The 60948-nt window shown below is 43.3% G+C and overlaps 1 protein-coding gene across 3 annotated transcripts; it reads left to right on the plus strand.

The window, feature by feature from the left end:
* Positions 1–32401: 32401 nt before the first annotated feature.
* MMD (monocyte to macrophage differentiation associated) lies at positions 32402–59741 on the plus strand. 3 transcript variants are annotated; one of them, XM_083598989.1, is made up of 7 exons: positions 32402–32873; positions 47382–47463; positions 50666–50826; positions 51803–51877; positions 52955–53056; positions 54288–54357; positions 56916–59741. In XM_083598989.1, the coding sequence occupies exons 2-7, from the start codon at positions 47386–47388 to the stop codon at positions 57114–57116; spliced, it is 687 nt and encodes a 228-aa protein (XP_083455115.1). In that variant the 5' UTR covers positions 32402–32873; positions 47382–47385; the 3' UTR covers positions 57117–59741. The 3 variants fall into 3 exon arrangements, with proteins under 3 accessions (XP_083455115.1, XP_083455113.1, XP_083455114.1); XM_083598987.1 differs by having other exon boundaries at positions 32405–32699; XM_083598988.1 differs by lacking the exon at positions 32402–32873 and adding an exon at positions 39267–39674.
* The last annotated feature ends 1207 nt before the right edge of the window (positions 59742–60948 follow it).

Genomic DNA, 60948 nt, shown 5'->3' on the forward strand with positions numbered 1-60948 from the left:
CGCGTGGCTGGCGCGGGGGAAGCCCGAGCTTCCCCCAATCCCAGCCCCGAGAACAGCCTGCTATCCGCAAGCTTAGGGAGGCCAGCGGTAAGTCGCGCCGGTCTCCCCAGGCTTCGGAATGCAGGCAGCTCTGCGCAGCCATCGGGAGGCGGGCGCGACTTCGCCCCACGCTCAGGATGGCTGCGCAGAGCTGCGCTGGCCCCGGGACAGCAGGCAGCTCTGCGCAGCCATCGGGAGGCGGGCGCGACTTCGCCCCACGCTCAGGATGGCTGCGCAGAGCTGCGCTGGCCCCGGGGCTGCAGGCAGCTCTGCGCAGCCATCGGGAGGCGGGCGCGACTTCGCGCCCCGCTCCGGATGGCTGCGCAGAGCTGCGCTGGCCCCGGGGCTGCAGGCAGCTCTGCGCAGCCATCGGGAGGCGGGCGCAACTTCGCGCCCCGCTCCGGATGGCTGTGCAGAGCTGCGCTCGCCCCGGGACCGCAGGCAGCTCTGCGCAGCCATCGGGAGGTGGGCGGGAAGTGGCGCCAGTCTCCCGAGGGTTGCGCAGAGCTTCCTGAAGCCTGGAGAGCGAGAGGGGTCGGTGCGCACCGACCCCTCTTGCTCTCCAGGCTTCAGCGAAAGCTGCATTCGCCGCATAGGACACACACACATTTCCCCTTCATTTTTGGAGGGGAAAAAGTGCGTCCTATAGGGCGAAAAATACGGTATTTAAAGAAATACAAATTAAAGGGAAAGATAATACAAGCATTCGCAGGAGGCTAAGGCTTGTTTGAATCAGTTCTAGAAGGTGGAACAGAATTTGTGGGATGATAACCCCCCTACACACTCATTCCTAATCAAAAAAATAGATTTCTCCCTGTGGTTCAGTCAGTTCCTACCTGCCCAGCTACTGCTTACCTGTCCTTCGCTTATAAGAACATATTAAGAGATCCCAGGGTGATCAGACCACTTATCTGAACTAGGATCCTGTTTCTCAAAGCTTGCTTCTCCACACACTGACCTCACATCTAACCTGAATTTATTTATTTATTTTTATCCTTACATTTTAACCCACCTTTCTCCTCCAAGGGGCTTAAGGTGGTGTTCACGGCCTCATCCCCCCACCGGTTGCCATCTTATTCTCACAACAGCCGTGTGAGGTAGATTAGGTTGAGAGACTGCGACTGCCTGCCCCATTCAAGGTCACCCACAGAGCTTAATAGCTGATTTGGGATTTGAACCCTGATCTGCTAGGTCCAACCCTTTAACCGCTATGTCATACAGTGGTACCTCGGGTTAAGTACTTAATTCGTTCCGGAGGTCCGTACTTAACCTGAAACTGTTCTTAACCTGAAGCACCACTTTAGCTAATGGGGCCTCCTGCTGCCGCCACGCTGGCAGAGCATGATTTCTGTTCTCATCCTGAAGCAAAGTTCTTAACCTGAAGCACTATTTCTGGGTTAGCGGAGTCTGTAACCTGAAGTGTATGTAACCTGAAGCATACGTAACCCGAGGTACCACTGTACTGTTTCTATGCCACAATTGACTGCCTTGATGGCTTGACTTTGAAACACCATGGATAACATAACGAGCCTCATTCAGCTGCCAGGTTTGGTCCTACGATGCTGAGGTAGAGCACATTTTTTGGAGAGGTTTGGAGTCTTATCGAACTACATCACTGTTTGTGTTTGAAGAGTCTCTCTCTATCATTGAGGGCAAATATTTGTCTGAGAGCTTTCCTGAAAATAATGAAAGAGTAGAACTTTGTCCATTAGATAGTTGTGCACATAGGTGATAACTTTTTTTAGAAAATGGGGGGCACACCCCGCCCCACACTTCTGCAGAGTACACCTTCCTCCATTTCTGGGAGGCAAGATGGGGGGGGGGGAGGAAAGGGCAGCTCCCAGTTGTGGGGAGATGGCTGCCCAAGGAAGGGAGGGAGGGAGGCGCCAACTTGTGGAAAATATGTGAGGGGCTGCCCCCTAAATATTTTATTGGGGGTGAAGGGACCAGGGCCTATGGTTATGCAACATTAAGACCAGGCAGTTTGTCTTACTGCAATCTGCACTCAAAGATCTCCTTGCTGTGTGCCAATATTACAAGTTAGATATTACAGTGGTACCTCAGGTTACATACGCTTCAGGTTACATACGCTTCAGGTTACACACTCCGCTAACCCAGAAATAGTGCTTCAGGTTAAGAACTTTGCTTCAGGATAAGAACAGAAATTGGGCTCTGGCGGCGCGGCGGCAGCAGGAGGCCCCATTAGCTAAAGTGGTGCTTCAGGTTAAGAACAGTTTCAGGTTAAGAACGGACCTCCTTAACAAATTAAGTACGTAACCTGAGGTACCACTGTTTATTATAACTTAAGCTGCTGCATATGAATTTAGGATTGGTGCTGAGACAATATAAACCCTCACCTGCTAAGGCAGGAAGCGCCAATCTCATTTGGCTACTGCTGTTTTAAATTTTTTGGAGAATAATGCCATTTCTCTCCGCTACAATTCCTCAGGTCCGAATGCTTAGCAGTGCTTTGCTTTTTCAGGGCAAATCTTGAGTCATGCTGCCATGGGGTTGCATCTTATAGGCTCCCTCATACTGACTCTAGCTTTCAGCCACAATACTTTATTTCGTTATAACTAGATTCAACATCCCAGTGTTGCAAAAGCAATTCAAGGATCTCCACATTTTGGCTGGGCTTATCGACTAGCCTCTATTTACTGCCACTGTTGACCCTCATCCTCTGGCAAACACAGAGACCTTGGAGAAGTATGACTGATCCCTCACTTTGGAGAAGCATAGAATCATAGAATCATAGAATCATAGAGTTGGAAGAGACCACAAGGGCCATCGAGTCCAACCCCCTGCCAAGCAGGAAACACCATCAGAGCACTCCTGACATATGGTTGTCAAGCCTCTGCTTAAAGACCTCCAAAGAAGGAGACTCCACCACACTCCTTGGCAGCAAATTCCACTGTCGAACAGCTCTTACTGTCAGGAAGTTCTTCCTAATGTTTAGGTGGAATCTTCTTTCTTGTAGTTTGGATCCATTGCTCCATGTCCGCTTCTCTGGAGCAGCAGAAAACAACCTTTCTCCCTCCTTTATTTGACATCCTTTTATATATTTGAACATGGCTATCATATCACCCCTTAACCTCCTCTTCTCCAGGCTAAACATGCCCAGCTCCCTTAGCCGTTCCTCATAAGGCATCGTTTCCAGGCCTTTGACCATTTTGGTTGCCCTCCTCTGGACACGTTCCAGTTTGTCAGTGTCCTTCTTGAACTGTGGTGCCCAGAACTGGACACAGTACTCCAGGTGAGGTCTGACCAGAGCAGAATACAGTGGCACTATTACTTCCCTTGATCTAGATGCTATACTCCTATTGATGCAGCCCAGAATTGCATTGGCTTTTTTAGCTGCCGCGTCACACTGTTGGCTCATGTCAAGTTTGTGGTCCACCAAGACTCCTAGATCCTTTTCACATGTACTGCTCTCAAGCCAGGTGTCACCCATCTTGTATTTGTGCCTCTCATTTTTTTTGCCCAAGTGCAATACTTTACATTTCTCCCTGTTAAAATTCATCTTGCAGAGTAGGCCTCTCTTCCTGATCTTAATACCCAGTGTCTGGTATAAAGAAAAATATAGCATCCTTGCCCTCACCTCACAGAAGTGAGTCTGGCATGAAGTGAGAGATGCATGTAAATTTTCCCCTCTCTTTCCACGAAGCAGGAATATTCTGGATCTCTATGTTGGGCACAGGGTGGAAAGTGATGGTTGTCAGAATAAGGTCATCACTAGTAAGTGCATATGTGGACTCCAATACAGTGGTACCTCGGGTTACATACGCTTCAGGTTACATACGCTTCAGGTTACAGACTCCGCTAACCCAGAAATAGTACCTCAGGTTAAGAATTTTGCTTCAGGATGAGAACAGAAATCGTGCTCCGGCAGCACAGCAGCAGCAGCAGGCCCCATTAGCTAAAGTGGTGCTTCAGGTTAAGAACAGTTTCAGGTTAAGAACGGACCTCCGGAACGAATTAAGTACTTAACCCGAGGTACCACTGTAGGTACCACTGTACATCATAATGCATCACTTATTGCATGCAACTTTGTGTGCCCAGGCAATGTGACCTGCCTGCCTCTTATTCCATGCAACAATTGAAGAAGGTCTCAGAGAAGCATCGGGTTCAAATTAGGCCACAGCTTTATCGATTACAGTTGTGAGTTTGGCACAGCATTGAGTGTATCCAACATGATCTAGCCCTCTGGCTGGATAATTATGGTGGGGTCAACCCTGATACAGGATATCCTATGACATACATCAAATAGGTACAATCCGACAGGTTTGCCAAGCTGGGGAGTGCCATGACCCAGTGGGGTCTTTAGCATATGCACCACTGGGGTGCAAAGATCTGCCCAGCGCCCCGTTGTGAATGACAAGCGCCGCCGCTGGCGCGGTACGTCTTTGGTAAATGAGTGCACAAAGTCAAAAGTCCTTTAGTGGAACAGTAGGTATACATTTCGGTAATACCTAGGTATACAGTGGTACCTCGGGTTACAGACGCTTCAGGTTACAGACTCTGCTAACCCAGAAATCGTGCTTCAGGTTAAGAACTTTGCTTCAGGATGAGAACAGAAATCGTGCGGTGGCGGCGCAGCGGCAGCGGGAGGCCCCATTAGCTAAAGTGGTACCTCAGGTTAAGAACAGACCTCCAGAACGAATTAAGTCCTTAACCCGAAGTACCATTGTATATGTATTTTGTTTTTCTAGCTTGATCAAAATTATTTATTATTTCATAACAGGTAGATAGTTAAGAGCTTCAGCGGCGGGCATCTGGTGCCCCCCAGAATTCGGCACTTGGGTGCCCTGCACCCCTTTCACCCCTGGGTAAAGACGGCCCTGCTACAATTCTCAGCCCCCACCTGGGCATATGGTCACAAGCTCCTCTCCTGGGATCTCTTCAACAGGATACCCTGCTGCCACGTAGGGGTTTTGGATGAGGCCTATGTCTCACCATGCAACCAAGACTATACACCTAATGCCATAACTGGCAAAGTTGTGACAATTTCCATGAGGAAGACAAAAATAAAACCCAACAGGCCCAATTAGCCTGAGGGTGAAATTCCTCACTGGCCCCAAATCTGGCGACCAAAGCGATCTATAGCAAGGTCAATCAAATACCAAAAGGATGAGAGAGGGAGATCTGAAAGATAACTGCACTGCCTGGTGAGACTTCCGTCTGGAGTCCCTGTCAGCTCCGCCCCTCCAAAGTACCACCCATGGGGCTGACTGCGATTGGCCAATTTGTAGGCGGGCCAGTTTGAATTCCCCCAGCCAATGGGAGAGGCAGCTACATCTCCCATCAGCACATGAAAGATGGAAGATGGCGGCAACGTCCCACCAAGCCACAACTTCTGGCCAGCTCACAGGCAAGTAAGTGGAAATTTCCTTGTGAAACAGTCCGTTGTTTTGCCCCTGAACTTTATTCTAAATCCTTCTGGATAAAGTTAATGCAGGACTTAACTTGGGAAACAGTCGTGTTTTTTTTAACTTGGATGAAACTTCTTATCTGTCTGGTTGATTCAATGGGAGGATGCTTCCGGTGCCTGTTTCTCTCAGAGCCAGTGTAGTGTAGTGGTTAAGAGCGGTAGTCTCGTAATCTGGTGAACCGGGTTCGCTTCCCTGCTCCTCCACATGCAGCTGCTGGGTGACCTTGGGCCAGTCACACTTCTCTGAAGTCTCTCAGCCCCACTCACCTCACAGAGTGTTTGTTGTGGGGGGGGGGGAGAAGGGAAAAGAGAATATTAGCCACTTTGAGACTCCTTCGGGTAGTGATAAAGAGGGATATCAAATCCAAACTCTTCTTCTTCTTTCTTCTTCTTCTTCTTCTTCTTCTTCTTCTTCTTCTTCTTCACTGCGACAATGAGAGCTAGATACTTAAGCGTTTTAAATACCAAGATCCTCACCCACCTACCCCGCCCAAAAAGGTACTTTTATGTATGAATGGAGTGTGGGTGTTCATTTTGGCAGATGGAAGCACACCATCAACACAACTGGTCATGTCACTAAGACTGATAGCTTGAGACATGGATCATTAAGCTCTCAGCTTTTTGACAGTTATCCTGTGTGGGCAACACTGAAGTAGAGCTTAGTTTTCCATCTGTTACAGTGAGATGAACAATTCAACACTTCTGTTCCAGTATGCCAATATATATGAAGCAATCTTAGCTTGGGTGCATCCTCCCCAACTATAAGTAGCGTTCATTGCTTACTGATGCAACTACTGGCACACATGGACCCAGGACCCCTGGTTATCAGTACCACCACTGCCCCAAACATATTTATTCACTGTTGTGGCAAACAGCTTTCTTCTGCTGTTGCATAAATCAAACACAAAGAACAGCAGAATGACATGTTTGAAAATGTGCACCTTCAGCACCAGGGAGCGAACAAGTGATATTCTCACAGGCTGCAGCCTTAGAGAAAACATCTGGCTAGCACTTAAATCCAAAGGTCAGATTGGCTACAGGTGGGCTTGATTTTACAAGTGAATAGCGATTACGCCTGCCACTTAGAATCCTTCAAGACAAAAGTGGAGTCCCACTAGGTCACGGGCGAGCCAGTTCACACACTAATGCAACTGGCCAACTCATTGGACAGCACCAAGGACCAGTCGTGTTCCTGATCGCCGCTGCTGGATGATGTAATGTGCGATTTGTCTGACACACGAATGTGTCTGATCCTCCGTAATCCTTCCAGCACACAAAGAAAGGAGGTGGGAGGATTGTGAAGATCAGGTGTGCTTGTGTAACACATCACAGGGGCAGGTGAGCACACCTGAGCTCGAGTTCCACCATATGCACAGCGATTGATGCCTGTTGCATCAACACGTGAACCACTTCGTCCCTGGTCAGGAGCCTAGTGCGATTTGCGCATCTGACATTTAGGTGCACTGCTCAACAAACGAACCATGCTACAAATAGGTCAGCCTCTCCAGCAATTACACTAAAATCCTCTGGCTGTTTTCCAGACAGCTGGGGCTTTGTCTGCACGGAGGATGATTGCAACACCAGCATTAGGCAATTGGAAAGAACCCAGCTCTGCACCTCCCCATCCCCTATGTAGGCTTGGTTGGCTAATGAGCAAGAGTGAGTTTATGAAGCTAACAACTGCACCTATATATTTTGAGTTCACGGGCTGATGGAGAAAGGTTGCCAGTTTTCAGCCAAGTGATTCCCCTTTTTCTTTTCAGTTCACTGCTGAATCAGGAGACGAGGCCCCCCTCGTTATGACCCCCCCATTTCTGCTGCCCACAATCTTTCCTTCGCACCCCCCACAACTCCCAATTTGTTCGTATTTGTTTGTATTACGTAACTATAGCGTGCCTGCAGAAGAAACTCTGAAATTACAATAGTTAATGTATTTTTAATCTCTTGTTGGAAGCGGCCCAGAGTCACTGGGGAAACCCAGCCAGATGGGCAGGGTATAAGTAATAAATCATTATTTATTTATTTATTTATTTATTTATTTTCATCATCATATAAAACATACATATACATTTATACAATACACCTACACAACACACTACCTTATTTTCATAACATAAAACATACTTACATTACTCTATATAATACCTACCTATACTATACATACTGTCCGTGTGGGGTAGGTGTGTAGGTATGTTGATATGTATAGTATATTATTATTATTATTATTATTATTATTATTATTATTATTATTATTATTATTATTAACATATAGAGTGATCACCTTGAGGCTGCAGCCCTAAGTTTGAAAGTGGACGGATTCAATTCCGTTTGCATTTAAAAGGTGAACCCACCAAATCTGTACTTTCTGAAACAACTTGCAAACGATAAACAGCGAGCCTTCAGAATGTGCACCAATCCAAATTTTGCAATGTAGTTCTCCAACCAAAAATGTTTATAAAAATACAGATACTAGGGGGATGTGTACGTAAGAATAAATGAGTTAAAATAGCATACAAAATCCATTTTCTTAGGGGAAATGTGTGCATTAGTAAAAACTTCATACAAATGTGTTTATTAGCAGAAATTTGCACTAAGATGCTGACAAATTTTCACAAGCTTTATTCTTTTAAAAAATAAAAATAAAACCCACAAATTGCTTCAGAAATGTTGAGAATGGAATTGGAGGTGGGGTGGGAATGAGAAACTTAAATGTCCAGATTAATCCATCCCTAATCCTAACAAAAAAAACCCCTATTTGGGAATAAATACTTTAAAATAAATTTAGGCTTATTTTGAGTAATCCAGATTGGACTATGTATTGGACTGAAATACTGATGCCCACTGCTGCAGGTCCTATTTGTAGAAAAAGGATTAACATCTCGACTCAAGAATTATATGTAAAAGATGGAGGTAGCATCACTTTCTGTGGTTCCGTTGGGGTCAGGACCAACTCTTCTAATGCTATTCTAGGCAGAATCAACAGAAGTCTAGTGTCCTGATCAAGGTAAGGAATAGTCCCACTCTGTTCTGTCTTGACCAGATCACACCTGGAGTCCTGTGTCCAGTTCTGGGAACCAAGGTTTAAGAAGAAACAAAAAAAAAATTTTCCTTCCAGTAGCACCTTAAAGACCAACTAAGTTAGTTCTTGGTATGAGCTTTCGTGTGCTGCACACTTCTTCAGATACACTGAAACAGAAGTTGCCAGATCCTTCTATATAGTGAGAAGGTGGGGAGGGGTATTACTCAGAAGGGTGGTGGGAATGGGTGATTGGCAGATAGCTGTGATGAGCCTGTTGACGACTCTTAACGACTGCAATAGGTCTTACATGAAAAAGCAAGGGGTGAGAAGGTGAAAAATGGCTTTGTCATGTATAATGAGATAAGAATCCAATGTCTTTGTTCAGACCAGGTCTGAATCCAATGTCTTTGTTCAGACCAGGTCTGTTCATACCAAGAACTAACTTAGTTGGTCTTTAAGGTGCTACTGGAAGGAAAAAAAATTTTTTGTTTTGACTATGGCAGACCAACACGGCTACCTATCTGTAACAAGGTTTAAGAAGGATATTGAAAAGCTGTAACGTGTGCAGAGGAGGGCAACCAAGATGATCAAGGGTCTGGAAACCAAGTCTTATGAGAAATGGTCAAGGAAGTTGGGTATGTTCAGCCTGGAAAAGAGGAGATATGATAGCCACCTTTAAATATCTAAAAGGCCATCCCATGGAAGGTGGAACAAACTTGTTTTCTCCTGCTGTGGGGGCTGGGACTCAAACCAATGGATTCAACTTAAAAGAAAATAGAGTCTGACATCAGGAAAAACTTTCTGGCAATAAGACTGTTTGACAGTGGAATGGACTCCCTTGGGAAGTGGTAGACTCTCCTTCCTTGGGGGTTTTTAAGCAGAGGTTGGATGGCCACCTGTCAAGGATGCTTTAGCTGAGACTCCTGCATTGCAGGGGTTTGGTCAAGAATCAGGGGTAGGTAACCTAAGGCCCAGGGGCCGGATCCAGCCCAATCGCCTTCTCAATCCGGCCCGTACATGGTCCGAGAATCCGTGTATTTTCACATGAGTAGAATGTGTGTTTTTATTTAAAATGCATCTCTGGGTTATTTGTGGGGCATACGAATTCGTTCATTTTTATTGTTATTTTCAAAATATAGTCTGGCCCACCACATGGTCTGAGGGACGGTGGACCGGCCCCCTGCTGAAAAAGGTTGCTGACCCCTGGACTAGATGATACTTGGGGCCCCTTCCAAATCTATGATTCTATGATTTGTGAAACTGTTTCTCGTAAGCCTACCTTTGCGAATGAAGAATCTGTGCTTCTATTTTACTCAAAGGGCAGCACCAAATGAGCTCAGCTCTTCAGCACTGAGCCAGACTTGGCGTCTACCCCAGCAGTTCCGACTTTGCATGTCTGTGGGGATGGGTTCACCTGGCTGGAAGAATGGAATTACTCTTATGACGTAGATGGGGAAAGTCAGAAACGCTGAATGCCCAGGGCACAGTCTGCTTCAACCTGAACTCAAGCTTCTCTTAAAAATCAATGGTGCATTTGAAAACAATGATAATAATACGGTGGTATCTGCAACACCGAGAGCATTGGCAAGTGAAGACTCCGAAAAGAATCCAAAAGATTAGGAAAAGAAGAATTTTCTTAAGAATGCATTTCCAAGTTTCTTCTTAGCCCTACAAACTCTCATGCAATGTCCTGCCCACATACCATCCTTTATACTCAGAAAGTTAGTGCTTCAGGGAAGTGGGTGGGGATCTGAAATGGTGACAAGAGATAACCTCTGTAGATGTGGCACCCTGATAAGGAGGAACATTCTATGCAAAAGAGGATCTACCACTGTCCCATAGTCCACAGCAGCAAACTCTGTGGTTTATGACTTCCAGGGGCAGCATTCTATTCAGTCTGCATTTAAAGTTCAGTTCAGGTCATAAGTTTATTGTTTGAGCCAAAGGCCATGACAAACTTGCATTAAGCAATAAGCATTAAGCAGGTGGCGCCGTGGTCTAAGCCTCTTGGGCTTGCTGATCAGAAGGTCGGCGGTTCGAATCCCTACGACCGGGTGAGCTCCCGTTGCTTGGTCCCAGCTCCTGCCAACCTAGCAGTTCGAAAGCACACCAGTGCAAGTAGATAAATAGGTACCGCTGTGGCAGGAAGGTAAACGGCATTTCCATGCGCTGCTCTGGTGTCTGTGTTCTGTTGCGCCAGAAGCGGCTTAGTCATGCTGGCCACATGACCCGGAAAAACTGTCTGTGGACAAACGCTGGCTCCCTCGTCCTGTAAAGCAAGATGAGCGCCGCAACCCCAGAGCCGTCTGCAACTGGACTTAACTGTCAGGGGTCCTTTACCTTTACTTTTTTTAATTAATAAAATCACGCAGAACACACATCCATAATATAAAAATCTGCAAAGACTTTAAAGCACAGGTTTCCTTGTGCATCTCAGCCAGCTCCAGTTCTAATGCCATTTTGCTTTTTCAAAATCCAATCTGCCAACATCCATGATGTAAGAGGGAGAAGCTATCAGAAACAAACACAAAACTGAAGTCAAGCTTTTCCTGATGTCAGATTAAACGTTTGAATCACCACAGCAATTTATAGTGATTGTTTGCATTTAAAGGCAAACTTACCAAATTCTGGAACAATAGTTGAACCGAAACACATCCTGCAGAGCTTCTCTGAATTTTGCAGCACCCATCTCTAGCAAAGCAATGTGTACCAAAATCCATTATGCTAGGGTAAGGTGTGCATATGAGTGCATATATTAGTGAAAATAACATGCAAGTGTGAATTATGCTAAGGAAAATAGCTTTCCAAAATGTGTATATTAGGAAAATTTGCTAACAATAAATGTGTCTATTAGGAGAAATTGGCACAATCTTAACTTAAGATTGGAAAAGCGAGAAAATGAATTGCCATATTCATTCATTCCTTCTTAGGAGTCACTAATGAGTTATGAGTACAATGACATTTGAGGCAAATTTGGAGGCACAAGCTTGGGCAAGATGCTCAAAATAATGCCAGTGTTCCTCAGGCAAAATATCTGAGGAATTCCAAGAGAAGCTAAAAGATAACGCTGGAATTTCTCAAGAGAATTCTGTATGTCCTCTGCTACTAACTGCACAGCAGGAACACATTATTTCTTCTTACAATAAAGAGATTAAAACCAGTGGTTTTCTGCAGTGTTCTTGCTATTGTTACACAGACGTTAATATTGCCACAATTTCACCCACAGGAACATTCTGCTTGAGAAAACAAACAGCGACTGACTATATCACTTCTTCTTGCAAAGTTGCGGGAGGTGTTGCGAAACAGAGAATCCTGGCTGAGGACTGCCTGTGCCTATTAATATTGCGATGCACTTTCCTGAGACTTGCAAGCACATGTCACACAAAATCAGTTCTCCCATCAAACTGCAAGCTGCGCCCAAACATAAAAAGAGGCAGATGGTGGGAATTGTGAGAGATTATACGGGCTGTGGGTTGTATGTGCCAACCAAAAGCTCCAGCATCTCTGCGATCACTCAAGTCACCAGCATTGTGAGATCTCCAGCATTGCTGGGCAGAATGCTTTCCCATCGAGCAAAGTACCGCGTTTTTCGCTCTATAAGACACACTTTCCCCCTCCAAAAATTAAGGGGAAATGTGTGTGCGTCCTACGGAGCGAATGCAGGCTCCTTGGCTTCAGCGATAGCAACTCGAAGCCTCCGAAGCGCAGAGGAAGCGCTCCCTCCGCGCTCCGGAGGCTTCACGTTGCCTTCGCTGAAGCCTGGAGAGCGAGAGGGGTCGGTGCGCACTGACTCCTCTTGCTCTCCAGGCTTCAGGGATAGCTTCCTGGAGCCTCTGGAGCGCAGTGGGAGCTCCCACTGCACTCCGGAGGCTTCGGGTTCCTTTTGCTGAAGCAGAGAGGGAGAGCTGCGCAGCGCCCCTTCAGCGAAGCGGGAGGAGAAATGGAAGGGGCTCCGTTTCTCCTGCCGCTTCGCTGAAGGGGCGCTGAGCAGAGAGGGGGAGAATTTTTTTCCCCTTGTTCTCCCCCTCTAAAACAAGGTGCATCCTATGGTCGGGTGCGTCCTATAGAGCAAAAAAATACAGTAAATCTGAATTACTTGGTGAAGTTGGGTAGGAGGGCCTTTTGATTTAAGGCAGTGTGAGTCCACTGTCACAAAACGGCCTAAATCCAGTTAAGTTCAGATGTCATTAAAATCTGGTTGGAAAATGAGCATCTAACCAATTAGAAAATACCATCACCTTTTTTTTTGCTTTTTGTAACAACATACTAATGAAGGCAAGAAAGGTCATTTCCAACTAAGTCGAACTCAAAGTAAACCCACTGAAATAAATGGACTCAAGTTACAGAAGTCCATTGGGTCTTCTCTGTGACTGTATCACTCAATAGGCTTAAGGCTATATAATTTGCTGTTGGCGCTAAGAGCATACTCTTAAATTATATTTGCTGGTGATTCACTCAGATACCACGTTAAACCGAGTTCCTTTTGAAAGGGCATTTAGTAAAACTGACACACACACACATATGCATTGCAATTGTTGCAATACATTTATTGCAATACATTTATGTATTGCATCGTTGGCGATTTATTCAGATACCACTTTAAACCAGTTTATTTTTACAGGGCATTTAGTAAAACTGATGTACGTGTGTGTGTGTGTTATACACACACCTGTACTTTAAATATGTTTGTGTTCCCTTTTATTCTTTTGGTCTGTCGGAGTCTTTTAAAAGTGCTGCAAATAACACCTGTTTCTCAGCCTCCTAGGAAATAGTTGCTTGTTGGCAATGAGCCCGTCCCCTGGGTGAGCAGTTCCCTTGTGTATTCATTTCCATGCTCTGTGTTTGTTTTGTACAGCGTAGCATAACTACTAATTTGTCCAGCTAATTAACTTAAATAGTATTTTGGGATGTGAATGAAAGTCCTTAGGAACAGAGCTTGACTAGAGGGTGGAGATAATGTGCAATGTGACAATACATGTTAACAATTGCAGCAAACCCACATTCAGTTGCATCGGACCAATTCAATACATGGTTCAGAAACAGTCAGAGACTGCAATCCTATGCAGACTTAGCTGGAAGTGAGCATTACAGAACTCAGTGGGACTTATGCCTGAGTAAATATGCATAGGATCGAGCTGTGAGACTACGCTGCTAAGCACAATGAACACAGTAGACCTTACTTCCAAGTAAGCATACATAAAGGTAAAGGGACCCCTGACCATTAGGTCCAGTCGTGACCGACTCTGGGGTTGCAGCGCTCATCTCGCTTTATTGGCCAAGGGAGCCGGCGTACAGCTTCCAGGTCATGTGGCCAGCATGACTAAGCCACTTCTGGTGAACCAGAGCAGCACACGGAAACGCCGTTTACCTTCCCGCCAGAGCGATACCTATTTATCTACTTGCACTTTGACGTGCTTTTGAACTGCTAGGTTGCCAGGAGCAGGGACCGAGCAACGGGAGCTCACCCCATTTGAACCACCAACCTTCTGATCAGCAAGTCCTAGGCTCTGTGGTTTAACCCACAGCACTACCCACATCCCAAGCATACATAGGGCCCGACCTATAACTAACAGAACTAAGTATTAAGTTGTGAAAAGTTGTTAAGCCTCTTGGATTTAGGTTGGAAGCGATTCTTAGAGAAGTTCCCTGCAAATGAGTCCCACTCAGCAGGGTTAATGTTACCAGCCTCCATCTCCCATTTGCAGACATCTTTGTAATACAGAGTTGGTCTGCCAGCAGCCTAGTGCCTGAAGCCCGCTCCCCATAGAGCAATGTCTTTGGGGATACTGCCATCTTCCGTTCTGTGTACATGACCAAGCCAGCTTAGACATAGCTGAGACGGAAGTGAGAACATGCTGGGATTGTGAGCTTGGGAGAGCACATCTTTCTTTGAGACGCTGTCCTGCCATGTAGCGCCCAAAATCTTTCTGACACAGCGCATATGAAATGCATTGTGTCGTCGCTGCTGGCAGGTGTGAGTTGTCCATGACTCACTTCCATAAAGCAGCATGTTCAACATGTCAGCTGGTAGACCTTCATCTTGGTATTGGTCCTTAACATATCCTTTGGGAGAGGCAAGCCATTGCAATCGCTGCCTTCCCAATACAGTGGTACCTCGGGTTACAGACGCTTCAGGTTACAGACGCTTAAGGTTACAGACTCCGCTAACCTAGAAATAGTACCTCGGGTTAAGAACTTTGTTTCAGGATGAGAACAGAAATGGCGTGGCAGCGGGAGGCCCCATTAGATAAAGTGGTACCTCAGGTTAAGAACAGTTTCAGGTTAAGAGCGGACCTCCAGAAGGAATTACGTTCTTAACCCAAGGTACCACTGTACACTTGCCCAGCTCAGCATTGATGGGAGAGCTTGCTGGTTATGGTGTAGCCCAGGAAATAATAATGATAATAATTTATTATTTCTACTCCACCCATCTGGCTGGGTTTCCCCAGCCACTCTGGGCGGCTTCCAACAAAAGATTAAAAATACATTAAAACATCAGTCATTAAAAACTTCCCTAAACAGGGCTGCCTTCAGATATCTTCTAAATGTCATATAGTTGTTTATTTCTTTGACATCTGAAGGGAGGGCGTTCCACAAGGTGGGCGCCACTACCAAGAAGGCCCTCTGCCTGGTTCCCTGTAACTTGGCTTCTTGCAGTGAGGGAACTGCCAGAAGGTCCTCAGCGCTGGACCTCAGTGTCTGGGTAGAACGATGGGGGTGGAGACACTCCATAAGGTATACTGAGCCAAGGCCATTTAGGGCTTTAGAGATCAGCACCAACACTTTGAATTGTGCTCAGAAACGTACTGGGAGCCAATGTAGGTCTTTCAAGACCGGTGTTATATGGTCTCGGCGGCCGCCCCCAGTCACCAGTCTAGCCGCCGCATTCTGGATTAGTTGTAGTTTCTGGGTCACCTTCAAAGGTATCCCCACGTAGAGCGCATTGCAGTACTCCAAGTGGGAGATAACTAGAGCATGCACCACTCTGGCAAGATAGTCTGCGGGCAGGTAGGGTCTCAGCCTGCATACCAGATGGAGCTGGTAGACAGCTGCCCTGGACACAGAATTGACCTGTGCCTCCATGGAGAGCTGTGAGTCCAAAATGACTCCCAGGCTGTGCACCTGGTCCTTCAGGGGCACAGTTGCCCCATTTAGGACCAGGGAGTCTCCCACACCAACCCACCCCGTCCCCCAAAAACAGTACTTCTGTCTTGTCTTGTCAGGATTCAACCTCAATCCATTAGCTGCCATCCATCCTCTAACTGCTTCCAGGCACTCACACAGGACCTTCACCACCAAATTTGTATACCACTTCAAACGTGTGGTCACCAGCACTGATGTGTCAAGGGCTGCCAATGTCCTGACGCAGGATTTTGGCCTTCATCAGGCTGATGGTAACGCCAAACTCCTTGCAGACTTGGACAAAGTGGTCGATGACTCTCTGCAGAGCCTCCCCAGAGTGTGCTGTCAAGGCTGTGTCATCTGCAAACAACATCTCTCGGATTAGAACCTTCTTCACTTTTGTTTTGGAGCAGAGAAGTGCGAGGTTGACCAGACCCTCGTTGCTCCTTGAATAGAAATGCACACCATCTTCAGTTGAGCTGAGGGCATAGGAAAATTAATATGTGGGCTCATTTGAGGATAGTCCCTGAACCAAGTGGTGCCCTAGGTGAAGAGCATTTTCAGCATCACCTTCTGAATGCCTTATTTTTACTGCATTGGTACACTCTTTTATGACTTTGATGAACCATGTGTAGGCAGGACTTAGGTTTGTGATATTGGATAAAACATGGTAGAACCCATATCTCCTTATTTACCCATGCCATCTAAGGTTGCCATATTTTGAAGAGCAAAAAAGAGGACACATTTGCCAACTTCTCCTTTTAACTATGGATTGCTATGACGACCCTCATTTCAAACACCCCTACAATATGTAGGAGGGACGCGGGTGGCGCTGTGGGTTAAACCACAGAGCCTAGGACTTGCCGATCAGAAGGTCGGTGGTTCGAATCCCCGCGACGGGGTGACCTCCTGTTGCTCGGTCCCTGCTTCTGCCAACCTAGCAGTTTGAAAGCACATCAAAGTGCAAGTAGATAAATAGGTACCGCTCCGGCGGGAAGGTAAACGGTGTTTCCGTGTGCTGCTCTGGTTCGCCAGAAGCGGCTTAGTCATGCTGGCCACATGACCTGGAACCTGTACGCTGGCTCCCTCGGCCAGTAAAGCAAGATGAGCACCACAACCCCAGAGTCGGTCACGACTGGACCTAATGGTCAGGGGTTCCTTTACCTTTACAATATGGAAGCTATAGAAGCTGTGATATATATATATAGTATTATGATACAAACAGGTACCTCGAAATCCAATAAGAGGGCAAGAAAGAGAAACTTGGCTGATTCACGTCCCCTCCCCAACCCACACAGAAGAAATTCTTCTTTTTCTCTCCCCCCTCACCCCAATCATGTTGACAAAGGAGGAGAAGGAGCCTGGCAGGAAGGGAGAAACAAAACCCAGACATTTTGGCAAATTTAAAAAATTCACCTGGATAGAAATTATACCCCTGAAAAAGAGGACATGTCCAGACAAAGAAGGCATATGGCAACTCTACATATGCACAGTTTGTACTCTGTTTCTGCAGCTGAGACTTAGGAAACCTGATTTTCCTACCCTTGGCCTCCTGCTTCAGAGCAATGGGTTTTTAATGAGAGGATGTCTATATGCTGTTGCGAAAGAAACAGAGAAGCAACTCCTTCACAGGAGACCTTCACTGACCTTTCTTCTTTGGCAGCTTTGCCATGGGAACTGGAATTTTGCCACCTGAACATCCGAGGGACGGTGAAGAGCAGGGGAAATTTCAAGACCAAATTAGGCTTGACTCTGGCATCTCTCTCAGTTGACTCGGCAAAAGCATGTCTCTGGAGACTCTGTCTACTTGCTTGAAGTGGCTTGTGTGCTCTTCCTCTCAGACAGCGGTGACTGGGGTGGCTGTGTGCCCTGTTTTATAGAAGGCAGTTCTCTATTTGAAGGCTGTCCAAGGACAATTCTCTTTTTGAAGATGTCCTCTGTTCAGACCCAATCTGGTTTATTTTATTTTTTTAAAAGAACACCTTAAAGAAGGGATAACAGGCTCTTGAAATTTCCCATCAAATATTTTTTCCCCAAGATGATCTTTATTAGTTTTACAAATTTCATACTATACATACATATTGTATTACATTTTACATTTATACTTGCTCCCAGGAGCTGACTTCCCTCCTTCCTTCTTCTGACTTTTTTATATTGCCTCCAAATTTTTCACATTGTCTTTCTCTATTTTATATATTGTTGTTCTGCTTCCGCATTTGTCCATAAAATGTCTGTTAACGAATAAATCCTTCTATATATACAATACTTATTGTCTATCTATATGTCATTTGCAACTACTATTGGTACATTAATCCCTTTATACATTTTATTTCTTATTGTTGTTATTTTTCCAGAAAACTTATTTGTATTGCACATTATGAGGTTTGTTTCAGTTCTACTGGTTTCTCTATTTCACACCTTCTTTTCTATGTACAACATAAATTTCTCCCATTCTTTCTGGAATGTTTCATCACCCTGTTGTCGGATTTCCCCCATTAATTTAGCTATTTCTGAGTATTCCATTACCTTCTGTTGCCAATCTTCCACTGTTGGCATTTGCTGCTGTTTCCAAACCTGAGCTAGCAATAGCCTCGCCGCTGTTGTTGCATATAGGAACAATTTCTGATCATTCTTAGCGATATCTTCTCCTACCGTTCCCAACAAGAATGCCTCCGGTTTTTTCAAGAACGTATAGCTAAAGATCTTCTTTAGTACACTGTATATGTTTTCTCAATACATTTTCACCTTGTCGCATAACCACAACATGTGAAAGAAATTACCTTTCCCATCAAATATTAACACCTAGATAAAAAGCAGACTGAACACCTGATCACCTGATCACTATATTTCTATAGTGAGAAATATATTTTGATTTAAATTATGCTAATTGTTTCTGCACTTATGCAAATTATGCTAATTGTTTCATCTTCTTTCTTACTGCTTCATTCTCTCTCTCTCTCTCTCTCTCTCTCTCTCTCTCGTAATATTTAAGAGTCCACCCTAATAGGTGGCTCCAGTCCCTGAGTCTAAAGAGAGATGTATCTCTCTTGCTCTGTACCAATCATATGTATGAGCCACAAGACACAGCCCCTCCTCTTCATCTGATTCTTTCCTTCCGGTTGGCTTCATATGTGAGTCAGGGATGCACCAGGAGGCACGACATTCAGTCAAGAGGTGCTGAATAAACTTAAGTTCAATCCAGGCAAGACAGACAAGAAGTGGTGGCAGATTCAGTAGACCAGCTGATTGGGGAAATGCCTGGGATTCCACTCTTTCCCCTCTTAAGAACCAGATTTGGAATTTCTCCCAAACCCAGGATGGATTCCAAATAGTATCTGTGGGCATAGCCCACGGTGCCTTTTACCAGCTATGGCTGGCATGCCACCAAAATCTACTACTGGAAAAATACTTGGCCAGTATCACCCATGTCATGCTTGCTTTTACTAGCATTGACTAGCCAGCATTCCTGGTTCTCGTAAGTTGCATTTGTATTCTTGTCCTGCAAGCTCAGAACTCTTGCCCCAAGCTCCTAACTCTGTGAACCCCTAGGAGCCCTGACCTCCAGCCACTTAAAATGGCACTTCATCAACTGTAAGCAATATAAGCAACAAGAATCAAATGTGGAAGTTGGAAGTAAATGTATGCAAAGGTGTATGATTTACATAATATAGTATAATATACGGTCCACTTCTTAGTAATTGTATGATGCCCCTCTTCATATCAATAATGTTATGAAAGGAGTTACAGTGGTACCTCGGGTTACATACACTTCAGGTTACATACGCTTCAGGTTACAGACTCCGCTAACCCAGAAATAGTACCTCGGGTTAAGAACTTTGCTTCAGGATGAGAACAGAAATCGGGCTCCAGCGGTGTGACGGCAGCAGGAGGCCCCATTAGCTAAAGTGGTGCTCCAGGTTAAGAACAGTTTCAGGTTAAGAACAGACCCCTGGAACGAATTAAGTACTTAACCCGAGGTACCACTGTACTCTGATAAGTGAGCTTGGATTTCAGAATTGCAAAACTTTGGGCGTTTGTTTTTTTCCTTCTTGGGGGTGCTGAAATGTAGAGCTTGTTATCCTATTTGATCTGTCATATATTAAAGGTACTGAAAATCCTTTCTCCCGGAGTTTGGGATTATACAGAAGTTTTGGACAATCTTTAATTGCAGATGGCAGTGAGGTGGCCCTAAGTACAGGTTGTTTTATAAACTTTGTAACTTTGCTCCTTAGCAGAAAGAACATGTTCTCAAGACTCCCCCGCCTAAAGTTCCATTCATGTGCAACAAAAGACTCAACAATTAAATACAATTTGGCTTTCATTACAGGCTTTCTACTCCTCCCTTTGTGCCAGAAATTCACTTGCCTTCCTTACTGTAAAAGCAGTGGAGCGTAAGTTCCATTTGTTTGCCAATCTTGTGTGTTTCCCTGTGCAAAATCGCCTTTATTTATTTTTACTTTAAAACGTTCTGTGAGAAAACCACTCCTCTTACTATAAAGTGCTGCCCACTGAAACGTAACCCTTTGAAGAATACAAGATGGCAGCTATCATGCCAATTAGCAAGGAAAAGCTAATGCTATTCTAGGCTGAATCAACAGTAGTATCAAGGGAAGTCATAGAACCACTCTATTCTGGCTTGGTCAGACCACACCTGGAATACTGTGTCCAATTCTGGACACCACAATTTAAGAAGGATGTTGACAAGCTGGAACGTGTGCAGAGGAGGGCAACCAAGATGATCAGGGGTCTGGAAACCAAGCCTGATGAGGAACAGTTGCAGGATCTGGGTATGTTCAGCCTGGAAAAGAGGAGAATGAGAGGAGATACGATAGCCATCTTCAAATATCTTAATGGCTGTCACATGGAAGAGGGAACAAGCTTGTTTTCTCCAGCTCCAGAGAGTAGAACTCAAACCAATGGCTTCAAGTTACAGGAAAGGAGATTCCGACTAAACATCAGGGAAAACTTCCTGACAGAAAGAGCTGTTCAACAGTGGAATGGACTCCCTCAGGAGGTTGCAGACTCTCCTTCCTTGGAAGTTTTTAAGCAGAGGCTGTCTGGCCATCTGTCATGGATGCTTTAGCTGAGATTCCTGCATAGTCCATTGGTTGGACTAGATGACCCTTGGATCCCTTCCAACTCTACAGTTCTATGATTCTTGGCAGAGGAGCATTGACGCTTTTGAGTAGCACAAAGCCCTTCATTAGACAAAGTGGGAGAATACTAACAGTTCATGTAATGCATGGATCAATGGTTAAAGGCTGTTGTTAATGGCCCAAAGGAATGGATCAGCTACAAATTTTAGGCTCAGTTTGTTTTGTATCTGAAATACCAGAGGTTTAGTAACCATCAGGTCACAGCTGAGTAAAGCACTGCAGCCAAATTGTGTTGTGATGTATGAAAAAGTGAGATGAAGAGTCACCAGGACTGCAAATCTCTCTCTCTCTCTCTCTCTCTCTCTCTCTCTCTCTCTCTCTCTCTCTCGTATTCCAGCTTCTTCCTTGAAACCTCTTGTCTTAGCTCTCATAAGAGGCTCTCAGCCCTGCCTTTCTGCCTCTTAGAAATATGAGTTTCTGGAACAAGTGTAGCCAGACTGCCCGGAATCACTCTGCTTTCCACTGTTATGACTCAAGTCACTGACCACAAGCCAACCAGGAATTCAATGTGCTTAAGTCCTGTGCACCTGACTGTCGACAGCGAATATACAGTACATACACTCCTGCTACTACTGTGGTTTAACACCAAGTTAGTTAATTCGTTGCCATCCTTCAACTTCTATTTCTAGTGAGGTTTACGAACTGGTATCATGTGATTTGAAGCCAACATCAATTTCAGTTTCTTCTTCCTTTTCCTAATCTGTTTTTGGGCATCATCCTGCTTCATTCACTTTGCTGGCAACAGCCTATGAAAGATCATCCTTGAGGAGCAAGAGACTTCAAGACTTGCTTCCTTGTACTTAGGTTTGCAGCAACCCATTTCCTCCCCTTTCTGAACATTTGTTACACATTTCTAGAATTCTAATTGTGTTCTAAAGTAAAACTGACAAACCACTTTCTGAGGTTATATTACACCATCGCAAAGGGGTTTTTTTCGGTTTTTTGGTTGGGCAGTAGAGTTTCAAGAGCACTTTGACTTGAGGAAATGTGCAAAATCACTGACAATGGCTCTTTTCTTTTTTAAAGCAGAGGTAAGCTGGAGATTTAAGAGGATCAGCATCCTTAAATAGCTCTGTCTTGGTGGCAAAGAGCAGCATGTGCTTTGCCTCCTCAGGATCAAATACACCTGAGGAAATTTCTTTCTGCTTTCAGAGCAGATGTGCTGGGGCCAAATTTGCCAACAGCATCATTTTGTGCTTCTAGGAAACTGTCTAGATCACATCAGAATACAGTGGTACCTCAGGTTAAGTACTTAATTCGTTCCGGAGGTCCGTTCTTAACCTGAAACTGTTCTTAACCTGGAGCACCACTTTAGCTAATGGGGCCTCCTGCTGCCGCCGCGCCGCCGGAGCACGATTTCTGTTCTCATCCTGAAGCAAAGTTCTTAACCTGAAGCACTGTTTCTGGGTTAGCGGAGTCTGTAACCTGAAGCGTATGTAACCTGAAGCGTATGTAACCAGAGGTAGCACTGTAGAAGAAATGTTACATGTATACCAGCTTTGTGCATAACTGGACTCAATACCTGGAAGCCCATAAGCTTGGCCGCACAGGAGTTTCCTATGCCCCCTAGTACAATGAAAGAGTGCAGCCAGGAGGCAGTTTGGTCTAACTAACTTGAGTAGTGACTTGAGTCTAATAATAGTGTTTGACAAGAGGCTCAAGTAACTAGATGCCATGTGCAGGATCTGACCTGTGTTGCACCCTGGATTTGCAAGGGGCAATGGGATCATAAACAGTAGCATTGACTCTGAAGGATTCAAACATGTTTAGAGAAGAATAAGTTGCAGTAAGTTCAACGGACGTTACATCCCGTTTGAGTGTATACAAATATTTCCGTAAAGCTCTTCCACGCCAAGTGTCTACAAATTATGGTGGTAAAGTAGTTAAAGGGGCTGTTTACTCTGACTAATTTCTCCTGGGATCATAGCAGTGCTAGAAATTGACCTAAAATGATTGGCTGGTTAATTCAAATCTGCACGAGAAATGCAACACACATTTCACATCTCCTTTGGTCAATGTATCCCCCTTTGGATTTTCGGCTGCAGTTCTTTCACATATATATAACCCCTTTTTGCAAATGAACAGCCCCACTTAGAAGCAAATGTGTGCTCTACCACTACAGTCCAAAAAGACAATTACAGTGGTATCTCGGGTTAACTACTTAGTTCGTTCCGGAGGTCTGTTCTTAACCTGAAGCTGTTCTTAACCCGAAGCACCACTTTAGCTAATGGGGCCTCCTGTTGCCACCGCGACACCAGAGCATGATTTCTGTTCTCATTCTGAAGCAAAGTTCTTAACCCAAGGTACTATTTCTAGGTTAGTGGAGTCTGTAACCTGAAGCGTATGTAACCCGAGGTACCACTGTAGTGTGGGATCTCTCCTCCCACCCCCCCGAATCCTTCCTACAAAAGCCAAGCTAAAATAATCTCTTAGGAAGAAATTGCCCTGGTAAACAAGATAACCAAATGGACAGCTGTGGAAAGCTGACGAGCAAGTGAGCTATGTCTAACAACCCTTTGTAACAGGCTCCTAAAATGGAAACAAAGTCAGATACATTATTGATGGGGGCTTGCATAAGCAAACAGATACAGTGACAAACACCAGGACCTTCTCAACCATTCCTGATAAAGGGGCCCATCAGTTTAGAAGAGGGGGAAATATCATCGGAACAGAGCTTTTACATCTTAGAAGCCAAACAGCTTATCTTTGAGTCATTCTGAACATCCTTTTTTAAAGAAAGAAAGAAAGAAAGAAAGAAAGAAAGAAAGAAAGAAAGAAAGGAAATAAGTTGCATATCACAGAAGACATGATGGTGATGTTCTAAATGCACTTGCAGAGTCTCTCTTGTTTTTAAAGCTAGAGTGATATGACTGCTTACACCAGAGGATTCCCAGTGCTTTGTAGACAGGCAGAGGATGTACACAGCTGCAATTCTAAGAACTGTTATGCTTTCCCCAGTTTCTTGAGCAATGAGAGGTTCATAAAATCTTAGAATTGTAGGTCTCCAACTACTTTGGACTACAGTTCCCTTCATCTCTGACCAATGGTCTTGCTAGCTAGGGATGATGGGAGTTGTAGTCCAAAAACAGCTGGAGACCCAACTTTGGGAAACACAGTTCTATTCCAATGCAGGAATATGGGGTACTGCTGTAGGATTAAGTCTTGTTTAGATTATTATTATTATTATTATTATTATTATTATTATTATTTATTGACTTTATATGCTGCCCTAAACTCAGAGGTCTCACAAAATAAATCAAAATATAAAACCACAAAATACATTATCAATTTTATAATATATTATTTGTAAATACAGAAATTGGGGAACAAGGAAAGCAGCATACAAATAACTAGATAATTATGATAATTTATGAAGAGTTACAATACATAATTCCCTAGCATTATCTACGGCCTGTTCTATACAAACAGGCAAGTGAAGGGGGCCATGTATGTTGTAGTTGAATGGACCAATACACTCTACAGGTAAGAGAATCACATTTATAAATGCATTAAACACACACAACCCTCTGCAAGTAGAAAACCGTCACAGCAAGAAATGGTTTCTCCTGAAGAGGCGAATTCTGCATCATCATGAGGTTTTATTGATCCATTCACTCTATTAACTTATTCATTGCCTCAATTATCCTTCATGTGTAGAATACAGAATCATAGAATCACAGAACTGTAGAGTTGGAAGGAAGGAGAGTTCACAACCTCCAGAGGGAGACGGTTCTACTGACGAACAGCTCTTACTGTCAGACAGTTCTTCCTGATGTTTACTCGGACTCTCTCTTCTTGGAGCTTGAAGCCACTGGTTCGAGTCCTACCTTCCAGAGCAGGAGAAAACAAGGTCCTAAACATCTGAAGGAGAACAGGCTGGGGGTGGCTGACTTAGCAATTGCTTGGGGTTCCAACAGGTTAAGGCTTTCAGTCATCCCAGTGAGAAATCTCAACGCTACGGTTTGCCACGCAAGCCCCAAACGCATGTGTTTAATCTAGATCTATGTGCAGCAGCAGAAAAGACTTTTTACGTACACGACGACAGCCACACAGATGCTATTAGCCCAGAGATGAAAAGAGGAGTCCACCATCACCCAAGGGAGAACATTCCACTATCAAACAGATCTCACTGTCAGAAAGTTCTTCCTGATGTTTGGTCAGACTCTCCTTTCTTGTAACTTGAAGCCATTGGTTCGAGTCCTATCCTCCATAATAGGAGGATAGGACTGCATAATAACAAAATTGTAATAATGAAGCAGACAGAGTGGCTTACCTAATGTCACCTAGTAAGTTTACAGCAGAGATTCAAAGAGGAACTTCCTGGTTCCTAAGCACTATAATGCATATATCAGTGTAGTGTGTACATGAAATCAGTGCTAGGATCAGTATTTTGTCAGTATGTACTTGGTAAAAATGTTGTTGCCGTCATCTGGCTTACAAAGGGTCAGGGTGCTGGACATTTTTAAGAATATTGAGGAAGCTGAGTTTGTTGGATTGATTGAGCATCTCAGGTTGTAATAGAAGTACCATTGTGCACAGAGCAGCTTGTGTTGATGTTGCTCAAGAGATAGGAGAGTACTTTAGGCAAGAGGCAGCCAGCAAGGGGTGAAGGACAATAATCTGGTGGCCCTGGAAGACTTGGTGTCCTGTCTCAGTGATATTCCCCAAACTGAGGAAAGGTAGTGGATCTTGGGAATCTTTATATCAGCTGGTGGAATCTGGTTGGTTTTCAAGGGTTACCTGATTTCCTAGGCCAGGAAGATTGTGGGCTGCTATCTGAATGCCCCAACTGGAACTGCCTGCACTTACTTCTCTAATCTGATCAGCCACCTGGTCACACCAGGAGCCACTGTCTCATCTGCAGGGCATGGTTTGAGATGGATTAGACCCATGTCAGAATCCCCTCTCAGCCATGAAGTTCACAGAGAGACCTTGGACCAATCACTACCACATGGGAGGTGAGGGTCAGAAATCCAAGTATACCGTCCTGAGCCCTTGGAGGAAGTGGGGGGTGGATATGAATTTTTTATTATTTATAGCTCACTCTTCTGTTAAAAAACTTCTGAAGTGGATTACAAATAAAATAAAAGGTAGACAGTTAAAAACAGCAGTCAGATTAAAAGCATATAACAGCAGAATCATGAACGTAAATTGAACACTAAAAGCACACTGAATTATTATTATTATTATTATTATTATTATTATTATTATTATTATTATTAGCAGCAGCAGCAGCAGCAGCACTATCCTTATGGCCTTTTCATATTTCTCTTCACCCAAGGCTTTTAAATAACTTGTCCTTCCAGTTCTTAAACCTGTGTTTTAACTTTGGGGTTGCAATGAGTTTTGTTTTCTTATATTTATGTTGCTTTTGAGTTTATAGGTTTATGTTTTATTTTGAATTTAAATGTTTTGATATTGAAGCTGCCTAGAAAACTTTACTATGAAGCAACATACAAATGTTACCAATAAAGTAAAGTGCATCGTAATGAATTCTTCAACCACTGTGTGAGCCCAGCTTGGCAACTGAAATGACAGGAGTACATTCTAATGAATGAAATGCTGGATCAATCATTTGTCACGCCCTTTCATAATGCTTTAAGCTGTTCGTTTGCCTCTCTTCATTTCTAAAAGATCTGCACTAACACGGATCCCTTCTTTCATCACCTTTATTGGGTTAAAACAACAACACAACTCTGAACTTTTTTTAAAAGTGCAAAACCATACTAGAGTTTGAGATTTCCTGGGGACACACAAGGAGCAGCAGATCAGCCAGCAGCTGCATCAAACCTGCAAGAACTGCTTTTCTTCTTCTTCAGAGGAAAAGGAAAACTGGAAGAGAGAATGGCAACAGAAGATAAGACACAGGACCAGGAGGAGCCAAGGTGGGGTGGCCCACCTTACAATTTTTGTTGGCAGCAGTGATTGCAGCCCACTGAGGACATGAGAGAACCATGGTGGGCAAGGATTCCTTCTTGTATGGCCAGCTGACTCCATCACTGTCCTCAGCCAGTCACAGGAGTCAATGAGATTTCCCACCAAAATTTGAATTGGCCAATCACGGCCTTTCTGAGAGGCGGGGCTCTGGGGATGGACCAGGTGAAGATAGTCTTTGCTCAGGTCTGGCTCCACAGCAAAGAGCGCAGTCAGCACGATTTAGTCATTACGCAGCACTAGATTTGGTTGTATCTGGGTAGAGCCAGTGGTTTCCTGCTCCTCTTTTCTTGCCCAAGAGAGATAATAATATTACTGTCCTTTAAGTCTTCCACGACACAGAACTCAGGTTGCATTTGCTTATATTTGCAAGTGTATAACTCATGAAAGCACACTAAAGTCCTTCGAAAAGGAACTGGAAAAGTAAGCCAATGTGATTTAAGACAACTGCAGACATGAGCCAAAAGAATCAAGCATATGAAACATAAAGCAGCAAGAGAGACACATAAACGTTTAGGAAATGACTCACCTTGTCCTGATTTGTCATTGAACAGTGACTTTAATGTTAATACGTTTTACAATCGACCGGCAAAATATTCAACCAATGCTGGGAATGTGTTTGGAAATGTGGTCATAAAGAAGGGGTGGTAAGGGGTGAGCAAGTATCAACCCAACTCCATCTTTCCATTCCTTTGTTGCTGTTTCTTCCATTGCTTCAGATTCTCACATCTGCCATTTCCTCATCTGCACTCATTCCTCAACTATCTCCTTGCCCTCTTCCCTTTCATTTCTCTTCTGCTGCAGAGCATTCTTGCGGTCCGATGAATGAAACGTTCAGCAACGTTTTTAAATCTTGGAGGACATGCCCCTGCTTCTCTAGATCTTAGGCCATTTACCCATTAGCAGCTTCAACCACAGTGAAGCCATCTCCCCCTGATGTGCTTCAAGTTGCATTCGCATGCTGTTGTGCACACCAAAGTTGGGGGGTGTCTTCATCCAAAGCAGCTCCCACCACTCAACTCCTGTTCATGAAGCTTCCATAAGCACAGGGACAGTGGCTGCCTTAAATGTACACGTCTCGGCTTAACTGTGAGGGCAATGTGGCTTATCTTTTCAAATTGGATGGAACCTGGTTTGAGGGAAAATATATTAAACAGCGAGGGACGCGGGTGGCGCTGTGGGTTAAACCACAGAGCCTAGGACTTGCTGATCAGAAGGTCGGCGGTTCGAATCCCCGTGATGGGGTGAGCTCCTGTTGCTCGGTCCCTGCTCCTGCCCACCTAGCAGTTCGAAAGCACCTCAAAGTGCAAGGAGATAAATAGGTACTGCTCTGGCGGGAAGGTAAACGGCGTTTCCGTGCACTGCTCTGGTTCGCCAGAAGCGGCTTAGTCATGCTGGCCACATGACCTGGAAGCTCCCTCGGCCAGTAAAGCGAGATGAGCGCCGCAACCCCAGAGTCGGCCACGACTGGACCTAATGGTCAGGGGTCCCTTTACCTTTACCTATATTAAACAGCAGTGTTTCTCAAGAAACTACAGGATAGATGTGGATTGTGCGCATGGCTGGGGAAACTCAGCCAGATGGGCAGGGTTATTATTATTATTATTCAAATGGCAGCAGTGAGAGCGCACTGGAGCCAGAGTAAATGGACATGTGTACACAGCCCTAGGTGGTACCCATGGTGGTGGTTGTTCACATGTGTATGTTCAAATGTATTGTTGACACTTTGCTTCTACTCCTGCTAAGCCTGGCAATCATTGCCCCTTGCCTTAGCACAAAGTGAATTGGTTGCTAGGCATGCAAATGGTATAGAGATGAGGGTGAGGATTAGAACACTAGTTTCTGATTTCACAAAGGCACTGACATACATTCCAGCTGTCTATAATTTACCATGTCCAGGTGCCACTCAATAGGGAATGGCTCTGTTCCTAATTAATCACTGTGCTTAAGGTGTCCTCATTTTACCTTTGGGGCAGATTTAGCGAGCGGGAGCTGCCTTTTCTTCTTTTAAAAAAGGTATACATACAAATGCACTATTTTGTTATTTGTTACATTTATAACCTCCCATGAGTTTAAGGTGATGTACTTGGTTCTCCTCGCCCACTAGAATTCCCAGTGTTGAGGCTTCTGCTTCAACTTGCAAGAGGTTAAATCTCTAGAAAATCTCAAGTTTCTAGATGAAGTTGGATATGGATGCCTCTCTAGATAGTAAGTTCCATGTAATTGAGTTGCGCGGGGGGTGGGGGTGGAGGTTGAAAATAAAACAGGATAAAATAAAAAGTTTGTGGTCAGTTTATTAATAGAACATAACCTGCCAAAACAAACAAACCGCCTTCAACAAGACGGAACAGGGTGGGTGTGAGAAGACTGATGCCAGGCAGAGATTTTTAATGTGAGACAGGCTTCACCAACCTGGTGCCCTCCAGTTGTTTTGGATTGCTGATTGGGGCTGATGGAAGTTGCAGTCTAGATCATCTGGAGGGCACCAGGTTGGTGTAAGGCAGGTGTAAAACAGCCATGTCCCTTTCTTCAGCTGTGAAATGATGGATGGTAGGCACTAATGTCTTCCAAGAGAAAGCTATGCTATCCTCATGTTCCCAGTACTGATGGGGAATGAGAGGGCTCTCTCCAAAGTGAAAGGCTGTTTTCCCCATCACTCTCAGCTTTCAGATTGTACCTCTCCCACCTGAACTGGCAAAGCAGGAAAGGAGAAATTGGTCATTATATAAGATTTGGCCCTATGATTAAAATTTGAGATACTGTGCATTGCACAAGACTACACAGTGAGCTTCAAGCCTGAGCAGGGATTCAATAATGTTGTTGTTGTTGTTGTTGTTGTTGTTGTTGTTGATAATAATAATAATAATAATAATAATAATAATAATAATAATAATAATAATTTATTACTTATACCTTGCCCAACTGGCTGGGTTTCCCCAGCCACTCTGGGCGGCTTCCAACAAGAGATTAAAAACACATTAAAACATCAGTCATTGAAAATTTCCCTAAACAGGGCTGCCTTCAGATGTCTTCTAATGTCTTCTAAACATCAGATAGTTGTTTATTTCTTTGACATCTGATGGGAGGGCATTCCACAGGGCAGGCGCCACTACCGAGAAGGCCCTCTGCCTGGTTCCCTGTAACTTGGCTTCTCGCAGTGAGGGAACCGCCAGAAGGCCCTTGGTGCTGGACCTCAGTGTCCGTGTAGAACGATGGGGGTGGAGACGCTCCTTCAGGTATACTGGGCCGAGGCCATTTAGGGCTTTAGAGGTCAGCACCAACACTTTGAATTGTGCTCAGAAACGTACTGGGAGCCAATGTAGGTCTTTCAAGACCAGTTTTATGTGATCTCGGCGGCCGCTCCCAGTCACCAGTCTAGCTGCCGCATTCTGGATTAGTTGTAGTTTCCAGGTCACCTTCAAAGGTAGCCCCATGTAGAGCACATTGCAGTAGTCCAAACGGGATATAACTAGAGCATGCACCACTCTGGCAAGACAGTCCATGGGCAGGTAAGGTCTCAGCCTGTGCACCAGATGGAGCTGGTAGACAGCTGCCCTGGACACAGAATTGACCTGCGCCTCCATGGACAGCTGTGAGTCCAAAATGACTCCCAGGCTGCACACCTACTCCTTTGAGCTGAGTTCCCAGATTCCTAGTCCCAGTTGAGCTAATGAAGGATGGCATACTGTCTCACCAAAGCCTCTGCTGCAGCCTGGTGGAATAGCTCCTAACAAAACACAGTTTCAGAAGAGGTGGAGCAGATGGTCCCAGCTGAGTAGGTGAATTATTATATTTGGCTAAATAGATCAAATGAGTCCAGAATACCACCCTGCATGACATTCTGGACCTGAACCCCTAAGGAAAAACCGGCCAGCTGCCAGCACAGCATCTCAACTGGCTGGTACTGCAATAGTTGCCTCAGAAACAGGGATGGTAGAGGGTGTGAGCAGCTGAATCGCTGTTGACAAGAACCTTTGCTCCATTGCCAACGCAACAAAACCCAACAAGACCCAGGGATCTTGCTGGTATGGTTTAGGGGGTTGACAGGATGCAAGATTTGCAGCACTGCAAACAGACATTGAAAGTTGGTTGGAGGTTCGGCTTCCCACAGCTCCTTTGACTAGATGGGAGAGGATACATGGGGAACAGGAGCTGACCAGATTGCTTAAAACAAATCACTCCAAAGATTAATGAAAAGACAAGTATTTCAATTAGTTTTGGGTCAGGCCCCAGGATAGATTACTCAATGTCAGTGCCAAACCTTGGGAATTAATCATGAAATGTAAAGCATGTCCCGAAATTGTGACAAGCATTTAAACAATAAATAAACCTGACACATTTTAAAGCTTGATCGTTGAAGACAAGCCAAGTCTCTGATACATCTTGTCTTTCCCAGAAACAAATTGGTAATATTACATTAGTCAATGAATTCTGCAATGTCATTGAAATTCAAGGCTGACAACAAGCAATACAACAGAAGGTGCCTGAAATATTGCTTCCATAGCAAGTGGGCATCTGTGCCAAGCTGTTGTCCTCCCTTCAGTACATCTGTTAGTCTCGAAAAACTGCCAGGAGTTGAGTTTATCAGAATTTGTGCAAGCCAAGCATAAACCTCTGTAAATCTACGTTAATGCATTAACAGCAAAGAGTCATGCGGCACCTTAAAAGTTAACAGATTTAATGCAATGACCTTTCCTTACAAGTTGGCAGAGAGGGAAAGATTTGTTTAAGATGCACAGCATAAAGTATGCAATGGAGACTTTCTCCGATAATTTTGTTCTGCACAGACTCTGGATGAAGCGTTAAATCATTCTTGATTACTTTGCAGTAGGAAAGGAAAAGCAGGATTTGTATGCATTGGCTTTCTATGGTCTTAGCTCTCTAAATTGCTGGCAGGGGTACCAACTCAAGCAGGGGTACCAACTCAAATAAAATATGGGGGGCATGCACACCATTTGAATGGCAATACTCATCAGCTTTGGGGGGCCTGGCCCCCTCAAATATTTTATTGGGGGCCCCAAAGACCCCTTTGCCCCTAGGAGTTGGCTCCTATGTGTAAAAGCATCTAAGGCTGTGTAACAACAACAACAACAACAACAACAACAACAACAACAACAACAACAACAACTTATTATTTGTACCCTGCCCATCTGGCTGGGCTTCCCCAGCCACTCTGGGCGGCTTCCACAAAGACCAAAAATACACTAATATGTCATACATTAAAAACTTCCCTAAACAGGGCTGCCTTAAGATGTAGTTGTTTATCTCTTTGACATCTGATGGGAGGGCGTTCCACAGGGCGGGTGCCACTACCAAGAAGGCCCTCTGCCTGGTTCCCTGAAGCTTTGCTTCTCGCAATATGTGCACACACCATACATTTAAAGCACATTTAGAGTACATCTCTCCCAAAATCCTGGGAACTGTAGCTTGTTAAGGGTGCTGGGAATTGTAGCTCTGTGAGAGGCAAACGACAGTTTCCTCTTGGGGGCAGAATGCTTTAAATGTATGGCTTGTACAAAGTCTAATACTTAAAGCAATTCCACTGGCTTCACCTGAAAGAAACAACACATTTGTGTGCTTTATTTTGGCAGGTATTTGGGCTTCACACCATTTGGTTGGGGGGAAAGGCCAACCTTTGCTCTCTAGGTCATTCTCCATCATACTTTGTAAACAAAAGCTCTGTTCTGAAATTCTGCAAGACTACTACTTGCCAAAACAGTCGCATGAGTAAGATTTGCTAATCTCTTACTCCATACCCATGTGGTGGGCGGACTAGTTTTTAAGTATGCCAATCCCAACTTTTTTTTTCCATTCTCACTCTTCAAGAAGACTGAACAAACGAAATCAACATACACCAGGAGGAAGCCAGGATTCCTGCCTGATTACTCTTCTGTTACTTAGGAGGACCTTGGTGTTAAAGAATGTCCAACAGCTCATGGGGCAAAAAAAGGAAATCTTTGACCAACAAGGATTCATTTGAGACTACTAAAAACCCAGAAAAGTGAGTATTCTCTGGGCAACAAGGCAGAACTAGCAGGTAACATCTGCCTCTGAACTTTGCAGCAGCAGTTCCACGCTGCGCTCACTGAAACTAGCACTCAACATCTGCTACATCAAAAGTTGACAGATCTTGCTTCCATTCTCCACCCCTATCCCAATGTTTGCTCCAAGACTTGTAAGTTTCTTATGCATAATCGTATGTCTGACTGATTTCAGCTGAGCCATGTTTCGGTTGAGCCATGGAATGTGTGTGGTCATTATGACAGCACCACTGGGGCTTCTGCATGAATTTACAGATCTATATTGTTATCAAATGTTTCTGTGCAGGGACTTACTCACTGCTAGTACTAACCTTTAGACTTATCATGTAGTGTTGGCTCGCAGCACTGGAAGCTTTCGAGTATGTCCTTTTTCGTCTTGGTTGAGGTTCCTGTCATTTGGCTTGAGCGATCTGTGGTATGAAGGATTTGATTTGGTTGTAAAATGAAGATCGAAAAGGCAGCTGTTAGAAGAACTGCAGGCACCTCGTTTCTGACCTGTCACTCTGCTAGGTTTCTGTCTCTCAAAATGAACAATATGCACATATAATTCAAAGTGACTGTGATACGCATGAGGGTAGGGGGCTGCTGCAGAGGAAACCTTTGTATATCAGAGATTAAAATGACAACACTGGAGTCTTCTAAGAAAATAATCTGTGCTTGTTAAATTCACCCTGGTGAGTTGCTGCTGGAACAGATATTGGCAATGATGAGAAGTTGCATTTTGTAATTTGAGTCTCTACCAGGAATGATGCAAGTTTAGTTTTTAATGGCAGCTCCCTAAATTTACTAAATAGCCTTCAGAAGGCACCACCTATGATTATATATACACTATGTTACCACGCTATTCAGGAGGAAAATGGCAATCCAACAGGTATATAGGTCTGTTATTCAGATTGTGCTTTTTGATTTTTGGTGTAATCCAAATATTTAAATACCTAGAAAAGAAATAGTAAAGCCAGGAAGAGATAGCATGGGTTATATTCAACAGACAATTCAAACTGGCATTTCTTGCATTTAAAGCTTCGCATTTACAGCATCTACTATAACCTCCCCTTAGAAGGAAAAGCCTGGAACATAATAGCAGCAGCCGCAGATTAGAAGAGATTGCCATAAACACATTCAAGAGTTATTTATATATTGTAATTTTTGAAGATATTTTGTTGTAAGCCACTGATATAAATATAGGTTAGATATAATGAACAACCCACTGATTTCTATGATACTACTTTGAGTATGACTTCATTGTTTGTTTGTTATGGGTTGACTCCAGAGTTTGACCCTTTATGTCCCTGAAGCAGAAAAGTAGTGAGGATGACATGCTAGTACTTGACCCATACCAGTGACGAGGCTGTTCTATGCTTTATTTGGCAGCAGGCCCACTGGATGGTAGGTAGAACCCAGGTTACAGCCAAAAGTGGCATATCTATACCCTGTTCCCCAAAGATCTGGTCCAACTTTCTGCACAATGTGACATCAATGTGACATCATGCTGTAAGTTTCCTTGCCCCTGCTAGTGGGAGCCAGTGAAATGGAATAGGGCAGGCTTCCTCAACCTCTGCCCTCCAGATGTTTTTGGCCTACAACTCCCATGATCCCTAGCTAGCAGGACCAGTGGTCAGGGATGATGGGAATTGTAGTCTCAAAACATCTGGAGGGCCGAGTTTGAGGAAGCCTGGAATAGGGTCTGGGTGAACCCCACAATTTAATGGGATCTCATTACACAGGGAATTTCTTTTCTTTTTTTGTTAGGTGAACAAGAACTATGCACAGGTATAGCTATCCCCCTGGTGTCTAATTCTACCCCGAGAAAGGGATCTGCAGCCAATCCTGCCTCACTTACACATGGCCATGATTTGTGTTTCCCAAACACATTTGTCTCATTTGTACTATATTTTTAGATGTGCACTTAAAGCTTAGGCTTGCACCTAAAAATGTAATGTTTGAATCAGTGTTAGTTTGCACTGCTTCAGTGACTGGCACAGCATTACTCCTTTGCAAGTCTCACATCCATAGGATCAAGCTGTCAGTCCGAGTCAAAATAATGGGACAATGTGAACTGTGGCTTTGGGAATGTGGCGTAAACTGGCTTGAATACATCTAAGTGCTCCTATTTGTTTTTAAAACTGCAGACTTAAAGGATGTTATTCTGATCTATACTTTTGGGGTGCTTGGCAACAATGACCGTTCCCCGCTTAAAACGGGGGGCGCCCTTTGCGTGGACACGTGCAGCCCCTAGATCTGGAGCGGCTCCAACAGCATAGGCTTGGCTTTGCCTTCCCTCAGGTGGGATACCTGGAGGTCTCCGCCTACCTCAGTCAGTTGTCCAATCCCACCTGGGGGAAGCGTTGCCAAGGAGACCAGGCCAGGTAGGGGAGGGATTACCTGCCCACACAATAGAGGGAGGATCTTACCTGGGAATCCTCACTTGGCTCCAGAGCTTCTCCCACCCTACCCACCCTCAGTTAATGTCTTATTTTGCAGGTTAACTTTTCTTCACAGGTTTTGCAGGTTAACTTTTCTTCACAGGTATGCGGGCGCTGCTACGTTAAGGTCGCTGTTAAAGGGCCGGAAAGGAATTTCCCTGCATTAGCAGGTTTCGCCTTTCCCGTAGCAAAACGTCACAACTTTGGCGGTATCAGGCCTTGGGCGGAATCCTTTTGTCCATCTTCCTCTTTGCGGCGGCGATACCAGGGTTCCCCGTTAAAGGGGTTTTCTGAAGGGAGGCTTTGACCGTACGCCGAAAGGTCGTCATTGCTCTCCCCTGCGGCGGCGGCGTTACGGGGGCGGCTATCTCTGCTTGAACATATGTTCTCCAGAGCCGGCCCATCCCCCCCCCACACACTGGATAACCCTGATGCTCCCTAGGTCCCCGGCTGGGGACTAGGGAGGGAGAACGCCCAATGCCTGAGCCAAGGTCTACCCACATTTGAAATTTAATAAAGTTGTGGCCAATTTAATCCCATAGCAGGTTGTCTTGAGTCGTTATTCCACGTGACGGGGGGACCGCGCGGGATCTGGGGACTCCGCCTGTCCACGCAATGCGGGTTGACAACAATCATTCATGATACTTTCCTCATCAATCATTTCCCTCTTTGCTATCATTTTGCTATTGCTAGCCTTTTTCAACGCAATTCCTTTTTGTTCTTGCATTCTTCTTCTGCATAACACCTCTTTGATAACAAAACTTCCCCCCAGCTTTGTTACTTATGTCCAGCTGCAGTTGATGTGCTTTGAATACGGCCTTTGTTTTTAAGCCTCAGTTACACACAAAGGGCCAAGGGGGGGGGAGGTGCTGTCTTTCCGCTGTCATTTGAAGGAAATTCAGTTTGCTTGCCAGCCTGGTAATTCTTTTTCTTTAAAAGGACACTTCTGCTTGGTTTCAACTGCAAGGCTATGTACTTTGTAGGACAAAGTGAACTGTATTTAGCTGCGCCTCACATGGAAAAGAAATTATGAGCATTAAGAGGAAAAGAGAAATAAATGTGTTTCGAAACAATAGTAGTGACGCATAAAACATGATTAGAAGTTGCTACTTTGGCTAACAATCGCAGAGCACCTCCCTCACAACTGAATGTTTAAATGACTCAGCTAAGAGGGCAGTGTTTGATTCCATGAGTCTTTCAGACATAATGGAAACCGTGAAGGATGCCAGTTATATGATAAAGGTAAAGGTAAAGGGACCCCTGACAATTAAGTCCAGTCGCGAAAGACTCTGGGATTGTGGCGCTCATCTCGCTTTACAGGCCGAGGGAGCAGGCATTTGTCCATTTCCGCAGACAGTTTTTCCAGGTCATGTGGCCAGCATGACTAAGCCACTTCTGGCGAAACCAGAGAAGCACACCGAAACGCCGTTTACCTTCCCGCCAGAGCGGTGCTTATTTATCTACTTGCACTGCGTGCTTTTGAACTGCTAGGTTGGCAGGAGCTGGGACCGAACAATGGGAGCTCACCCGGTTGTGGGGATTCGAACCGCTGACCTTCTGATCGGCAAGCCCAAGAGGCTCAGTGTTTAGACCACAGCACCATGCACGTCCCAGTTATATGATAAAGATCCATGCAGCTGGGTTCTCATGCTGTTAGTTCTTTCAAACATTCTTCCGTTTGCAAATCAGTGACTCTCATGCAACTGGAAGAACATCTATTAGTATCTGGCTGGTGGTAGAGACCACAGCTTCTGCAGCACCTGACCTGCCAGTTGACCAGCATCCTAAACTCCTACCTCTTTCTCCCTCACTACTTGCAATTCTAGGCTGCGATTCTGCGACCTCTTCTTCAGCAGAGGCTCAAAAGAATTTCTATGGTCAGTTTACCAACACACCTATTTCACAAGTCGGGACAGCTCAGCCATTGCAAATTGTTACAGATAGGCAGACAAAGGCGTTCAGCAATGCATAATGCGGGATTTCCCATGTTAGCGACAGCTGTGGGTGTCTAAGCGTGAATCCTGACCGAAAAGAGGTAAGCCCAGGCCGGCGACTCATGCAGAGACGCAGTACTGAAGTCAGTTTATGGTCCTGCTTCATCCCCAACTCAAACAACCCAATAGCATGCCAAAACCACTGGCTCCCAGCAGAGGTTGAAGGTCCAGAACAGTGACTCATGAAGAGAAGCACAGGGCAGCCTCTTCTGTGGAGAAGTGCAAGTGTCTTGCATCACACTGTTCTCTTTTTCTTCAAGCACCCAATGTGAGAATTACAAGCGGAGCATCTCTCTTGAGGGAGATGCGCTGAGCGGGGCGAGAACAGGATTGGCACAGAAAAGCCCTCGAGAAACACCTCTTTTGGACTCAATAGTTCTTTCTTTTGGGGGCTCTTTAGAGGTGCTTCTTTGTGTTTGGGTCAAGAAGACTTGAGGCGGCCTTCAAGAACCATCCCCATTTTCAACCATGGAAGGTCAGAAGAGAACAGCTCCTTCCAAGAAGACCCTCTTTTCCAGGGCCAGTCCCTGATTTAGAGAAGCAGTCCCGGTTTCTGATTTTGATCCTGGAATGTCCCGCTTTTCCTTAGGACGTCCCTATTTTCATTGGAGAAATGTTGGAGGGGATAGCAGTTATCCGGCCCCCGAACCAAGGAGATAATTAACTATACAGCCTTTAGAAGACACAGGAAAGCAGGCCTGTATAGGGAAATTGTTCAATGTTTATTATGTTGGAAGCCGCTCAGAGTGGCTGGGGCAACCCAGTCAGATGGGCAGGTTAAAAAGAAGAAGAAGAAGAAGAAGAAGAAGAAGAAGAAGAAGAAGAAGAAGAAGAAGGGTGCCAAACTGGGTCTTTGATTCAGGTGAAACAAAGCCTGTTTTCTATTATTATTATTATTATTATTATTATTATTATTATTGAATAAGATGTCCCTGTTTTCATGAGAAGGGAATGCAACAAGCCCCCTAGGGGGGTTCCTACACGTCCCAAATTTTCTGGACACGTCCAGGATTTAACTGGCGTCTGGGGGAACTTTTGGAAAATAGGCAACAGTGTCTGCGATGTTGAGGTCCCTGTGGAGATGGCAATATTGAGTCAGTGGCTCGTGTCCTTCTGGCTTGCACTCTATTTATAAAGATTTGAGGAGTGAGGTTTTTACCCCTTTATTATTGTCCACACTGGGGGTGCCCAACCATTGCTACTGTGTCCTTTCTTTTAGCAGATCAAGATGATTAGGTGACAGCAAAAACTGCAAGGTTTTTTAATGGGGGGGGGCGATGAGAATAAGATCTATATTTGATTATGGTTGCAAACCCCCAAAATGTATTTTCTATTGTTATGTTTTAAATATCTATCTTCAGTACATTTTTATTTTATCCCTATGGCTAGTGGCTGATGCAAATAAAGATTCTTCTGATTATACCCTGGTACTGGTTTGAATTAACTAAATACTGCTTTTTGTTTGATAGTTTGTTTTGCTAATTTTTCGGTTTTATCATCATGCATTTTTCTTTTTCTTCCCTCTTTTTATTTCTTTTATATATTATTTTATATAATACACATTTATTCTAGATGCTTGACAACTGTAATAACTACGTAAGATTAGTTTGTGGGTTTTTTGTTTTCTTTTTTGGATGTAATGTTTGTTTAATGAAAGTGTTTTTTTAAAAAAGATTCTGCTGATTCTGATGTTGAGGTCGATTGCCTAAAAAGAAGAAGAAGCTTTTTAAGGAAACTTTAGAGTTTCCTTAAAAAAGAGAGAAAGAGCTCAACAAGTTTGGAGTCCTGAGTTTTATTTCTAGAAAAATGGATGAAAATAAACTCAGGCAGCCAGAGGACTCCTCCTTCCCTTTCTGAGGAGGATTCCCCTTTGAGAAGAGAGGCAGCCGCTGCCCTGACTCATCCTCGCCCCCGCTTCTAAACCGCGTTCAAATCGAACCACCCTCCTTTTCACCTCACCGCCCGCCGCCTCCCTTTTCCCGCCCACCGCGCGCGCGCTCCCCGCCAACCGCCCATTGTTCTCCCGCCGCTTCCCTCCCTCGCCCTCTTCCCCCTCCCACCCACTTCTTCCTTCCCAACCAATCGGCGTCTCCGGCGGTCGGGCGTGGGCGGGGCTTCCCGACCTGGCCTCGGCACCCGACTGAACTGACAACCGGCGCGCGCGGGGGGGGCGGGTCCGAGCCGAGGGCCGGAGCGCGCGGCGCGAGAGCCGACGGCGCCGCTTTAAAAAGCGGGAGCCCCGCCGCCGGCCGGCTGCTTCTCTCGACTCCGCGCGCGACCCCAAGGCAACGGCAGCAGCAGCAGCAGCAGCAGCAGCAGCCCCGGGCCTGGCTTCGCCTCGCCTCGCCTCCTCCAGCTACCTCCGCTCGGGGCTGGCAAGCCAATGAGGGCCCGGACTCCGGCCCTCGCCGCCTCAGGAGCCGCCGGGAGCCCCCCGTGCCGACCCCCAGCTCGCCTGGCTCGACGTGAGGCGGCTGCGCTGGACCCCCATGCGGCGCCTCCAGGAGAAATTCAGGAGGTGAGGCGCGCGCGCGCGCGCCTGGGCGTATGTGTGCGAGCGACAGATTTCATTTCTTGGGATATATTCAGGGTCCTCTTCCCGGGATGATATTTTTCTCCGCTTAGGGACGAGGCGGATTCTTCTAGTGGATTTCCCTCCGAAGCCTTTGATCTCGCCCGGGGAAACTCCGCCCACTCTTGGGGATCCCCTCCCCCGCCCCGCGATCGTCTCCTCCCGTTTGCACGGGCATCCAGATCACTTAATGCAGACAAGATATCCGCTCCCCCCCCCCACTTTTAACATGGGGTGTTAAACCCACCTTCCTTGTCTCTAGTCGCAGCCTTTCTCAACCTGTGGGTCCCCAGATGTTGTTGAACTACAACTTCCATCACCTCTAGCTAGCAAGGCCAGAGCTCAGGGATGATGGGAGTTGTAGTCCAACAACATCTGGGGACCCGCAGGTTGAGAACCACTGTGTGCCAGGCATGACCAAACTTGGCCCTCCAGATGTTTCGGGATGAAAACTCCCATGCCTAGCTAACAGGACCAGTGGTCAGGGATGATGGGAATTGTAGTCCCAAAACATCTGGAGGGCCAAGTTTGGCCATTCCTGCAAGTCTAGTCTATTGAACCCTCTTCTGCTACACCCACACCGTAGTTTCTTACGTTTTCCGCGAATGCATTTGGGGAGGCTGCCCTGGTGCTTTTGCAGAACCCCAAGATGCTGCCGCCTAGGTTAGTTTAGCCCTTAGCAAGGGTGCAAACTTGAATAAAATATTGGGGCTGGGGAGGAAGGGGTAGGTAAGCATCACATAATTGCATGATACACCATTTGAATGGCAATGCGCAATGGCAACTTTTTGGGGGGCGGCCCCCCAAATATTTATGGGGGGCAAAAGGACCTTGGCATCTAGAAGTTGACTCCTATGTCCCTTAGCCTGTTGTGATACTATCACAGATCTTAATTCCACACAGGGTAGACCTTGCCTAAACAAAGCAAAGTGTGATTGTGTGGGTCATGGAGAGATTGCGACAACAGAATTGAGTGGTGGTAAATATTATGAATGAGTTGAAACTGAGGGAGTGCTGTGAATGAAGTAAAGTGTGTATGTGGCACCAGGGAAGGTGCTGGAAGTAGTTTCCTTTGGTTGATGTAAAGTAAAAGGGTGTAGCATGCAATCCTTTGTTTCCTGTTTATTTGACTCGTTTGCTTGGACACTCATGAGGGCCTTGGCTTAAGAAATCAGTAGGAATTTCTGTAGTTGATATGGATTTGATATTTCTTGTCTTGGAAAGTGCTTTGGTCTCCATCTATAAAACATTCTCATAACAGTGTTTGTGCAAAAGAGCAGCTGAATAGGACTAAGTACAAACAGGTTTGGGAATACATGTGCTGGGTGAAAATCAATAGTGAGAGAGAGCAGTGGAATTGGATAATTCAAATATGACTTCTCCAAGATGGTGTGGAAAGGGAAAATGAGCTGCTTTTCAGCTAAATTTTCCTTAAGAGAGATCTTATTGTAGTTTATAATGTAGTGAATTTTCTGCTTCATTTTGCATCTCCAACATGTTCCTGTTGTACCTTCATTGATGGGGTACAGATCCTTTTAACTCTCCCAGGGCTCTTCCCCATATTGCACTGTTCAGAAAGTCACACTTAAAATCACATTCTTAAAGTGGGGATGCTCTGACAAAATTCTTTTATTTTCTAGAGGGGGAAAAACATCTCACATATTTACTTGCAAAAGCCAGTGGAATTTGATTGTGCATTCCTGTACTGTAGTAACATGCATTGTTCTTGTATGAGCAAAGCAGGAAGGTTGTTTTCGTGCATCTGACCAGAAAGAAGTCACCTCCAAGATTAATCCCTTGAAGCAACAACACATTTACCCCAGATATAACACTTGCCTTGACCCTATTGGGTCATATTCAACTAATGTTTGTCTTATAGTACTGTACCTCCTTTACTGCCATTCTTCCTGAGAATGTTAGCACTGATCTTAGGGAGGCAAGTGTTCCTGGCTCAAGGCTGGGTATGAAAGGCATCTGAAATTCAACCCCCTGCACTAATTTCATGCTCTTGCTTCTCTCCAATTCTTCCCATGATTCTGTATTTTCCTGTTCATCTGTGGTTTTCATGACACCCCCCTACCACTTTACCATAAGATAAACTTTTTGAGAATAAGAGCTGGGCTTCTGGGATTTTCAGAGAATATGGGTATCCAGTACTGCACATTGCTGTTGTTTACTGGGCTCTTAAAACTTTATATGCAAGTGGAAGTCTTGTTTGCACAATTTTCTCTCTTCGAAAGGTGGGTAGGCATCTGATGACTGAGAGAAGAGGTGAGTACAGTATACTGCTCTGCTTTTAGAAAGGAAATAGATCACAGTGAAAGATGAGGCTTTTCCATCTTCTGGAAGTGGGTGAAAGTTCATATATCCGGTGTTTGTCATACTCATGTTGGTTGAACTAAGCTTCTCCTTCACGTATGGCTGTTAGAGAGGATTTTCAGCATTTTTCTCCTCTCTCTTTTGAATGATTGACTCTGCAGTGAGACAGGATTCATCTGTTTGTTTTGGCTATGTTACAGTCTAGAACTGGGAAAGAGGGGCAGCAAAGAATGTAAAAACAATTTGGAAATCATTAAAAAGGGGCAGAAATAGATTCTTGCTCAAATTAGGTCATTTCTGTCCAGCAATGTGTTGGTTCATAAATGGAATTAAGATGTCAGTAGGAATGTTTGTATTGCATAAGGAGGCTAATATCAGGAATTTAGATGTTTATGATATTTATCTTTTCCATTTCTACAGTATTGCTACTTCAGTGTTTGCAAAATACATCTATTTATTTTTTAAAAGGAAAGGAATAATAGAAGCATGGGGGAAGGAGGGAGGTGTAGTTTAATGATTGAGCCAGTTTTGTACAAGGTTCATCCCCATATTGATAAGCTTGCCTCCATCTGTTTTACACATGAGGCATACTGAAGCAATGGCTGCCTTTTTCCTCTTGGTTTCCCAGCTTTTCATTCTTACTTTGAACAGACCTTTTCTCTTTACTTGTATGACCCTGGAACTGTTGACTATGGTCAAGTAGGTATATTGTTAAAATTTGGGCTCGGGTAAAGAGGTATAGCAGTGTTATATTTTATCTATTTCATTTCACTTTGATACATCCTCTGAGTTGTAGCCAACTAAATTCTACTCAAAAGTAGATTCATTGAAATAAATGGAGTTAAGTTAGTTATTCCCATTGAATTCAACGGGTCTACTCTCATGTATGGTTAACATTGAATTTGACTCTTTGTACCAGCCTTGGAGAAAACTAAGTGGTTCTTAAGTGTCGTTGGCTGTGGTACTTGCTAGAAGCTTTTACCAACACAACTAGCACACTCTAGCCATAATGTCTCAAAAAGCTCATAACACAACTTGGGCACCAAGTTATAACAATATGAGCTTTCCAATCTGTTTCAGTTATCCATACAGTTGGACACAAGGGCAACTGAGATTCGTACTTTGAATTTCAGGCAGAACAGCTATCAGAAGTTAACTAATCTAACCTCTGAACATTGACCTAAAAAAATAAAAAATACTATATTTTTATCTAGTAATTGTTGCCCCTTTTATAGATAGGCAGGCACTAATCCATATGTGTTTATAGGTTTAAAGACATGTTTGAATCTGTAAGGAGAGAGATGCAAAGCTGTGCCTTCTGGCAGAGGGATGTTGCCAGGCTGCAATATTGAGTTATTCAGTCTGCACAGCCGAAGACGTCTTTGAGCAGCTGTACCTTTGTGGATTGTCAGGCAGCAAAAATCTTGGTGGTGGTGTGGCAATGGATAAAACACTGCAACTCTTCCAATGTTTTGACCCTCACAAAGAATGTTAATCACAATGGAGGGAAATGGAAGATATTTAGCTTAGAGTGGGGAATATTTTTCTACCTGAGGGCCACATTCGCCAGTGCTGGGTGCGGCCAGATGCACAAGTGAACAAAGTAGTGAATGCAAATTTGCCATTGCACAGTCGGCTTGTTTTCTACACACACTTGCATAGCCTGTTGTATCCCCCATCCAAGCAAGGAAGAGGCGTTGCCTGAGTTAGGCAAGAGCACTCAAGGAGAGGGTGAAGCATAGGGTGTGTGTCTGGGGCAGGGATGTGGCCTGGGTGTGGTGTGGTCTTGAGAGGCACTTCAAAGTCGGGAGTAAGGCTGATCACTTGTCACACTTTCCATGGTAAGAGTGGCATTGACAGAACTGTAGAAGCCTGAGCATGTGTAATTTAATACCTGTATCTGGAGCCATATTTGCAGAATGAAAACCCCTAAATCAGGATTTTCTCCAGATTGACAATTGCCCAGATTTATCAGTAAAGAGAAGGTTTTCCAGGGCAAAACCCTCGTAGACCTGTGCACGGGACAAGTGCAAGTCTGAATGAGCCCTCTATATCCTCAGATGAGGCTTTTGGCAGCTGGGTGTAGCCTGGAGAATAAATTCCTGATACATAAGATCCTGTGTATTTAGGCCATCAGATTCTTTTTTTTCTCTCATCAGCTTTCCAAATTAAGAAACAGCAGGCTAAGTGTATAGCACAGTTGATATTGCCCTCACAACCTGAGGCTGTTACAAAAAGCAATTTAGCAAAACCATATCTTCCCCTTGCTTCCAAGGCTATTTAAAAATTGACTCCTTTCTTTTTAGCATGCACACTGAGCAGTGTGTTATATAAACTCCTGTATGTGACTTTACTGGCGCAGCATAAAAGAACTTGTATGAATACCCATTTCCCCATCTCTTTTGTGTGTTACTTCTAGATTTTATTTTATTTTGTGTCTCTCTTAGATGGTGAGCCTGTGGGCAGAGACTGTCTTTCAAAAAATAAAGTGTGTATAGCTCTGCAAAACAAACTATTGTTATGAGTGGAAACAGGATATTGTCTGTATCCACAAAGTTCAAAGAGTTTCTTTAAACAAATTATTTGTTAAGGCTGCAGTCCTAAACACATTAGCTAGGAAGCAGGCCCTACTGAATGCAGTGGGACTTAAAGCACAGTCCTATACATGTTTATTTGGAGATAAGATGATAGGTTTTTAATAATTGTTGGTGTTTGCAGCCATATGAGTTTTGTTGCCAAACTGCTAGATTGATTCTGTGGTCCTCTGCTGATATAGCTGCAGATTTCAGATGGACTAAAACAGTCTGGTGTGTATTATCTACAGTGTGACAATATAATTTTTGAAAGCAAACAATTTTAGTGCAAACAGCTATCCATTTACTACTTTATAATCATCACTTCAGTAATGCAGTTTCTAGCATGAAATTTACCAAGTGGCACTGGCACTATAGATGTTTATAGAGATTAGCACAAAATTTTATGCATGTTTTGGGAGTAAATAAAAATATATAGACTTTGGCTCACCAGTATATGCAACTAGTATGTATTATGAAGCTTGTAATTATTTGGTCACCCAGTAAGGTAGGAAAATAATATTTTCATATTGTACAGGCGGGGCACTGAGAAACAGAAACAAGATAACCTAGAAACAATAGAGAGATCTGCATAAAATTTTATATTTAGATGCAAAGTTATTCCTGTTCATAGCAAATGGTATTTGCATAGCCACAGTAGGACAGGCAGCAATACTGAAGACTATAGTTAGAAACATTCATACTATTTCAGTCTACAAACCTTCTAGATGAGCCTCAGTGTATTTATTTGAGATAAATCCCATTGGGTTAAGCAAGATGTACTTCCCAGTAGTCCAAGCAAAGTTAGGCTTTGGGGTTTAACTAGTCTGTTTGCTTATTTGCAATGGAATAACTCCATGGAATTTTGCAGGAGTGGAATAGAATGGGTTGCATACATCCGAAACACAGTTGGATATTTCAGTTTCAAAACTCAACCCTTGTACGGGTTTTGAAGGGCACCATATTGAATGTTCAATGTGGCAACTCCCTTGAAGATTGAGACATCAGGGAAGCTGGTGTGCGTATCAGGACAGCTCTCTACATTTTGTGTACAAACCATAGTTTTATCCTACAGTATGTCTATTTTTGAAAGGGACCGTGAATAAAACAAAATAGATTGTAAGCTCATGATGTAATATATGCACTGGTGAGTGAGATATTAGAATTAAAGTTGTTGTGTATTTTTAGGAGATAGTTATAAATTACATGTTAACGTATGAACTTGCCCCCTACCCCCATTTTGAAAAAAGGGTCCAGGAGCAAGTGAGATCTCTTAAACACTGCACTTCACTACTGTTGCTGTGGTGTAATCTTACCAGACTACTCCAGTTTGTCGTCGTCTTCTTCTTCTTCTTCTTCTTCTTCTTCTTCTTCTTCTTCTTCTTCTTTTAAAATTTATATCCCGCCCATCTGGCTGGGTTTTCCCAGCCATTCTGAGCGGCTTACAACATATATAAAAATGCAACAAAATCTCTAGCAGTAAAAAACCAAATAACCTATAAAAGCAACAAACAAACCAATAAATCAATAGAAACCAATAATAATAACAACAGTAACAACAACAATAATAAACAGTTTACAGTTATGCCCAAATTAAAATATCTGCCAACCCCAACTAATCATTTAATCAACCCAATAAAAACAAAACAGAGGAACCAAAATTAGAACCGTTTAAAACATTTTAGCTAGTTGCCCCAACCTAAGAGTTGTTCCAGCAATGTCCCTTTAGCTATTCAGGGTGAGTCTGGACCCTACCCCCTAGGCCAGGTGGAAATAGGCCTTGCAACGGGAAGCAGGTCTTTCTTCCAGCCCTCACGGTGGCAGCAGAAGTCATAAAACCAGACTGAGCAAGAGCAGTGTTGCAGCATTTGTTTGATAAATACTTGAGTTGTTCAATTTTTTAAAAAAGGAAAGTTACTGGTATGAGAGCTTCAATGTATCCTGATCATCGTGGTGTTGTAAGTGCCACACATAATTTCTTAATTTTATCATTTGGGGTGTTACTTGTTAAAGTATCCTTATTGGGTTCATAAAAACAGAATGGCCTGCTTAGTAGTTTCAAAAGTGTCTGTAAGCTTCCAGCATTTGCTGAAAGTCAGTTGACAATTGGACAGTTGGTGTGTTTGGCCCAGTTGTATGCTGATAATAAAGGTTACTGATAACTGTAAAAGCTTGTGTTGGTGGTGTGATACCAAGACAGCAGATGAAACCAGTTTCTCATATGCTTGTGACAAGAACACCTCTGTATGTGTCTTTCTCATCCCCATTTGTGGAAACAAAGACAAAGTATCTGCAACTGCATTTAGTCATTGTTCTCTTTCATCCCTTCCATTTTTGTAAACCCAAATAAGTCCATGGTGGTATATGAATAAATAAAAAACTTGTGGCAGTCCGTTGAAGTCCTAGGGCTTACAAAAACTTTTTTTTAAAAAAAGATGCCTGTGGTTGGAGGATGTGATGTGTATGTTGAGATTTTTATTTTATTCGTAATTCACGTAGGCAGCTAATTGAGAAGTAGGTCCCTTGACGACAAAATCTGACTTGCTTTTCTTGTCACGAGTAAAGAAAATACTGCTGCCTTTTGTACTGTAGGAAAAAGTGTGGAACACAGTGCTTCCAAATGATGCATTACATTTCTTCACCTCCCAATTAACCTTGGTCTAGGTCACAAACTGCTATTGCTGAGCGTTCTGAGCTTGTTCCTCTACATCCTTTTAAGTTAACGGTTTGCATCAGCGGTATGCTTTGCTTGTCTCAACAGATTCATGAACCACCCAGCTCCAGCAAATAGCCGTTACAAACCTACCTGCTATGAGCATGCTGCTAACTGTTACACTCACGCGGTAAGTAAATTGATCTATTGGCAGCACAATCAAAAGTAATTCTAATTCCCATCTGTGTAAGATTTTGTTTTATTCATAGTTTGAATACAGGCTGGTACTGCTGAATTGTCGTTAATACAGTTGAGACTGCTGCAATAAGTAAATGTTCTGGTACAACAGCAGAGTCCACACATTCCATTGATTGCTCATTCATTCATTCATTCACTCATACATAACACATACAATCTTTTTCCATTCTGCTGCATGTTTAGGACTCAACAGTTCGCTAAAGCCTCACAAGGATCTACTTCCCCTAAACTAATAATTGCTTAAAGATTTTTCTCCCACTTTGGAGGATCTAGAGAGATTTATTTCAAAAATGTTTTGACACTCTCTTTTAAAAATCAGATAGCAGCAGTGTTTTAAATTGAAGCATATGTTCCATCTCAAAGTGGCTTCTAAGGCTGCCTAAAGTATTGTCCCACAAACAAAATATTTACTAGTCTTGCAGCCCACGCATACTGTTAGTAATCCATGGCCTAAAAAAGAAAAAGTACAAATTCTTATAAGGCTTTCCTATCCAGAACCTAAAATGGAATTATTTATTTCTCTCCAGGCTTTCTGCTGAACAAAGCTCTGATTAATCTTTCAAACTAGGCTGCCTTAACTGTTGTGCACAACATATTATACCAGAGATTTTTGCTTATGTTTTGCTTTTTAAAAGATCTAGTTCATTCTGCTTTCAGGATAAAGGTAATGATTAAATTATTGCCAAATAGAACTTTGTCTTTTGATTGTTGTTTCTACTTTGTCTGAGTTTTATGTTTTGTTTTTTGTTTCATTTAGTAGCATTGATTCATTCTTTGCCAGCTCATGGTGAAATGTGTGGTTTATTCATAATACAGCCTTGGTGAAGTTTGTCAGTAGTTTCCAGTGGGCCACAGACATTAGTAAAATGCAAATACAGTGGTACCTTGGTTTAAGAACAGCTCAGTTTATGAACAACTTGGATTAAGAACGCCACAAACCCGGAAGTAGGTGTTTTGGTTTGTAAACTGTGCCTTGGAAGCAGAATATGTTCCGCTTTCTGTTGAGTGTAAATTGAGTCCCCCACTGCTATGGGAAAGCATGCCTTGGTTTAAGAACAGACTTCCGGAATGGATTAAGTTCGTAAACCAAGGTACCACTGTACATTTGTATGTTTAAATGTCAGGTTTCATAGAAGCACTACAGCAGACGTCAGTCCATGTGGTATCATAATGTTCTCCCAGTGTTCACTCTCACAGGAAGTGGGGCTGCTCTGAACCAGCTGATTCTTTTAAACTAGTATCAAGCAGATAAAATTTCAATAGCATAATGCATAGCAGCTTTTCTTAAAATTTAAAGGCCCGGGACATTAAGAGATGAATTACTTTTACCTTGCTGTCGAATGGATTGCTCTCCTGCTATAAAGCTGATAGTTTACAACATCTGCAATGTTTGTATATTGGCATTAAGAAGGCATCTGAAATCACCTCTTGGCATCACAGCGCGCAGAACATTTTACCTTGGGTGTGTGCCATGGATCACTAGATACTGCAGCTCTTCCTCAGTTTTAGAGTATTTAATAAACTGTTACATTGGTGATGTCAAAAAGCAAAATGATTCATCGGGCTGGAAAACCATCAGGCAGGTACATATTGGGCAAGATGTTGAAATATTTTGGAAGTCTCACTTTGTAGTTTGAAATCAATGCAACAAATCATAACGATTGCAACAGTTGCAACAAATCATAACGATAGCAATAGTAATACCAATACTTTAGACTTTCAAGTAGTCACACTTCACCGACAATATCTAGTTGTGATCCTCACAACAACCCTTTAAGGTAAGCCAATATTATTGTGCTTAATGCAGGGTGTGAGGGGCTGGATGAGACTGAGAAAGAGGCTAGGTGGTCTCAACTAGTGAGTTCACAGTAGAGGAGAAATTCAGACAAGGACTTCCTGATTTGTAGCTCAGACTTTTAACACCGCATCATCCATCATTACTTTCCAAGCTCCCTCTTAAACTGAAAACTTGGTGGTGTTTCTAAGGGTCATGCCTTGGTTCATAATTTTCCTTAAAAGAAATTCCTAGCTGTAATTTTAAAAAGTAGGAACAATTTACCGTATTTTTCGCTCTATAAGATGCATCAGACCATAAGACACACCTAGTTTTGGGAGGAGGAGAACAAGAAAAAAAATATTCTGAATTCCAGAAGCCAGAACAGCAAGAGGGATTTCTGTACAGCAAAAGCAACAATCCCTCTTGCTGTTGTGGCTTCTGGGATAGCTGTGCAGCCTGCGTTCGCTCCATAAGACGCGCACACATTTCCCCTTACTTTTTAGGAGGGAAAAGGTGTGTCTTATAGAGTGAAAAATACGGTAAGTACCTAAGAGTGAGTAGGTTTGTCTGGAGAACTTGTAAAAATTCCAGCCTTCAGTAATAAGGCTAGAAAATACTCTTCGATTATTGAAAAGTCTTCTGATTAAAATGAAGCACAAAGGGGTAGCAGAAGAGGAACCCTGATCTCATAATAAAAATAACTTCTGTAAAATCTGCAACTGGAAAGGCCTTCCTTATACCAGTCATTCAGTTTCTCTATTTCCACTTCCTGTTTTAGTAGCTTTCATTATTTTGAAATTCGAATTGCTGCAGCTGCTGTTGACCTCGGAAGTAGCATTGAGGTTGACTTGTATAACAAGTTGTTGTTTGAGTGTTTTAAAGGGCGGGGAGTAAATCAGGACATTATTTATACATCAGTGTGTCTGCATTTGTGTTAGTCCTTCTCTAAGCACTTTGCAGTTTTTGCTTGCACAGTTAACTTTAACAAAGTGTTACTTCCAGCATATTTTAATCCTAGATACAATATACCTTCTGACATTTTGGCACAGCGTTGGGATGGGATGGGTGGGTGACACAGCAGTTCTGTGACCTTCAGCCTAAGCAAATTCTTAAAAGTCTTACTGATGTCTCTGGTGTAGAGATGTCTCTCTCTTCCATGATAAAGACAGAAACAACAATGTCTTTTCAACTGTAACAAACCTGGGTATAATAGACAACTTATAAAAACCACTGGTTCTTTTTACTCCTCTTTGAAGCAAAGGGTAGATAGTAGGTGATTGAGGCCTAGGCATAGCAAGTAGAATGTTAAATGAGTATTGGTAGGCTAGCAAATAAACATGTTCTGTTGTTTCCCTAGTTTCTCATTGTTCCAGCCATTGTGGGTAGTGCCCTGCTCCATAGGCTCTCTGATGATCGATGGGAAAAGATAACAGCATGGATGTATGGGATTGGTCTCTGTGCACTGTTCATCGTTTCCACAGTGTTTCATATAATTTCCTGGAAAAAGAGTCATTTAAGGTATAAATCAAGTATTCATTTGGGGTTCATTCGTGCTGCCGTGCACACAACTTGCTGCTTGTAAATTAGGTTGTGATTTATCCGTGTTGCAGCCATCACTGCCGTTCTGCTCATGCAACAGACATCTGCTTGGGCAGCAGAACTTCCTCTCCCATCCCTTGCAGCCCTGCGTGCACCCTCAAAAACTCCAGAGAGTTGGAGCAGAGGCGAAGGCCACGCAGGGAGAAGAAAGGGAAGTCCTGTTGCAGGAATAGATTGCTACCTCTGTGCCATTGGATGTAACCCTCCTTGACCAAAGGAGGTTGGGATGGTTTACCATAGTCACTCTGGGTAATAAGAGTTTTCCTGCTTGAGGATTCTACTGAATTTTGCGCATTATTGGTCTTAAAAATGTTACGTGTATAACGTTTCAGAGTAGAATAGTGAAAGACACAAGATGAAAAAGATTTGTCGTTGCGTTGCTACTTTTACAGTATAGCCACAGACCACAAAACATTTATTTAAGGCATCTGTATCCAATCTGCTGCACGGGTACAGGAGAGGAAGGAAGGAAGGGATGCACGACCTGTGCTGCTTCAGCACAGGTAATGCAGCAGCAGGTAGTGCATCCCTTCCTTCCTCTCCCACACACTGTTTCTGTACTTCTTCACAAGTGTAGCTGAACGCAAACTGTATTTGCACAGGATTCCCTGACTTTCTAAGTGTCTGTCTGTCTATCTGACTTATCTATCTACATACATATCTATCATGTGATATGTTGGGATTGGGATTGGCTTCTTTAGCCTTAGGTGAACAGCAAAATACCTTCAGTAGAACTAAGATTTAGGGCTACGTGTTCCTGAGGAAAGGAACTCTATGGCATGCCTACCGTCCTGCTTTTAGATTTTTTAGAATAATGTTTCATATTGGGTAATGTTTCTAGTAACATACCGATTTTTTTTAAGTGATCTGTTCCCTTGTTTGCCTTTCCATTTAGGACAATGGAGCACTGCTTTCATATGTGTGACAGAGTGATGATCTATATCTTCATTGCAGCATCATATGCACCATGGTAAGGATTAAAAATGTGTACTTACTGATAGGACGAAATGGTGATGGCATATTATCAGTGACAGCTTCCACTTAATGGATTGGTTGACTAATTGCTCATGGCCTAATCTGCTGAGAGCTAGAAGCAGGGCAGTGCAATCCTTTTTCCATTTAATAAATAAGGGCTTTGCATTTTTGACAAAGCCGTTCTGATCCATCAAGGACAACGTGCATACATAAGGAGGCTTCTCCTTAGTCATCAACCGCATTCTTGGTAACTGCATGGAAAACGGTGTGTTGCAGATGTACAGGGGCCAGGATATTTCATATATGACCATAGTAACTGATACTGCTTTTCAGTTCTGCTCTCCCAAAACACCAGTGATCTTAATAGGATTTATAGCATGTAGGGAGTTACTCATTTGTATTGCTTACAGTAGGGGGGCCCGGCCTTTTGGGGCCTGGGGCGCATTTGAAAATCAAAGTAATCGTTGTGGGTACCACAATTTACCCATTTCACACAAGGGAAACTGGCAATACTCAGGACCTAACCCTGCCATCATACAAACAAAAAGCCTATGACACTCCACGGCAAATAAAACTGAAAACAAAAAGCAGGCAGCAACCCCCCCCCCAAAAAAATAGCAACCCAGAAAACAACCCCAAAAGGGACCAAAACACCGAGAACCTGGGGTGCAGGGGAGGCACCAGTGGGATATCTGAGGGCATCATGGTTGCAATAAATTCCTTAAAGTTGTTGTAAATTGTTTTATTAGTAAATTCTTTAAAGTTGTTGTAAGCCACCTCAAGTGTCAAGAGTAAAAAATAAAAAAAAATTGCTGTCAAGCTGATGGTTAAAACGAAATATTTGCTGTAAAATGTACAAACTTCATAGGTATCATCTTTGCACACATCAGTATTTTAAATTTACTGAACTAATTTGGAAAAAAATACTTCATGAATTGAATGGTGTAGAAATGAATATCTCTGTCTGAGTAGTTTTAATCCTTTTGTTATATCTGCACGTGGAATACAAATCGTCTTTGATTTGATTTGCCGTCAGTTCTGCATTTCATTTGATCACCTTAATTTTTTTTAGGTTAAATCTTCGTGAGCTTGGACCTCTGGCCTCCCATATGCGATGGTTTATCTGGTTGATGGCTGCTGGTGGAGCCATTTATGTGTTTCTCTACCATGAGAAGTAAGACAACATTGTGATTCGTATTTGAATTGGCGTTTCGTAGACTTGGAATCTGTGCAGATGTAAATATTAGTCCTGGTTTTTGGAACTGTGACCAGTTCAAGTTAAGGCCAAGGTTGTGAGCTGGAAATCCAGCATTCCCATAAGTGGAGTTAGGACATGTTTAACTGAGTTTAGCAATGATCAGGCATAATGTTGAAGCAGTATAGAAGAGAGGAGGACTGGAACCCTTATCCCCATTAGCCTGCTTCTGATTTCTGAACCATGGTTAAAACGTTGTCAACACAGAACTCTAATATGTGTACTTAACTTACGATTTTGAAAATGGCAAAAATACATAAATGGAAGGATATCGTGACTTGTGAAGGAACATTCTACATTTGGAGTGACACCTCTTCTTTGTGTATTTATTTTATACGTGGTGCTTCCTTGTAAGAAAAATTGGAACAGATAGTCATCTTGCTTATTTTTATTTAATGAAAAACAAAACAATTTTAACATAAGTGTATTCTCTTATCTCTTTTGAGAAACACAGACTGAAAAGGCTGAATTAATAGCCAGGCAGTCTTATTACATGTTGGCACCAGGCACATCACCAGAGTGTAGAAAATTACTCCCTTTCACTTGTGAGATTTCTTTTTGATAAATAATTCAATATGAGTGGGTGAAAAGAACCTGGATTTCTATCAAAGAAATAGAAACTCTGGGTGCAATCCATCTTCTATTCCACCGAGTGGAGACAGACTGTCTGCTTCTGATATTTGATATTTATCATTTTCTAGTAAGATTAATAGGTGTAAAAATTCTAGCCACATCAACAAGAGGAAGGCAGATTCTCTTAATGTATGTCCCTGCTGCTTTTCACATCACCCAAATTTCCTCGTCCCACCTCCCAGCTTTTTTGCTTTCGGCTGCACGAAAGATCTCTGTTTTCTCTGGAGGATATCTTTCCAATGCAGGGACACACTGGGTCGTCAAAGGATAATGCCTTCCTTTTTGATATCTGTTGGACATTTGTTTTTCCAGATAATGGAATGCTGAACCAAAAAAAATTATTTCCATTCTGTGGAAGCCCAGTGCAGTAGAGGGTATAACAAAAGATGTGCTGCTAAAATTGGCAATGTATTGCTGAAAGAGATAAATGTATGCAAGTGAAAATTGCTGTCTTTTTGAGGCGGGGATGCATGTTTCTTTTGCTTGGTTGCAGGCTTACTTTACTTTATTTTTGTAGGTATAAAATTGTGGAGCTCTTCTTCTATCTGGCAATGGGTTTTTCTCCTGCTCTAGTTGTGACCTCCATGGTAAGTATGCTTGCTAAAGAATTTTAAAATCTAACTCTTGGGAGCTATTATTAATACTTATTATAGGTTTGTGTTTAAAAAAGACTTCTGTATTCATTTAGATATTTGCTGTGCTTCTGTTGCCTAACTTTTTCTTTTTCCCTCCATTTTTAAAAAACTCTTAAAAACACTAGTAGCAGCACCCACTGTGGTGGACGTGGAGCTGCCATCCCAACCCCAGTATCTCTGCAACTTACCTGGATGGGGCCAACTAGCAGCAGCGAGGTTTTGGTCGCATGAATGCCCTGGCAGAACCAATCAGATGCAGGTTCGTTCATGCAGCCCCAACCTTGCCCCAGACCCTCCTCGGTAAGCTACAGCGACATTGGTGTAGGGAAGATAACACCATGCTGGCAAATGTATTCTCCAGTGAAGCAGGCACCAACTTAAGGCACCCTGTTTAACCTAGCAGAATGATTATATATGGCACCATCCAAATGTCTGTAGATTAACAGTGTTGACCCACATATGCAGTACAGTGGTACCTCGGGTTAAGAACTTAATCCGTCCTGGAGGTCCTTTCTTAACCTGAGGTACCACTTTAGCTAATGGGGCCTCCTGCTGCCGCTGCGCCACTGCCGCACAATTTCTGTTCTCATCCTGGAGCAAAGTTCTTAACTCGAGGTACTATTTCTGGGTTAGTGGAGTCTGTAACCTGAAGTGTCTGTAACCACTGTATTGTCAGTAAAGGCAATGGAATTTGGGATATACAGTCATACCTTGGAAGTCAAACGGAATCCATTCTGGAAGTCTGTTCGACTTCCAAAATGTCTGAAAACAAAATTGCGGCTTCTGATTGGCTGCAGTAAGCTCTGGCAGCCAATCGGAAGCCGCAGAAACCCTGTCAGATGTTCGAGTTCCAAAAGAACGTTCGCAGACTAGAACAATCACTTCTGGGTTTGCGGCGTTCGGGAGCCAGAATGTATGAGTTCCAGGGCGTTTGACAACCAAGGTACGACTGTACTGCTATAGCCTAGATAAACCAGCAATGCCACTCTTGTGCTCTTAGCAGATTGAAATGGTTTCTTGTTTGATGGAGCAACATGCAATGTTTTTTCATTGGCTTTTAAGCAGTATATTGATAAATTACTCTTGGTCAGATGCACAAAGCGGATGCAATTAATTTCACTTTCTTATATCCATTCAATTAAACTTCCATTACATTCATGTACGGAATATTATTTGGACTAACACAGCTACCCTTTTGGAAATGGTTTCAGTTTGGCTTGGCTTATAAGCCCTGGGATAAGAAGGATGTGATTAAGAATAGATGTTGCTGGAAGTGCAGCCAAGAAGGGTAGCAAACTGGTGCAATATATATAAATTGTAGACATGAAAAAAGGTTGGAATATTCCATCCCCACCCCCAGTGTGTGGCTTCACACCAAAGATGTTTGCATGTGAAGAGTTGCCACTTGGTCTCTTCAGCCTGAGTGAATGGTCAACCAATTGGCAGATGAGATTTGATATAACTAAATATAAAAAGGTACACACTAGAGCAATATATCCCAACTTAACATATGCACTGATACGATCTGAGTTGACTTGTCATTCTCCAGAAAAAGAATCTTGGTACAGTGGTAGATAGTTTAATGGTGAGAGCAACTGAGTCTATGCTGACAGGGGGAAAGGCCAATTATGTGTCAAGTGGTATTAGTAAGAAAATGGAAAGTGAAATTGCCAATATTGCAATGCCTTTCTGTACAGTTATGATGTAGCTGCACTTTGAATACTATCTACTGCTCTAGTTACCCTATATAAAAATGGATATCCAGGTTGGAAAAGATGCATAAAGGCAAGCAACACTGTCAAAATGTTGGCACACCTTCTTTTAGAGAAAATGTTAAAGCAATAGAATCTTATTATTTTGGCATAGTGTGGGGGAAGGAAGAGAGAACAAAGACAGGGAACAACTTAATAGTCTTTATAAGCCTCAATTAATACAGTGGAGACTGGATAAAGTGGTGCTTCTATCTCCATTGCATTACGACTTTGAGTCACCCAGCAATATTTGCAATAGATTTAGGAGAGACAAACAAAATTACTTTACACAGTGCAGGATTCATTTGTGGAATTTTCTACTGCTAGGTGAGATGATGGTTCCTGGATTAGATGGGTTTTAAAAGTGGGTAAGACCAGTTCTTCTGGAATTTTTCTAAAGGCCATGATAGCTAAATGGAACCTGCATGTTCAGAGCCCGCATGCCAGCAAATACCAGTTTGCTGGTATATCAGGATAAGCTGTTGTGTTCAAGCCCTGCTTGTAGCCTTTCCAGAAGTCTTTTGCCAGCTGCCGTGGGAACGGGATGCAGGACTACATGGCAACTCTGCCTGAACCTGCAGGAACAGCTCTGTGCTAACACTCCTTAATAGTTTGACAGCTAATGCTTGTCTGTGTATACAGTCTCAATGGGCGTGATATTGCTGTACCACTCAGTAGGGGGAGTAGAATGTTATGACCAGCCTCATTCTCTCACAAAGAGTGCTTAAAAAATAAAATAAAAACTTTATTAATCCACAGAACAACACCGATGGACTTCAAGAACTTGCTTGGGGAGGCTTAATTTATTGTATGGGAGTGATCTTCTTCAAGAGCGACGGGATCATTCCATTTGCCCACGCCATCTGGCATCTGTTTGTCGCCACGGCTGCTGCAGTTCATTACTACGCTATCTGGAAGTACCTTTACAAAAGTCCTGCAGAAATCATCCGTCACTTATGATATTAAATACACAAGACACGCACACCTTCGAGCTGCACTATGCCTCCGACTCAGTATTACTTGGGTAAAAAAAGAAATTCTGGGGAAGTGGGGAAAATATTGCACAGGGCAGGGGGGGCGTGGGTGGGAATGCACTGACTGATAGTTTTTCAAACACATTTACTGTGAACTAAAGTGACAAAAATGTGTCCTTGAATCGCTGTTCATATATCAAGTCCTGGGCACACAGTCCCCACAAGCATTTTTCCTGTGGAAGCCGCTAGTGGAATGAATGGGAAAAGCGCAAAATCACTGTACAAGGCCCATTCTTTTCAGCTGGGGTTTCCACAGAAACATTTCCCTTTTGTATTGCATCTGCTGTCGGTCAGCAGAAGCTGCACTCCAGCACACAAAGTTTAGTGCACTTAAGCCAATTGGATGTAAGCATGCCTAACTTTGGTTTGTGGTTTAAAACACCATGCTGCATTATTAATAGTCCATTCTACATTAACAGGGAAAACAGTGTAAAAATGGTTGGTGGCCTGATGTTTACAAATTCTTTTTTTTTTTTTAAGATGTATTTAATGGGTTTAATTTCTTCGGTTTTTAAACTGCATAAACTTTTTGAAATGACAGTTTTGAATTGGGGAAGTTGATGTAACAGCAAATACTTAATTCTTTTCTTTTTTAAAGTTGCTTTCTACCACTTTTTCACAAACAATTTAATAAAACGCAAATCATGGAGAGATAAGTTTAAGCTTCCTCCTCCCCCCACCACTTGTACTGATACGACTTTTTATATAAAAATGTTTTTTAAAAATAATTTTAAAAGTATATGCAGCTGCTGTTGTGCAGTTGTAGCTGCAGTGAAACTTTGCAAGAAAACAACTACATTCCACATACTGTCCTGACCTTATATACCTCTTCCAAAGCTTTTTATTAAAAGTGTGTGAATGATCATTATGAAATTTCAAAATTGGCTCTGCCAAGCTCTTACCTAAAAACCTGCTACCCTCCACAGTTAATTTAATTATCAGATTTGGATTTATTTTAAAAAAACAAATAGTGCTAACTAATACAAAAAACCCATCCCACAGTGCCATTTCTAGACATAGATGCATGTGTTTATGTGAAAGCACGCTGGAAATAATTTGCTCTTGTAATACAGGTGGTTAGCAATTAGCAGTAAAAAAAATGAAATTACTCATAAAGCGTAATTTTGGGAGGTGCCTAAGAGACTGGTGCTTAAATAATGAGGCTTACAGAGCAGTCCATTTGCATATTAACCTGGGAGTAAATCTCATTGTGTTCAGTGGGGCTTTCTCCCTAGCAAGTGTGTTCGGGATTGCAAGTTGAGGCAAATGACTCCCAGAGGAAGACTGTGGGAAGCAAATACCTTGCTCTTTCTCTCATTTTCTAAAACATATCCTATTAACAGTTGTTTATAAACTTTTGAATAGTGGTTCGTCACACACCCAAATGGCCTTTTCAGGGAGGGAAGCTTGAAGAACTAGATAGGTCTCATCGGTCAGGGACTTGGTAGCAAAACTGGGCTTTAAATGTGCTGCTCTTTAGCATCTGGATCAATGAACTGTGGTAGCAATTTGATTGTAGAGCTTGTGTATTAAGTAACAAGATGTTAGAATCTCCATTGTGATGATTGCTGTCCAGTTACTGTAGCATGTCCCACTGTATTATGAATGTCTTATATTAAGATTGAATTTATTCTTTTTCTAACTTGCTCTTTTTCATATCAGTGTTTTAAAAACTAAAACGGAACATGTTGCCTTTTTCAGATTTTATCTGGATATTTTGTCTGTTGGACCAGTAGATATGTACTCTGGGGATGGGAGCTTCCTCCCCAAGTAATATGTAATTCTCTTCTAGATCTGCTGGTGCGTTGTTACATATATTAGAATTGGGTGCACTTGTATACAATTTGCAAGAAGGGGCAAATGCTCAGATTAAAGTAAGGCATTGGAAGCTTGGCTTCCACACAGTATTAGTGGATGACTACAAAATTGTCTCACATCAGGGACACTTCCAAAGTTCTTCAGGGCTCCAGGATTTGCATCTGGCTCTGGCAAAGTGGTTGTTGTGTGCCTCTGGTCAGTATTGTAAGGTTCCGCATTATTGCAAGAGAATGGAGAAGTTGACACAAAGATCTCATGTGAATATTGGAATCCCTGAATTGGAGTAGAACATACTTACCTTCTGAGCAGCATGCAAACGAAACAGCAAAACAGAAAATATATTTTCTGTGACAGCCCTGGAACATCTGAATGCCTCAGTTGTCTTTGTTGTCTTATTTTCTTGTTTCAACTGATGTGTCTGACTTTAATATATTCACTTTTTGTGAGTTCTTGTATTCTGTCCAAGTGCAGTACGGTTGAGACCACTGAAATGTGTTCAAGCTCTGTTTTTTTGTCAGAAACTATGAAACTAGCTCCAATTAATTCCGCTATCTTCATGATGATTTCTTGTGGTCTTTTTAATGTGTTTGTTTTTACGAGTGAAAAGTGTTTTGGTTTAAAAAAAGAAGAAAAAGAACTGAACTCGCCAAAAAAAACTTTGAATCCAGTCTAGCTCCTACAAGTTTAAATGTAACTAGATGAATGCAAATAAACATTTTGTGCAATTTGGAAATTTGTATTGTCCTTGTTAAATTGGGTCACAAAAGGCTTCACTGCTGCTCTTTCCTCATGGTGAATACATCCTGATCAAGATTGTGTCCAGTCTAGACAGCCATGCAACTTCATATACACAGTCTGACTTTAGTTTTGTGATGAAGATCACAACCACTAGACTAGCTCTAGAAAATTCAGAAATATCTATGCAGGTGCAAAGTCTAAATTTTTTTGAATGCACAGATACCCCCTCTAAAGGGAAGCAACCTGTTTTCACCAGTACTTGGGTACAATATGGCAAATTGCTGCTTCCCCCTATTCTCCCCACTGAAAACATCTTGCAGCTGTTTCTCTAATAGCACCCCAAAAATTTCAAAACAACCTTACCCTATGGTCATTAAGCTAGCCTAAGGTGAAGGTAAAGGGACCCCTGGCCATTAGGTCCAGTCGTGGCCGACTCTGGGGTTACAGTGCTCATCTCGCTTTATTGGCCAAGGGAGCCGGCGTACAGCTTCCGGGTCATATGGCCAGCATGACTAAGCCGCTTCCGGCGAACCAGAGCAGCGCACGGAAACGCCGTTTACCTTCCCCTTGGAGCAGTACCTATTTATCTACTTGCACTTTGACGTGCTTTCGAACTGCTAGGCTGGCAGGAGCAGGGACTGAGCAACAGGAGCTCACCCCATCACGGGGATTCGAACCGCCGACCTTCTGATCAGCAAGTCCTGGGCTCTGTGGTTTAACCCACAGCGCCACCCATCCCCTCTAAATCCCTTCACTAAAAAGATTTATCCACCATTGTCGGTTCTGGGCCACAGTCTTGCTATATTGTCTTCAGATCATGTCAGTTTCTTTTAAAAACCCATTTTCATAGATTTTTAAGATCCTGGGTTGTGTTGCCTCTGTTCTATACAGCATCAGGTATGATGGCACTGTGTTTATGGTAACCAAAACAGTTCTTTGTTTAATCTCAGGAAAGGATGCTTGCTGCCCTCATTCAATTTAAGTCTCAAGTGCTTATTAAAAGTGTGTGTTTGAATGTCCCTCTCATTATTAAACATTCAGCTGCTCCTGCCTTAAGACACCCATCCCCTTGTTCTTAACAAAGGCATTATAATTAATCAGTAATTGTATGCTTCACTTGTGTTCCCCTTTGCCTATATATCCTGTGTAAATAAAAGTGACGCACAGGTTTGGGTGGTGGTATACAAAGCCCTTGACCCACT

This window comes from Podarcis filfolensis, assembly GCF_964270895.1.
Source record: "Podarcis filfolensis genome assembly, chromosome: 2".
In the NCBI taxonomy this organism is placed as follows: domain Eukaryota; kingdom Metazoa; phylum Chordata; class Lepidosauria; order Squamata; family Lacertidae; genus Podarcis; species Podarcis filfolensis.

Bases quoted from the DNA above. Each gene is read 5' to 3' on its own strand.
- MMD (XM_083598987.1), top strand. From the start codon at position 32,620: ATGTCCAACAGCTCATGGGGCAAAAAAAGGAAATCTTTGACCAACAAG. The intron at 47,464-50,665 runs GTAAGTAAATTG...TTGTTTCCCTAG, and splicing joins CTAACTGTTACACTCACGCG to TTTCTCATTGTTCCAGCCAT. The intron at 50,827-51,802 runs GTATAAATCAAG...CTTTCCATTTAG, and splicing joins TGGAAAAAGAGTCATTTAAG to GACAATGGAGCACTGCTTTC.